This window comes from Juglans regia, chromosome 1 (genome assembly GCF_001411555.2).
Source record: "Juglans regia cultivar Chandler chromosome 1, Walnut 2.0, whole genome shotgun sequence".
NCBI lineage: Eukaryota > Viridiplantae > Streptophyta > Magnoliopsida > Fagales > Juglandaceae > Juglans > Juglans regia.
The window spans coordinates 19359708-19431796 of record NC_049901.1 but is presented as its reverse complement, the minus strand read 5'-3'; the positions used below and the strand labels follow the sequence as shown (position 1 = coordinate 19431796).

Here is a 72089-nt window from a genome sequence, read left to right as displayed (position 1 = left end):
TTGGACATTCTTTAGCAATCCGCCAGCGTGATAAGATTAATCCAGGTATTATCATTTATCAATATCATTTGTTAAATAGTGTGACTTTGTACTTTAAATTTTATCTTATTTTATTTTTACTTGTATTTAATTAATAATTTATAATTGTATTATTGTTATAGTTGCATGGTGGACCCAATTTGGTTGCGAGGTTCCAACGCTTCAAAGGTTTGCTGTTCGAGTACTAAGTCAATGTTGTAGTGCAACTGGATGTGAGAGAAACTGGAGCACATTTGATTTTATTCATTGAAGATGTGAGAGAAACTGGAGCACATTTGATTTTATTCATTCGAAGAAGAGAAATAGAAGTGCATAAACGTTTGAATGACTTAGTATTTGTTCGTTATAACTTGAAGCTGAGAGAGAGGTAAATTTTTTTAATACTAATGTTTTCACTGTTGAAAAATATATAACATTTTCACTTATGTTTGATTTTATTTTGACAGGAGCATAAAAAAGGGAAGAGATGCTTTAGATCCAATCAATCTTGAAAACATTGATTTGATGGAAGAATGGGTAGGTGAAGAATCTGAGCTTCTTGATGGAGAAGATTTGGATTGGGCAAGTATTGAGGAGCCATTGGCCTCACTAAATGAGGAAGACAATTATAATATTGGTGTTGATGTTGATGATGGAGATGACGTTGATGAAAATATTTTGATTCATATGTCGAATCCTGATCCTTATTGTCTTTTTGATGAGGATGATCATCTTTGATGACGTAGTGAAGTTACTGATTTTATCATGATAATATTGGTATTTATATTTTATAACTTTATGTTAGTTGTAACTTAAAACTTAAGACTTGTATTGAGAATATTGAGTTTGACTTATTTTGTTGTTATTTTGGAATACAGTTAATGCTTGTATATATATAATTTATCCAGGTTTAAATTATTCCAAAACGGTATACAAAACGGTACCGGTACGGTACGGTACCGGTACCGAAACGGTATCGTGACCGAAATATTATGCCGGAACGGTACACGAAACGGTACCGGTACCGAAATATTTCATTCCAGTGCCTTGACCGGTACGGCTTCCGGTACGGTATTCAAAACTTTGCGTGGGAGGCCAACTGGCTTTTTTTTTTCTTTCCATTTCTCCCCACTGGGTGAAATACACGAAAAAAATATTATCTGTTTATGTGAATAATATAATTGTTTAAGTCCAATTTTTTCTTTTCATGTATTTCATGTTACTTTAGCGTTATTAGTTTAATAAAGTAACATTATCATGTTAACCGTTTGAAAAATGAAAAGAAGAAAATCTATTAGTTTATCAGTTTGTACATCAGATTGTAAAATTATTTTTATTAAAAAGTAAATCTATCAGTTTGTGAGTTTATTTTGTGTAATCTCTTTGTATAACAAGTCTAAATGATAGAATGATAGTTTTTCATCTTTTCATTTTACAAATAATTAACATGAAAATGTTACTTTATTAAACTAATAATGCTAAAATCACAGGAAATAAATGAAAAGAAAAAAGTATACTTAAACAGTTATATTATTCACATGATCAGGTAATATTTTTTTCATGTATTTCATCCAGTGGGGAGAAATGGGAAAACCAAAAAAAAAAAAAAAACAGAAAGGCCAGTTGGCCTTCCCGCGTCAGATGGGAGAGAAAAACGGGAGCCCAAATCGGGCTCTCTAGCATTTCTCATCATTTTATCATCTAGAATTATTATACAAAGAGATTACACAAAATAAACTCACAAACTGATAGATTTAGTTTATAATAAAAGTAACTAATAATGCTAAAGCCACAGGAAATACATGAAAAGAAAAAAGTGGATTTAAACAATTATATTATTTACATATACAAGTAATATTTTTTTTGTGCATTTTACCTAGTGGGGAGAAATGGGAAGACACAAAAAAAAAAAAAAAAGGAAAGGTCAATTGGCCTTCCCACGTCAGACGGGAGAGAAAAACGAGAGCCCACAACGGGCTCCCTAGCATTTCCCTAAAATGATAGTTTTTCTTCTTTTCATTTTACAAACAGTTAACATAATAATGTTACTTTATTAAACTAATAATGCTAAAGTCATAGGAAATACATAAAAAGAAAAAAATTGGACTTAAACAGTTATATTATTCACATGAATAGGTATATTTTTTTCGTGTATTTCACCCAGTGGGGAGAAATGGGAAGACCAAAAAAAAAAAGAAAAAAGGCCAATTAGCCTTCCCAAGTCAGACGGGAGAGAAAAACGAGAGTCCAAATTGAGCTCCCTAGCATTTCTCTAAAATGATAGTTTTTCTTCTTTTCATTTTACAAACACTTAACATGATAATATTACTTTATTAAACTAATAATGCTAAAGTCACTGGAAATACATGAAAAGAAAAAAGTGGACTTAAACAGTTATATTATTCACATGAACAAGTAATATTTTTTTCATGTATTTCACCCAGTGGGGAGAAATGGGAGGACAAAAAAAAAAAAAAAAAAAAGCCAGTTGGCTTTTCCACATCGGACGGGAGAGAAAAACGAGAGTCCAAATCGGGTTCCCTAACATTTCTCTTTCATTAAACATTGAAATATTTTGCTTACTAATTTGACAATGTTAAAATAGTTTTATAGGTCTATAATTTAAATAGATGGTTGATTAAAATGTCACCTGACTAATATATATAACTCAAAATTATCGCATTTAAGATAATTTATATTATCCTACTCTCATGTGTTCCATCATATACCAGAAAAATACGTACAAACGAGAAGTATTACATACATAAAAGGATTAATTAAAAATAAATTTACAAACTGGCTAGGGTTCATGTAATTCATTATATTTACTTTATAATAAAAATAATTTTACAATCTAACATACTGCATCAAGCCACGTCTGTTTATGAGTTTATTTTTATATAATTCATTTAAATATAAAGTATTTATCAGTACAAAATAGTACGCAATTCTTTTTTTTTTTTTTTCTTCACCCTTCAAGCAATGTAATTTTTAATGAAAAATGTATTTGTAAGTTTATTTCTGCCCACTACAGGTGGCTTAGATCGAACCACCTATGGTAAACAGTCGCGGCCTAATCTAGGTTGCTTAGGCTGGCCACCTCGTCGTGGCAGTTACTAAGTAGGGATAGATGTTGTATTTATTTAAATTTGAAGTTTCTTAAAAGAGAATTATTTTAGTTGCAAAAAAATTTTATAAAAATAAATTTATAAATTGAAATGATTTGATGCGGTACATTAGGTTGAAAATTATTTTTATATAAAATAGATCTAATGTATCACGTGAAATTATATTAATTTATAAATTGATTTTTGTAAAATCTTGTTATAATTGTTGCATTTCTCTTCTTAAAAAGTATTATTGTGAAGATGGTTGTTTGATTTTTTGATTTTTTTATTTTTTGGTGTTTTTGAGAATCTTGAAGGGGTCTTAGAATTATATCTTTGGGAGGAAAAGTCAAAAATTATCTTTGACTCAACTCACATCTACGGATACGTTGGAGTAGACATCTTTCTACCATTGAAGAACAAACAAGTGGCTAAAAAGGTGGTTGGTTCTATCTTATCTTGTAAGTTATAGAAAAAAGGAAGATGTGAAAGATAAGAATCGGACTTGCAGCAGCTTTGCTTTTATTGCGAGAGGAAGAAAGGAAGATCATGATGCAAAATCCAACTTATTGAACTTCAAACTTTTTGGATGCAGCACTTATTGGTTCATTTATTATAGGCAACTTTAGTTGGGTGTTCCTCAACCTCCAGAACCCCGGAAAGCAAGAAATGAATTATTTGTACATTCCCTGCCCCTGTGATCAGGTTGGAAGTTTGATCTTCTCCCTCTTTCAATCAATTCTACTGAAAAATATTGTTTAAATTGCTATGGGCCCTGGGCAAGTTTAATGTCAATTACAATTTTACATTCAGCATGTATTTAAGTCTTAAGATAGCTAGTGGATCTTGGGCCTTAATTTTATTCTATTGTATGTCTTTAGTTGTGATAGCTTGGGCCCATGTAGGTGTCATCTTCTTTATGTAAGAGTCAAGGGCTCAAGGGTTCGATTTATGAGAAAGTTAATACAAGTTTATTTCCTCTTTTCTTATTATCTTCTTCATTTTATTCAATGGAAGTGCTCCACTCGAAGTGAGCAATTTCTATATATTTCTCTGTAAGCAACTTGATATGTGTTATAAGTGGTATCCAGAGCCCGCCTTTCCTTGGCATCAACTTTATCAATCATGGGAATGGAAAACATCATCTCATCTTTACTAAACATCAATGAGTTAATGGAACACAGTCTTCAACGCTTCGATGTTATTCAACAACATCTTAAAGATATTCACGAGAGTCACAACAAAATGCACCAAGTATTTCAACAATCCCTTGACGAGTTTGCTAGCAACTTTCAAGAAAGCATCAACCAATTAAAAGAGCAAACATGTGACATACAAGAGGATGATGATGTTGTTGTGGATGAAAAAGAAGAAATCAAGCCCCAAAACTACGACATACAAGACGAAGAACAACTAGATAAACGACGGTGGAAGAAAAAAGCGAAGAAGAATGAGCTGCACGATCGATTCCTAATGGTGAAATTATCAAATGTGAACTCAACATTCCCAGGGGTGATGTTCATCGAGATAGAGGTTACCATCGATCTGTTTATGTGGGAATTTTTGCGGACATCACCCAGATTTCAAGATCTGGGTTGTGGATTTTTTAACCCGGAGGAAATGCTTTCCAGTTTTTCATCTTCGCACCCCCACTTCTCTCCCATGGTTATTTCTGGATGGATGGATTCACACAGAGTCAGAATGCTCAAGTTATGGTCCTTGATGCTACCAATCATCCATCTGAACTCGACAAGGAAACCATTATCGGTCCTCACAATACGGTGCATGAGGGTCGAATTTATTAGTTGAAGCTATTTTGTTATAAGGATTACCCAGAGAAGCCCCTAAGCGTTCATTTCATTCATAGATTAATATGTCTTGTGTGAACCATGAAACGGAGGTGGTGCAACCAAAGAAGTTTGGACTTCTTGCAAAGTGGCAACGAGAGTACACCATGGAGGATATATTGACCTAGCTGAAAAAGGAGATGGCCGCACCACACAACAGGAAGCTGAAAAATGATATATATCTGAGAGGTAAGAAGTCTTTCTCTCCTCTTATGCTTGATGTATTGCTACTGAGAGGTGTGTTTGAGCCGTTTGATAGAGGAAAGAGAAAAGTGATTGTGGGGAATCATTGTCTGAACAAAACTTTGAATAATGTTTTTCACTTTTTTTATTTGGATTTTGATCTTAAAGAGGATGGGAAATACATGTTAATTTTGATGATAGTGATAAGAATACGTCGGGATCTAGGGATGAGAATTCCATAATTTCTGGAACTTTGGATGGTTTGCAAGGAGTGTCTTCCATGGCTGGATTATCGAAGCTTCAGCAAGGTTTTGGATCTTCTTTCTTATCAAGGATGTAACCTTCAGACAGAGAATTTAAGGATCATTCAAACAAAGGAAAACCCACGCCCATTGTGAAGAAGCATTCTGAGTTCAACAGTTACCCCATTTACCTCTAGACCGAGAAGACGACTGAGAAAGAGACCAATGATGATGAAGAACCTTGGTATGGTATGGATTTTTCTAGTATGGATTTAGATCTACCCATGGATCCAAATGAACCTACAGACTGTTTATGTAACCAAGTTAGCTACGACGAGATGGTTGCTTGTGATAATCCCAATTACAAAATAGAATGGTTCCATTGTGGTTGTGTTGGTCTGAAAGAACAACTGAAAGGAAAATGGAGAACGTGGCTGGTGTTGCAAGTTTCAGTAGATACAAATCTTGCCCCTCAACTGTTTGATGTTTTGCCACTTAAAGTTGTTTTCAAACCTTTTGATAGAGGAAAAGAAATAAATCTTTTGGAAATGACTTATGAGGGCAGAGACACCAATGAGCTACTTTCTCCCAAAGAACTCGAGTATCTGGATGTTCCTGTGTGTGAAGAATCCACCAGTCCTGTGAATAAAGCATTGTACATATCAGAGAATGATACACCATCTTTAGTAGGGAACACGGCCCTATCTCAACATTACACAAAAGCCACAAGATTTAATTTGTTTACTGGAAACCAAACTCTTGATCAAGGAGACAAAAGTTTCAAGACGAGTGAAACTCCTATGGTATATTGTGGTTTTTACAGTGACAATGGAGGCTTTAAAATTTCTAATGAAGACATAGAATACATGCAAAGTTGCAGAGCAGTGGGGTCTACTTGTGCATTTGGTGGTGGAGATGATCTTTATCAACCTATTGGAATGTCAGAGGTATCATTTAGAAAGGATTGCTATGTTGCTTCCTGGGATGAAATTACTCTCAGTGCGCAGGAATCAATGGAAAATAGAATTGGTGAGAATGGCTTTATTGGGAAATTGCACGATGTGGTTGTTAGGGAACTCCTTTTCCAAAACCCAAGTATATTATTTCCTTATCTGAGAGAACATTATCAGCTTAACTCCTCAATAGGGAACATTTAAACTTGTGAAGTTACAATGGTTGCTACACTTCTGCATGGTCGGCATTTGTATTATGTGAATGCTTTTGAGAATGCAGCTAGCACGATGGAGACATGCTATTGCGGCTAACAATATAGCATGACTAATCCTATCGGTCTTTATCTTTTTCTCTGAAATTTCATTTGCAACACCTTGTGGACAAGGTGCTTCTATGGGGGATGGTTTGTCACAAATCCAGAATGAAGGACCTGGGTTATGGGCCCTGGGCCCGTTTAATGTCAATTACAATTTCACATTCAGCATGTATTTAAGCCTTAAGATAGCTAGTAGGCCTTAGGCCTTAGTTTTATTCTATTGTATGCCTTTAGTTGTGATAGCCTGGGCCCATGTAGGGGTCATCTTCTTTATGTAAGAACCAAGGGCTTTAGGGTTCGATTTATGCAGAAAGTTTATTTCCTCTTCTCTTATCATCTTCTTCCTTTCTTCAATGGAGGTGCTCCCCTCAAAGTGAGCAATTTCTATATATTTCTCTGTAAGCAACTTGAGGTGTGTTACAGAATTGAGCCAAGCCCATGGTGAACAAGCCTTATTAGGTGACCACTTGAGAGAATTACACTAAGGTTGTCTCCAAAACAAGATTCACAATCCTAGTATATTCGGTATAAACTAATTATTAAAATCGTTCTTCTAGTTTTATAATTTTTTCAAAAGTAATTGTATGAAAAGTACTAGGTTTGAAGGGGATAAAAATAGCTCAGGCTCAATATGGCATCCATGGCCCAGTCCATTGGGTGGCCTTCATCAGGAAGCAAGTGGGAAAAATGAGATGAGAGGACAAAAACTGAGGAAATGAAAGCAAGGTGTGGGAGAGAAGTGACGGAAAGGAGGGAAAAAGAGAGAGAATGGGGCCAGGCACGCAAAAGTGGACAACAAAGTGACATAAAGGCAAACTCTTCACCAACTATTGACTGGGGCTCGATATAAGGAGATTTCATCAGAGGAACAAGGGGACTTCTAGGCGACCAACGAAGAGAGAGAAAGAGGCCAGGGCTTCTTCAACCTCTAGACAGAAAACTCCATCTTTAACTTCTCTGGTTAAAAGGGGTTCAGACCTTATTTGTACTATCAAATACGAGAAACCATGAGTGACTGTAAAATACTCTCACTATAGTAGATTTGTCCCAAACAACCCGTGAACTTAGGTCATGTGCCGAACCACATAAATATGTGTCTCTCTCTCTCTCTCTATTTACAGTTCCTACATTTATTTTATATTTATTACTATGGATGTATATACGAACACCGTACGTCCTTAACAGTTGGCGTCGTCTGTGGGATCAACTTTATGGATGTATATACGAACACCATACGTACTATGGATGTATATACGAACACCACCGTAAGCCAGAGATGACTATTTCTCCTATTCTGGCCTGTGGGACAATTTACGTCCTTAACAGTTGGCATCGTCTATGGGATCAACTTTATTCTTTACACCGAAAGTGGGAGAAAGTGGATTTCCTGGCTTCTGAAGTCATCTCCAAGTGAGCAAATAAGATTCCCCTCACATTTTCATTCATCATTATTTTTATCTTATTACTTTGGGTAACAAAAAAAAAAAAAAAAATTGGGCAAGAGAATTCCTTGTCCATACGGTTAAGAACAATGTGCATAAAACACATGCACTCAGCATATAATGCCCTAGAAGAAAAGTCCCTCACCCGAAGTGTACTATGGACTTAATTGCACAATGCACGTAGCATAGGCGCCCACTGTGCATGGCATGCATAGTGGCACACTAGGATATGGGTACGAACACAGTCACATAAGTGCGTAGTGCATCTACGACATAGCCCGTAGGAACACTATGCATGTAAGCGCATAGTGTATCCAAGACATAGCCCGTTATGCATGGCATGCACAATGCGTAATGGGTGCACGGTTTTGTGCACCCAAGAGGATCCTCACCCACTAGTTGTGGGCCTAGCAGAGGCGCCAACAACCACCATGCGGACCATTGATGACTTTTGTCATCGTCGAAGTAGTCCCTAACTATGGAGGCAATGCCCACCACACAAATTGTGTGCATGGGACATGAACGTGGTCAAGCCCACCTTGCTAACCAACCATGGGCCTGGCAAAGAGTGTTGCATGTCCTCGGGCACACCATGCAATGTGTGCCACTTACCACAGTTCCTCTCCGCTATGTTTCCCCACCAAGATCATTCCTCACTAGAAGCTTATTGCCACACTTGTCAGAACAAAGACCGGAGAAGCACTGCACAGCCTGCCAAGCCCAAAGTCGCGTGTTTGTGCGTGGGCCCTAAACATGGAGATAGGAATGAACCACTTTAATGCCCAGTCGTAATTGACTAGGAGTTTCAATTCATGCAAATAAAGCATAGAGGATATACAAAAAAAATAATAAAATCAACAACAGACAATCTCAATCAATCAAATATCGGAAATAACAGCAAACTTGCTCTAGTTTGTCTCTCTCACAACTTGCTACTTGGGTTTCCTTTTTTACTCACAAATTTCATTTTTTGGAGTTTCTCTTCACAGAACTCATCGAGTTTCCATGAGAGTCCCAGTGGCTACACACCCCCGAGAGCAAACCTCGCTGGAAATCGCTCATGTGGTCGAGACACTGGCTACACAACCCCTCTCTGGCACTGCTCGAACATCTTAATCTATCTTCATCAAACTAGACTACTCAGTATTGCGGGCACCTTGGTTCTTCATCCTTGCCAAAGCATGGTTGCTCCCTGGCCTCACCTGAGCACCTGAAGCCTTCACCACACTTTAGCGAAATGGCTCAGGTTTGCAAGTCTCAAACTTTTGGATTATCTACACTAACTTGTTTAGTTTTTGGCAAAAACCTCTCAACGCGGTCGAGTTCTGTCTCCCGTCAAGGTAGTGATGTCGAGCTTTGTCTCTCGCCATAGCCGAGCTTCGTTTCTCATTGCAGCAGTTGCGTCGAGCTTTGCCTCCCATCACAGCAGTGCCGTCGAGCTTTGTCTCCGACTGCAGTGACGTGTTCAAGCACATCTCCCACCAAAGTAGCTAAGTCGATGCTCCATACTCTCACCAATGAACAACGGAGGGAACACCTTTCCTAAGTGCCTCATCCCTCTTTTCCTCAACACGGTTGAGTCATCTCTCACCAAAGCAACTAAGTCAATGCTCCGCACTCGCACTGGTTAACAATGGAGTGAACACCTCTCCTTAGTGTCCCATCCCTCCTCACCTCAACGCGGTCGAGTCATCTCCCTCCAAAGCAGCTAAGTCGATTATAGGAGGGAGCACCTCTCCCAAGTGTCCCAATCTCTCCTCCCCACCCAACGCGATCGAGTCCATCTCCAGCATGGCTGCCTAAATCGATACTCCATGCTCACACCTAAGGGTGGCAAATCATGTTAACGGGTCGTCTTCATGTCGTGTCGTGTATATTATACGATATGAATCAACCCGAACATGACATGTTAAGTTTAACGGGTCAAATTTCTAAAGTCTAATACGACCCACTAAAATAATGGGTTGACACAACAAGACCCGTTTTGGCCCTTATAGATTAATTAAAAATATATCGACACGACCCGTTTCAATCTGTTTATGTAAATGGGTTGAATTGAACCAAATAATCTATTTGATCGGCTTAACATAATTTCACATAAAAGTTAAAATCATAATATCTCCCAAACATATAAAACTAACTACATAAGTTCAAAATTACAATTCAAATAATAAAAAACTAAAATTACAATCCAAATGAAGTGTGGGAGGCAATCATGACTCGTAAGAACTAAAATAAGAATTGAGAGAGAGTTAGGAAATACGAAATAGGGTTAAGGTATTTTTATTTTTAGGTTAAAAATGATATAATTATAATTTTGAGTAAAAACTTTAACGGGTCAAGCGGGTTGACCCGATTGACCCAACCTGCTTGACCTGTTAGTGACTCGTTAATGAATCTTGTCTCAACTAGTCAACCCGTTTTGACCCAAACCCGTTAACATCAAACTCAAACCTGTTAATTTCATGTTGCGTTCGTGTTGGGTTAACAGATCATGTCACATATTGCCACCCTTGCTCGCACCCCAGTGATTATAGGAAGGAAAGCCTCTCCCAAGTGTTCATGTCTCTCCTTGCCACCCAAATCGGTCAAGTCCATCTCCCACCTGGCTATCTAACCAATGCTCCGCACTCGCAACCAGAAATTATAGGAGGGAACACATCTCCCAAGTGTCTCAGTCTCTCCTCACCACCTAGCATGATCGAGTCCATCTCCCGCCTGGCTATCTAAGCTTATGATCAGCACTCGCACCTTGGCGATTATTGGAGGGAACACCTCTCCCAAGTTTCCCAGTCTCTCCTTGCCAAGCTCGTGAGTTCAAGTCCTTCTCCTAGCTGGCTATCTAAGTCAATGCTCCACGCTCGCACCCTCGCGATTGTAGGAGGGAACAAATCTTCCAAGTGTCTCAGTCTCTCCTCACCACACAAGGCGATCGAGTTCATCTCCTTCCTAGCTATCCAAGCCGATACTTTATGCTCGCAACCCGGCGATTATAGGAGGGAACACCTCTCCCAAGTTTCTCAGTCTCTTCTCACCACCCTGCGCTTTTGAGTCTATCTCTTGCCTGGTTATCTAAGTCGATGCTCTGTGTTCGCACCCCGACAATTATAGGAGGGAACACCTCTCCCAAGTGTCTCAATCTCTCCTTGCCACCCAGAGCGATTGAGTTCATCTCCCACCCATGATATAAACTCGTGAGAATGGAATCCCTTGAACCCACAATCAATTTGAAAACTCACCCAAGAGAGTTAAAATCAAGTCAATTGATGGAGAACCTAGACCCGTTGAGAATTCGTTTCAAGAACCTAGATTATATTAAAATCTAGACCCGTTGAAGAACCTGCCTCAAGAACCCAGATTACAAGGAGGAACGTCATAAAAGTTGTGATTTACTTTTAATAAGTTCAAAAGTTCAATTAAGAACAAAAGGAGTAAACTCAACTCACAATCAATAAATTTATCAAATTTCATAAAAAAATTTATTAAAATGAGACTACAAAGAGTATTTAAAACAAAACCTAATTAAAACCCTAGCCAAAATAAATCTCAATCTTCCAAAAATGCCCCTTGTGTGAATAGTGCTACATCTACAGTGCGGCTACAGTACTCTCTCCAGTAAAACCCTAATCCTAGTTCAATAAAATAATAACTTTCCCAACATACCCTTGCATAAGCCCCCTTAATTCCTTCCCATAATAAACTCAATTATTCTAAATTAATAAAAATAAGTCTTTTAAATGAATTAAACAAGTTGAAAGCTTTCAAGTGCCCAAAGCCTTTAAGTCATGTTCTTGCCCTATTCCATAGCTTATCAAATGAATCAAAACTAGATTTTCATCCTTCATGCTCATCTTGAATGTTGGGCTCTTGCTAAACTCGTCTCAAGTGGATTGCATAAATTCTTGCATTGCCTCTTTGATCTTCTTGGCTCTTGATCTTGTAATTAGCCCATCTGAAACTTGCAAATACCTTTAAGACTATATCCATGTTGGTTCCCATCATTCCCCCTCTCCTCAAAAGGATTCGACCTTGAATCTCCACCTGAATCGAAGGGAAAAATGTTAGTAACATTAAAAATAGCATAAACATGATACTTACCTAGAAGCTCTCAACTTTATAAGCATTTTCATTAATTTTCTCAAGAGTTTGAGAAGGTTTATCCAAGTTACTCCTGTCATCAACAAGCAAAAAATCTAAAGGAGTAAGTGGATTAAAACTATAGACAATTTTAAAAGGAGAATATGAAGTAGTAGTATGCATTGTCCTATTATATGCAAACTCTATAAATGGCAAACAATCCTCCCAAGTTTTTAAATTCTTATGGACAACAGTGCGAAAAAGTTGAGTTAAAGTCCTATTAACTATTTCAGTCTGACCATCAGTCTGTAGATGACAAGTAGTGGAAAATAAGAACTTGGTACCTAGTTTCTCCCACAACAACTTTCAAAAGTAGCTAAGAAATTTAACATCCCTATCAGAAACAATACTCCTAAGTGCACCATGGAGTCGTACTATCTCCTTGAAAAACAAGTGGCATCATCTGTTTTATGGCATGGAAGGAAATGTGTTATCTGACTAAATCTATTCACAACCACAAAAATAGAATATCTACCCGTTTTTGTCCTAGACAGTCCTAAAACAAAGTCCATAGATATGTCTACCCATGGCTCACTAGGAACAGGTAAGGGTGTATACAACACATGTGGCAAAACCTTAAATTTGGCATTTCTACATGTAATGCATCTGACACAAATGTGATTGACATCTCTCTTCATCTTAGGCCAAAAGAAATGTTCATACAAAATGTCTAAAGTTTTCTTGACCCCAAAATGATCACTCCAATTATATGTAAATACAATGAATAGCATGCAATACTGTCACAAACGTTCATGCAATCTGTCTAAAATTTTCTTTACACCAAAATGATCCATCAAACCAAATTCATGCACAAACGTTCATGCAATACATTAATGAATGGAAAATGATACTCTCACAAACGTTCATGCGACATGTCAATGAATGGCTAATGTTACTCTCACAAACGTTCATGCAATCCGTCTAAAATTTTCATTACACTAAAATGATCCATCAAACCAAATCCATGCACAAGCAACTCACGCATAAGACTAGTAGGTTCATAAAGTCTATTATCTTCAAACAAATAGCAATCTAGTCTATAAAACTGACCAAACGATGCTTTCTCACGTACTCCATACACACTAGCCAAGCCATCATCATTAACATACAATTTCTTATCATATTCAAGTCTTAATAAGTTTGCATCTAAAATGATGACAATGACATACCTTCTTGTTAAAGCATCAACCACAAAATTTTCCTAACTTGTGTGTACTTGATTACATGAGGAAAACTCTCAATACAGTCCTCCCACTTACTATGCATTCTAGTCAACAACTTACATTGTCACTTCAAATGTGTCAATGACTCATGTTCTTCAAAGAAAGGTCGGGTAGGAGTTGTCGCACCTGTCACAAAATCAATGTAGTGATTTATCTCCCTAATAGATGGCAATCCACTAAACACATTGCTAGGAAACAAGACCTCATATCCCTTCAACAAAGAGACAACAACACTAGGTAAAGATACGCCAAGTTCGTTAGTATTAAGACTCGCCTTAGTATAAAACTCACTTTTCTCTTTCTTTTTCTCCCATTTTCTTCACTCTCTCCTTTCTTTACACTCTCTTTTTCTTTCTAACTCTCTTTTTTCCTTTCACTCTCTTTTTTCTTTTCACTCTCTTTTTCCTTGTCGCTTTCTTTTTTCTTCATCTTTTTTTGAACTCTCGACCTCTCAATTATTTTTCAACTCATTCTCTCTTTTCCTTGATGTCTCAGTCTCATCCTCATCTTTTTTTTTCTCTCTCTCTCTCTCATTTTCGACCTTACTATTTTTTTTTCTCAATCTCACATTCACTCTTTCTTTTTAGCTCAATCTCACTTTCACTCTTGCTTTTTACCTCAATCTCTTTTTCACTTTTTCTTTTTTGATCACTCTCACTCTCACTCTTTTTTTGATCACCCTCATTTTCACTCTTACTTTTTTTTATCACTCTCACTTTCACTCTTTCTTTTTTTATCACTCTCATTTTTACTTTTTCTTTTTTGAGCAACCTCACTTTTCAGTTTTAATTTGTCCCCATGGACCAGTGTTGGAGCAACTGTGATTGTTTTTCCATCTTTTTCAAAACTGTACATGTTCCTTAACCCATCATGGATCACTTTCCAATTATATTGCCATGTCTTCTCCAACAAAATATGGCCAGCATGCATAGACACTATATCACAAAGCACTACATCCTAGTATTTTCCAATTGATAAAGAAACTAACATTTGCTTATTTACCCTAATCTCCTCACAATCACTCAACCACTGCAACTTGTATGGTCTTAGGTGTTTCAATGTAGGTAAATTTAATTTCTCGACTAAAGTAGTGCTAGCCACATTAATACAACTCCTCAGATCATGATCATACTACATACCTTGTTGTTGATGTGACATCTAGTATGAAAAATGCTCTCGCTTTACTACTCTGTATCATCCATCTTAATTTGTGGGTTGAGTGCACGCATGGAAACAAGAAAATCACAATACTCTTTATTCTCATTCTCATTTTCAACACTAGACTCACGTCGTCTCCTATCTCTCATGCCCTGTAGATTTCTAATTATCACTTCTTGATTATCGATCCTATCATTCACTTCACCCAACAACAAGTTCAACCACTCAAACTGTTGTTGCATAACTTGTATAACAAATTATGAGTTATATGTCATCCCCTTTGATGATGAGTCACTCCTATGAGACATCATAATGTGCTACACAAAAAGAATGTTAGTGGAAAATCTCACACACTCCTTTATGTGTTTACACTCGAATAATGAATAATGACACTTCACTCGTGTTTCACTCTTCATTGCCTTTTTTCCAATAATAGTCTTACACTCTCTTGCCTTTTGCATCTTGCCTCTTATCTCAATAGTTTTCCCGCTCAAGTTCTTTAAGAACTAGTTGAACTAAATCAAGATAATATAACCTTGTATTATTTCAACCAGTAATATAGATCCAAGAAACAAGAGCAAGAAATAAGGAAAGAATAAAATGACATGAGACTTAAGGAATTTATACGATCGAAAGAGTAATTATAAAACAAGATACCAACTAGAAAGATTTATTCAGCCTCTTTTATTATAAAGCTCAATCAACAAATGTCTTTCTTTCTCTTTGTTGTAACTATGTAGCAACTTTTGAATATGCTACATTTTCTTTTCTTCTTCTTCTTCTTCTTCTTCTTTTTTTTTTTTCAAATTTTTTTCTTTTCTTTTCTTTTCTCTAATTCAATGACAAACAACAATATTCAATTATGAAAATTAAGCAATTGAATTCAAGCATACAAGAATTAACAATGACGTAGAAGAGAAACAATGAAACGAAACTCCAAGTAATTGATAAATTTAGAGATGCAAGAAACCCTAGAATTCTGAAACCCTAGGTCATACAAATTTCAGCCAAACCAAGAACCCTAAGAATTTTGGCAGCCTCCTTTTTGTTTTTTTTTTCAACCCTAGAATAATGAAGTCTTAGAATTAAATATAAGGATGCAAAAATTAAAAGATAGATCTGATTGGAAACCTTGCTCTAAATACCAAATTATATGAACCCATGGAAATGGAATCTCTTGAACTCACAATCAATTTGAAAACTCACCCAAGAAAGTCAAAATCGAGTCAATGGATGGAGAATCTAGATCCGTTGAGAACTCGTTTCAAGAACCTAGATTATATTAAAATCTAAACCCATTGAAAAACATGTATCAAGAACCTAGATTACAAGGAGGAACGCCACAAAGATTGTGATTTACCTTTTATAAGTTTAAAATTTCAATTAAGAACAAGTGGAGTAAACTCAATTCACAATGAATAAATTCATCAAATTTCATAAAAAAAACTTCTTAAAATGAGGCTACAAAGAGTATTTTAAGCAAAACCTAATTAAAACTCTAGCCAAAATAAATCTCCATCTTTCAAAAATGCCCCTTGTGTGAATAGTGCCGCATCTATAGTGCGGCTACAGTACTCGCTACAGTAAAACCCTAACCCTAGTTCAATAAAATAATAACTTTCTCAACATGTCCTTGCATAGGCTCCCCTTAAGTCATTCTCATAATAAACTCAATTATTCTAAACTAATAAAATAAGTCCTTTAAATGAATTAAACAAGTTGAAAGACTTCAAGTGCCCAAAGCCTTTAAGTCATGTTGTTGCCCCCTTCCATAACTTATCAAATGAATCAAAACTAGACCTTCATCCTTCAAGCCCATCTTGAATGTTGGGATCTTGCTAAACTCGTCTCAAATGGATTGCATCAATTCTTGTATTGCCTCCTTGATCTTCTTGGCTCTTGACCTTGTAATTCGCCCATCTGGAACTTGCAAAGACTTTTAAGACTAGTTTCATGTTGGTGCCCAGCATTGGCTATCTAAGCCGATGCTCAGCATTCACACCTTGGCAATTATAGAAGGGACCACCTCTCCCAAGTGTCACATTCTCTCCTCACCACCTAGTGCAGTCAAGTTCATCTCCCCCTTGGCTATCTAAGCCGATGCTCAGCGCTCAGACCTTGGCGATTTTAGGAGGGAACATGTCTCCCAAATGTCACAGTCTCTCCTCATCACCCCTTGAGTTTGAGTCCATCTTCTGCCTATCTATTTAAGCTGATGTTCCGTGCTCGCACCCTGGCGATTATAAGAGGGAACACCTTTCCCAAGTGTCTACGTCTCTCCTGCCACCAAGCATGGTCAAGTTCATCTCCCACTTGGCTATCTAAACTAATGCTCCGCCCTCTCCAAAGTGTCTCATCTCTCCACGCCTTAACATGATCGAGTCATCTCCTGCCTTGTGACTTCTCTAGCAAACACCGAGTGGTGACACTCATGCCACAATTACCGCTAGCGGGTTTTCTGGGAATCCATAACTGTCTCACGCTGGTTACCTTTTGGAACGAGTCGACGAGATCGGCAACCGCCTAAGATGGACCTAGGGGGTTGACGACCACTTAAGCACGGGTTACTGCAAACAACTCTAACATCAACTCCAAAATGGAAATATCAATCAAACACTCACAACAAGGAGCAAGAATCCACCAAACGCCCACAAGAATACACACTTTTTACTATCAAAGATGGCTGAAGGAAGGATAAAGAAAGGAAGATCCATTGGGTTTCTTGGAGCAAAATGGTGAAGGCAAAGTCTGCAAGTGGGCTTAGCTTTAGGGATATGGAAATTTTTAACCTTTCCATGCTTGCAAAGCAAGGTTGGAGCTCATTCAAAGTCCTAATTCTTTGGCATAACAAGTGTTGAAGTCTAAATACTTTGCTAAGGTTTCTTTCTTTCAGGATAAAATTGGCAGCAAACCATCATAACTCTGGAGAAGTATACTTGAAGCTCGACATCTGTTGGATGAAGGCACCATCTAGAGAACTGGAAATGGAGAATAGGTTCAAATATGGTCAGATAAATGGCTACCTCACCAAACTTCATTTAGAGTTCAAAGTTCTGTGAAGATTGAGGCAGATGCTAGTGTGAATGCTTTAATTGACTCAAAGAGTAATCAATGGAGACATAATTTGATTGTTGAAATCTTCTCTGAAGTAGAAGCTGAAACAATCTATAAAATCCCTCTGAGTTATTGCAATAGCCCTGACAAATTGATTTTGAAAGCTGCCACCAATTGTCAGTTCTTAGTTCAAAGTGCGTACCATCTAAGAAAAGAGATCCAGGAAATATCTAAAGGGCAAGCATCCAGCAGTAATAGAAAGAAATAAGTATGGCCCACTTTTTGAAAACTTAACATTCCAAATTCTGACAAAGTCTTTTTGCGGAGAGCATGTCTAGGTATGCTCTTCCTACAAACTCCAATTTATGCAAGAAGAAGGTTGTAGAACACCCAAAATGCCCTTTGTGTATGGAGGAAAAAGAATCTGTGGAGTATGCACTATGGAGTTGTATTGCTGCTCATGATGTGTAGAGTCAATGCTCAAAGCATATATAGAAGAGTAGTTTTAGAAAATTGAGCTTTATTGAGCTGATGAAAATTTTATGTGAATCTTTTGATTAGGAAAATTAGAGGAGTTTGTTGTGGTAGCTAGAAGAATCTGGTTTAGAAGAAAATTGAAATGCCTTTCTTTTTAATGTAGTATTATCACATCCTCAAAGTGTGGTGGTGCTCTCAAAAAAATATTTGCAGGACCTGAAGGCAGTACAGATAGAGAGGAAAGACTCATTAGATACTACTACTTCCAAATCTCATAAATGGATGCCTCTTCCTCAAAATGCTATCAAGTTAAATTGGGATGCTGCAATTGACAAAGCTAGTAATCAGATTGGTATTTGAGTTATAGCTAGAGATTGGGAAGGAAAAGTCATAGCAACAATGAGAATGAAATGAAGCTTATTCCCTTATCCACAGCTTGCAGAAACCTTTGGGGCTCTCCAAGCAACTATATTTGGTAGGACTGTTCATCCGGGCAAGGTTTTTTCCCGGCCCAGTCCAGAATCCGAGAAACCGAATTTCGATTCAAGCCCGGAACAAATCCTAGCCGAAATTCGAGTTGCAAAACTCAAGTACACCTGGTCCGGGTACCGAATTTTAAACCCGAAACCTAGATTTACAACCTGGTACCTTTTTTTTCTTCAGTTTGAATGTTTTGATCTGGAAATTGTTGTCCATCTCTCATTTATCTTTCGTTGTCTGAATTTTAAGCATCAGGAATTCCTATCATTTTCACTACTGACACATGGGTCCATATTAAATATAGTGTACACATATAACAGGTACTTTGCTAGTTACTGCTATTTTACATGATTTTTCATTTATGCGAAATAGGATTCATTTTGTGTCGGCAGTTGGCAGATAATAGTTTGCAAGCTACACTTCCGGTGCATACTAGTTACTGCTTCATTTTTACCAATATTTTTGAATTTTTTTACCATCTTTATTGGAAGCTTTCTATCTTCTACATTTCTGATACATAGAAGTTTACTTTCTAGTACATTTGCAGTTAAAGAATTTCCAGACAAAAAAAAAAAAAAACTTACAGGCCAACAATTTCCAGATCAATGAGAGATGGACAAGCCGACAATGTCCCCCACAAAGAAAGGAAAAAATATATATATATCAAAACAATCAAAACTGGAAAAAAATAAATAAATAAATAAATAAAGATTCTGGCGGGTCTGTCCAAGTTTTGACCTGGGTTTGAAACCCAGGTTCTGGTCCGGTTATACCAGGATTCCCAAGCCTAAACCCGGATGATTCAAGTGTATAGCTCATTTAATTAGATAAATATAATTTATAAATCTTTAATAAGCATCTTTTTATCATTTTTTTTATATGACAATCATTCGATGCTTCATCACATAAAGAGACGAAAAAATATCAACAAAATATTTTAATATTATTTTTTGTTTAATTATCCATCACAAGGCATGTCTGCACAAGTTTATAAGCACATATATATATATATATATATATATATATTTTATAACAACGGATTTCATTCCATTCATTGAAAGAGAACATACAAATTTGACTTCAAACAACAAGTCAATTACAAACGTTAGTAGAATCCCAGTACACTATTGTGACTGACATGGTCTAGTCCAAACGGCTTATCTCTAAAGACCGAAGTCTAAGAGATAGCACAACTCTGTTCCTGACAGAGTTTGCAGTAACTAAACATAAAACTCCATACCCAACTGGACGGGGTATGGAGAAACCAAACCCCAACATCACCGAATAAGTGTCCAAAGGGACAAATATTTTTGGATTTTTTGTTTTCTTGAAAATAAAGACAATGCATAAATAAATTACATTAAAAAACACTGTAAAAAGAGAAAAACAGTGCACAAAAATGCCTCAGAAGGGAAAACCGACGGTCGGTCTTGGAAGATCCAAAGTCGCCGGTTCGGGAGTAGCCGCGCGTTGCAACGGCAAAGAGCTCCTTGGTGGCGCGTGAGGGACACGCGTCGACGAGCTCCAGAATTTTCACCCCGCACGTGCAGGCTACGCTCCACTGCGGTTGGGGCCGTGTTCAGTGGACGTGTAGATCAGCGGCTGGGGAACCTCCTGGTGGGGCGCGTGTTGGCTATAGGGACCCGAAAGATCACGAACGGCGATTCTCCCTTTATTTAGCCTGGAAAAACAAAAAACAAAAGCAAATATACAAAAGAAACCAGAAAGGGGGAGGGAAAGAGTGAGGGGGGAAGGAGCCGAAGCTCCCACCCCCTCTAGCTGGTCCGAAAGTAGCGGGAGGTCAGGAAGTTGCGGGAGGTTTCAGAAGTTGCGCATATATGGTATATAACAGTCACACTGAAGAGCACAAACACCGTTTATAAGCACATATATACACACGGATATACAACACCATGAGACATTAATTATAGACAATGTCTCTTTATCAGATTGTGATAGGGATATGTAAAATACATTTGTGCTACAGTACTAAACCAAATGCAGACCGACACATTCATCGGTGCATATTTTTTCCTTTTAATTTTTGTATCTGTTTTTTTTTTACCTTTATTTATCTATTTTTTCTTCTTTCTTTGTCTCCTTCAAGGACGCTCTAGGTTTAATGGTCACTTACGCAATTAGAAAACTCAAGTTCTGAGCAGCAATCGAAGCGATCTTTGAACCCAAGAGTGTAAATAGGAAGTTCAGAGGATATGCCGCTTGAAACAGATAATGCAGTCAGTTAGAGTAAGTTAGATTGCGTTCAATTCAGATAACTCATGCAGTAGATAGTTAGTGTAATTAGTTGCTGTCGTTTAGTCCCCCGATAGAGCCTTAGGAGATAACGGTACGAGCAATGTTTGGTATAATTATTGGTTGAATAAATGTTACGTATTTTTTTTTAAAATAAAATGGAGTCTATTATTATTTTTTTAAAAAAAATGCGTGGAATTGTCCATTATATAATTATAAATATTATTTCTATTTATTTAATAAAAGTTAGGAAAGTCCAAGTAGGTTTTTGGATAGGAATTTTTTTATTATTGGGGATATGATTATTAAATGAAAAGTGATTGATTAAAATTTTTAAAAAAAATTTGATTAATTATTTTAAAGAAATATAAATAAAGTGTAAGTATACTAAATAAAATAATTTTATTTAAAAATATTTATCTCACGCAATTTAATTTAGAAAATAAATTTATTTATTTTGTTTAGAGTGAAATGGAAGGGGCTTGGGATCTACAAATACGATACTATTTCTCGCTTTTCATATCCTCTTCAGCGCGCGCGCTCTCCACTCTTCACTCTTCACTCTATCTCTCTCTTTCTCTCTGCCTCAGGTATTTTCTACACAATCTTTCCTTTCCATTCACTTTCGCTGATTATTTCTTTCATCTATTAGTACCCTATGAGGTTGATAGTAACTTGATTTCTACTATTCTTGTTTCCTGGCTCCACACTATCTTTTCTTTTCTTCAGACTTATGTCATTGAAAATCAATGCTATGTGGGTGGTAGGGTTTCTTTCAGTTAAATTCAGTTTCTGCAATGATCTTTTTTCTGGCACCGTTAATTTCTTTGATTTTAGATTCATGGCATTCACATTGGCACATATTTGTGTACTTCTTTTTCTATTCTTTTTTTTGCGTAATTGTCGAATGTAAAACGAATATGTAAAAAGGGAGCTAAAGGCTTGTGTGTGGCTGTGTTATTGTGGTGTGGTACTCTATGGTTTGAGTCAAATTAGGTCAGCAAAATATCTTTTGTTGTGAAAAATTGTCTTGGTTTAATCAGAGAGAGATATGGGCTAGTATACATGCGAGAGTGCATGTGTTATGCGTGATCGCTCTATGGGATGCTTCTTGTTGAAGTTTTACTTCTCGTTTTTTAATGTGGATCAGTGGATAGGATGTTGCATGATTAAACAATGGAAAATTTGATAAAAGGAATGATTTGTTAACCATCGAAAGATTATATTGTAGAAACATTGTGCAGCTCATTCTACAAACTGGGAGTTTCTGTTTACTTCCTTACACGCTTTCTGGTTTAGACATTAAACTTTGACATATATAATTGTCTGCAGGATATATGGGACAATACAAGTCTCTGCTGCCTTTTTTATTTATTTATTTTTTTTTTTTGTCCTTTCGTTTTCTTTAACCTTGAACCAATTTGGTCTTTCTTGCTGGACTTGATGTTCCTTTGATATGAACCAAATGCTATTCTCCATTTATCTTTCCAGTACAATTGTTTCTTCAGGTTACCTATGCTGAAGTTAGTCACCAACGCTTCTTGAAAATTCTTGCCTAGATAAATGTCCTGGATATAACTCTTTCAGGGGCATTAATTCAACATATCGAGCAGAAAAAAGTATAGGGGAGGCAGTGGTTCTGGCTCTTCATGCTCTCTACAAGGTTCTGTTCTGGGTGAAATAAAGATGTCAGAGATTTTGGAGCAGCTGGGACATATAGATTTACCGAATGTCAAGTGTACAAAAAAGTATAGATCTGATGAAGCCATGCATTTTCCCGGTCATGACGGCCCCTCTTGTTCTTTAAATGAGAACCCCGCCACCATTAATAGTGTGGTGGATATAGTTGCTACAATTTCTAACAAGAAGAAGAAGAAGAAGAAGAAGAGAAAGAAAGGCAAGTCAACTAAAAGTTCCACTGATATAACACTTGATGGCACAGGATTAAGAAAATGCGATTTAGACACTGAAGTTGGTTCTTTTCAGTTATCCAGGGAGGGGATGAACAATCCCTCATCTAAGTATGACGCAGACTTGAAGAAGGATCCTCCATCTGCTGGTGTTAGTCTTCAATTGCCACCATGTACATCTGAATTTTGTGAAAATCAGAATGCTCACAATGGCAAGAAACTCCCTCAATGTTCCAAGATCAGAAATTCTAATCTCACCGACAATTACTTACCAGATGCTATGCAGAATCATAATGATTGTGAATCCAACAACCGCTGTGAGGGCTCAAAAATCAGCAGGCAAGAGCCTGAAGAACTAAGCAACAACTGTTTTTCAGAGCATCTTGAGAACCAGTCTCCCAGACATTTATCTCGATGCAATACTTATGAGATAATGAATTCCATGTCGTGTAAGGCCAAAAATTGTATTGGTGACAACCATGGAGATACCAATATCTGTGAACTGTGTCACAGTGCCTGGAATGTTCATGGTATCACTCCATGTAATGATTTTAAATCTAACAATTTGACATCTCAGTGCGATGTTGTACCCAAAACTAACAGTCATTTCCCTATCCAGGTTGGGAGGGGAAATAGCTGCTTAGTCCAGCAGAAGAATCAGAACAATGCAAAGGGTGCACAACCCAACTGGAAAAGAAGATCAAGTTTTTGTTATGTAGAGAGGGATGTTTGTCTGCTAGAGAAGAATCTTTGGGTCAAGCATAATTCATTTTCAAGTAGAGGACTGTTACCCAGACCCTTAATTTCACCTCCAGGCTACAAGAAATCTGCACATGGAATTAAAATGATGGTCAACAAAGAGTCATTAATGCATGCGAATATGCCGCCATTGGTTGAATCTCCACAATGGGCTTCTCAGCAGAAGTTGAACAGGGTATTTTATAAACATGTTTCACAGTTAAGTCAACCAAGTACTATGGAAATTGACTGTGGGAAATCAAAATCATACAATTCATTCAATCATGAGAACAACTACAGTATAAAGGAAGGACTGGGAAGCTATGGTGGCAACTTCTTTAGGCTTCATGATAAGTCAGTTCTCTTTCAAAAAGAATCATCACAGGTTTGTTATGAATTGTATCAGTACAAAAATGGGAATTCTGCACAAAGAGCCAGTTACAATAGTCAGTACACTGCAGGTTATGGTTCCTACTATTTAAATTCATCTCCTGCATTTTCCCCTCTCATAAGGCGAAATGCACCTCCCTCAACAGATTTGATAATGCCAGGTCAATGTGAGCTAAATGGGTTCCAGCCACACAATTGCATGAAGGCTCCAAGGATGGAAGGTGTGTCAAGTAGGTCTTTTCGTGCACCTATAGACAGAAAAATGTGCCCAAACTTGAAATTTCATAATGGACCTAAACATAGCCCAAGTGTAAAGAAGTGGATTCCCGTTGGTACAAAGACGTCCAAGCTTCTGAAACAAACTAGTTCTGCTGGTGAATCCTGCATTGCAGAAAATTCCAGTGCCAAAGTAGATAGTCAGGAAGTTGTAACTGTAAGTGCTAAAGATCACCAAAAAAATTATAAAAAACCCAACTTCAATCCCAAGTTCTTAATAGGCTCACATATATCTGCAGAAGCTTTTAAGGCAGCTTACCAAATGCAACTTGAATCGGAGGTCATTCACCTTGTTATGGGCTATCCACTTGCAGAATTTGAAAGGCTGGTCCATTCTGCTGCTCCAGTAATCACTTCTTCATTTGTATATGAAAAATGTGCCATTTGCACAGATAATCAGCTGTCCCATTGTTTCCTCTGCAAGCACCAGATACCTAATGTATCACTACGTGCTGTTTGGAACTGGTATGAGAAGCCGGGGAATTATGGGTTGGAAGTCAAGGCAGAAGATTCTCGGAATCTAAAGGGGTTGGATATTGATTCTATGTCCTTCCATGCTCATTTTGTTCCTTTCCTTTCAGCCGTCCAGTTGTTTGGCTTCCCTCGTCCCCCCAAGCATTCTGTTAAAAATAGAGAGCATGCCAACCTTGAAATGCAGGGCAAAGGAGAACTTGAATCTCACTCATCTTTTCCCGCAACATCGTTTGTCAGACAATATCCAGAAGATTTTGAGGTTCAGGGGAATGAGGAAGATGGTATAGAACCAGTGGCTAATTGTGACTCAGTTGAGGAACCTGTCAGTTCATTGAAGTTTTCCCTATGCAATGAAAGTGATAGTTTGAGTTTAGATTGTTTGCCTACCTTCTTGGATACCGAGCTCTTATTTGAATTTTTCGAATCTGAGCAGCCACAGAATCGAAAGCCTCTTTATGATAAGTATGTGATTGCCAGTATTTTTTCCTCTTTTATCTTTTTCTACATCAAATATTGTATTGCTCTTGCAGCTGCCACTCAGCTGGAAAATGATGTTACTTGTTTAATCCTTTGGTGGGTGTAAATTAGTAGTCAATGTGTGTGTTCTCTTATAGGAGGCTTTTTCTGCAATCTAGTTATTGACTTCAGAAATTATGCAAGAATATTTTCTGAAGATTCGTGATGCTGTCATGGGTTAATTCTGCATTAAGTGAAAATTTCATAATTATTGCAGAATTGTAGAGCTCATTGGCACTGGATCTTCTAATAATCAAATATATGGTGACCCATCAAAGCTAGAACTTATGAAGCTGCACGAACTACATCCTGCATCTTGGTGAGAACCAAAGTAATTCTATAATCTTAAATACAGTTTTTTTTTTCTTCGGAGAGTATCTTTGCTTATTTCAAAACTTAATGATTTTTAGGTTTTCAGTGGCCTGGTATCCAATATATCGAATTCCAGAAGGGAACTTCCGTGCATCATTTTTGACTTTCCATTCACTAGGGCATCTGGTCCACAAACTCCTTTGGAGTGATTCTCTGAATAAAGACGTATTCTGCATTGTCTCCCCCGTGTTAGGATTGCAAAGCTACAATGCACAGGTAAAGAATTGACATTTATTTTACATGCCAGAATGTTCCACTGGGTTAACTTTCTTGGTTTATGACTTAAATGATAGAAAGGGATGAGAATTTGGTGTTAATAATTAGAGTATATCAACTAGTAGATATGGTAATTTCTCCAAAACCTTTTTGTTGGGATTCAGCTTTTATTCTTTGGAAGATTTTATGTTAGTAGGTGTTGGTGAAGATGATTCTTACAGTGTTTATTGACTAGAATTTATGGAGAAATAACTAGTTGACAAGATTGATGCTCAAACTTCTACTGGGTTTTTTTTTTTATTCTTGACTATGAGTCACAGGAGAAAGCATTTGACTTTTCTTCAGCTCATTTTATGTTTATGGGCATGATAGGGTACATGATAATTGAAAAAAGGGTACTCGATAAGTGAACATGGCCAATGGGCTTGGTTCCATGCAAAGAGAGGTGGGTACAATAATGTGACATAGTAAAAAGCTAAGAGCAATGCTACACAACCTCCCCAACCTCCACACACCACATTTTTTTAAATTTTAATATTTTTTAATATTTAAAAAAAAAATTAGTTTATTTTTTTTAAAATAATTTAATTTTTCTATTCATTATTCATATATTAAATATTTAATAAAAGAAAAAAATAATAAAAATTAAAAAATATGTGGTGTGTGGAGGTTGTGTGAATAGTAGGAGATTGTGTAGATTTTTTCAAAAGGTAATGAGAACTTTAAAGGCTATGTGGAAGCTTTTCCAGGCTAATTATATTTTATTCATTCTGTTCACATCAAAATTAGTGGTCTGTTTCATTTTTGCATGAAGCCACACAGTTGCGTGACTTGTAGGATAGGTTTAAACATGGATGTTTGTGATCTCTGTGAAATTATTTTTTAGATGAATCAACTGAAAAAGGAAATTTTATATACATAGTTTCTAGCTTTAAATTACTTTCTCGTGCTTTGAGAGTGAAAAGATTGACTTTTCCAGGGTGGGATTTTCATGTTAGTCATGCAGAATGCAGGTGGAATATTTCACTCTTTTAAATCTAGGAAGCAAAGGTTTTTGTTAATAATGCCATTGACGAAATAACCAGAACTATAAGAATGAATCTGACTGCTAGCCCTTCTGTTAGTTTTGGCATTAATATTGCTTTGCTTCTTTTTTTTTTCTAATTTTGTGGCTGTTTTTTATCTTTCTTTCCATTGCCTTATTTGGTTTATGTTTCTTCCCTATTTATAATGTTATCAACTTATATAGGAATGGAATTACGCAGGATATCATGGTCCATGAGCAGTAAGTAATGGATTATAGTCATTAGGCTTCCTCCCTTTTGTAAGCAGACAAGTAGAAAATTCATTGCCTAATAACTTTGGCTACATAGCATATTGGTGAAGGTCTATAGAAACAATCTTACACCATGGCAATGGTCTTATCATGCCCAAAATTTACAGCAATTCCATTTGCACGCAACTCCCATATCACCTCCCATGATCAATAAGCAATGGATTATACACTCCTCAGTATTCTTCCTCCCTTTTTCAAGCAGACAAGTGGAACATTCATTACCTAATAACCTAGGCCACATAGCATAATAGTGAAGGTCCATAGAAACAATCTTACACCATGGCAATGGTCTTGTCATGCCCAAAATTTCAAGCGAAAGAAAGTGACTGTTTCACTTTCCAGTGATGATTTCTTGATAAATAATTCCTAAATCTCAATCAGAAACACTCTTTCTTCGAACTTTCATTGCCTAGGAACTGCGTTGCCAAAGAATGAAGTGAATGTGTCATGCTGCTCAGTGGACCAGCAGCTTTGTTCTGGACACGGAAAAGTATTGAGAACAAAATTGAATTATCTAAGTATGTATTGCACCTTTTATTGGCCTATAATGGCCCTGCTGGCTTTCCCAAAACCCTACTATGGCCTGCCGTCATAAACTAATTTGGTGCTGGGGCTCTTGTCCTGCATCAAGATTATTGATGGTTGGGTTCTGGGTTCATGTGACAACGGAAAGAAGTTGTTTTAACTATGACTATTCAAAACTTGGGATCCGAATCTAACCAACTTCATTAATTGGTATGCCATCATAATTGGCATATGTATGTATTTTACTTATTGTGCTGAGACCCATTTTTATTCTGTATCTGCTTTAAAGTCTGTCATATTTTCCTCTTTCATCTAGGTTCTTTTGTTGTCAGCATTTAACGTTTGTATATAGAAGTTGGTAGCTTCACTCAGTTGATCATATCTGACAAAAATATTTTGCGCTCCCGTGAAGAATGTAAATTTTTTAGTGCTTGTCTTCACAACTAGTAGAGGCGCTTATTTTGTTTCTTTCAGCAAAATGCTATGCTTGTAAATGGTGTCTTATATGCCTGACAAGCTTTTATTTTCAGGGTGAATGCTGGTTCAATCGAAAAATACCAGTTGAAACTTCTTTGAAAGAATCAACACCTTTCAATGGTTCTGAAATCCTTAAAGAAAGACTCAAAAAACTAGAGGAAAATGCACTACTTTTTTCCAGAGGGTGTGTTTACAAAAATAATGTAATGTCATTCAATCGGCAGCCAGATTATGAGTTCTTTCTTTCCCGGAAAAGTTAAGTTGGTTTTTTCTTATGCCATATCTTCCAATGAGGACATTTTTCTTACCATTACTGTTTAAGAATTGGGTTTACTTACACTGGCGATATATTTGTAAAGTGGATAGGAAAAAGATGAGATACTACTGTTTGGGCGGCCTAACCATTGTATGTTAGTTTTTGTTGGCAATGTAAAACTTTTAAGAGTTGAAAAGCTGAAGCCTTGTTCGATTCAATTTTGTATAGCCAGATGACATCATCCTCAGCTGTTGATTTTCACATTATAGTTCCGTTTCTGAATTTTGATGTAAATAAACGATACTATTGACAAATCCTTGGTAGAGATCTATGTTTGTTCACCCCTTTACCATTCTCCCGGGGCCATGTTTTTTTTTTTTCTTTATAAATGAAAACAAGAGAACATAGTAAATCGTCAAAAAACTGTTCTAGTAATTATGGGTGGAGACAGAAATTTTTAGTCGAGGATTCTATGGATGTTGCAGATATAAGAACAGAGCTGAAAATTAATTTTTCTTTTGCCGCATCAAAAAATAATTAAAATTAATTTTTCTTTGTCCTGGACAAGTTAAAGACTGTGAAAATGGACTAGGTGACTAGGGGAGAGAGTACTTGAATCAAAATGCCACTTTATAGCGTGTTTGGCTGCATCGTTAATTAGAAATAACTACAATTTGAGTGGCAAGTTAGCATTTATAGTCAGTTTTATTCTCATAGAGTTTCCTGCTGTTGTTAAATAAGCTTAAACTTGTTCAAGAAATAAATCAACTTTGTAAACATTAAATAATTAGGTAATCAGCTCAGACTCGACTCACATTCGAATAAAAATTAAATGAACAGAGTTTGATCACCTATTGTTCATTCAAGATTAGTTTGATTATATAAAATTAAACTATTTCATCTCATATCATCTCATATAATCATTATAACTTTTTTAAATTCTCACAAAATATAATAAACAATTAAAATTTTTTAAATTACAAAATAAAAATAATTTTAAAAATTATATTATAATAATATTTTATTCAACTTTTAATAAAATATTTTATTTCATCTCATCTAAACTGTGTAACCAAACGAGAGCTCAAACTCGACTTATTTACATCTCTAAATAAACATAATAAAATAAAAATCGCCAATAACTACCGTAGAAGTCATAGGCAATCACCTTCTTTGAGATTTTAAAGCAAACCTGAAACCGTTCATTTTTTTATTTTTTTCTTTTCTAAAGCGGAGGGATGGTTCCATTGAATATACAAACGTCCTAGTACAAAAATAAAATAAGAACTTGCATTCTTACCCAAACACATCAGAGCTCAAACGTTCTCACTCAACTGCTCTTCGGGTCTCCAAACTTGTTGCTGGCCGTCACTCTTCGACTGGGAGGAAGCAGCTGAGGTGTTGCTTCGTGCCTGTGAACTTTGGTTCGAGGATGACTCGGTGAAGAAAATTATGTTCTCCCGGTTGTCATCAAACACTTGAAGAGATCTTGGAATTGGGGCCGGATTCACTTCTAAAACTCCCTCCAGAATTTGAACTACCTGACTCATTGGTGGCCTATTAGCTTCGTCATCTTGGATGCACCAACAAGCAATTCTGCAAATTCTTGTGAGCTCTTCTACATCAGCCTTTTCCTCCAACCTGGGGTCTAAAAGGCCAAGGACATCGCCCCCTTCCTTCATAATGCTTGTAGCCCTAGTTGGGAAGAATCTAGTTTTGCCATCTGCAGATGGCTCAGAGTTTCTCCTTCCTGAGACAAATTCGAAAAGCATCATTCCGTAGCTGTAAACATCAGCCTTGGCCGTAATGGCCACCCCTGAAATCCACTCCGGAGCAAGATAACCTCTTGTGCCTCTCATGGTTGTCAGGACTCGGCTGAACTCCCTCCCCACAAGTTTTGCCAGGCCAAAGTCTGCAACTTTTGGACAAAACTCCGCATCTAGAAGAATATTTTCGGGTTTTATGTCACAGTGTATGATGCACTCTCTGCATTTCTCGTGCAGATAAACTAACCCTCTCGCTGTTCCCAGAGCAATCTGGTATCTTGTTTTCCAGTCCAAAACCTGAGTGGGATTCTTTTCGTGGAAAAGTTGAGATTCTAAAGAGCCATTCGGCATGTAATCATACACCAACAACTTTCTAGAACCATCCGAGCAGAATCCACGAAGCCGAACCAGATTTACATGTTGGATTGTCCCAATTGTGCTGACTTCTGTGCGGAATTGCTTCTCTCCTTGGCTGATGCTTTCAAGTTTCTTGACTGCTATGGCTGTTGAATCAGGTAACGTCCCTTTGAAAACAGAACCAAAACCTCCTCCCCCTAACTTGTCCGAGAAATTTTTGGTCGCGTTTTGCAAGTCCCTGTACTCAAATGCCATCAACGAACCCTCTACTGATTTTGCTGTTCCAACAGCTCTCTTCCTTCGCCTAAGGATTACAAACACAATAAGGCCGAGTAAAAGTGCTACCCCTGCAACTGAACCCACAACAGCACCAACAACTCCCTTATTATTTTTGTGGTTTGAAAACTCTGAAGCTGCCAGTCTGAGATATAGAGTTCTTGCACCAATCTGATCTTCTGTGAGTTGGTTCAGATTGAAGAGCTCCCCAATCCAGATTGAACAATTATTGGCGTCATAAGAATAAGCAGTGCAAGAGCAGTTATTGAAACAGGATGATTCACATTCTGCAGCAGTTCCAACCCCAAAAAATTGTGCTTGTACAGGCAAATTCATGTTGGGCATTGTCAAGAACTTGTCCTTCTGCCCATTAGCAGGACTGGTATTCTCACACTGTAAGGGGGTTTTCCTCACGCAACCACCAGAATAATCCGACAAATACCAGTCCTTGGGCGATTTGTAATCAAACCCTTTCAAACACTTGCAAAAAGGCTGGGATATCTGATCGCAGCTGCCGAAGGCCCCGCAAAATGCATAAACCTCGCATTGCGTTTTCGGTTGTGTCCAAAACAAAAACCACTCATTGGTATAATTTGACCATGTGGATTGCTTTATCTGCCCAGAAACATCCATTACGAATCGAGATAGGATGGAAGGATTGTAAACAGAATAGGTGAAATAACTCTGATTCTTGTCGTTAATATAACTGAAGTTGTAGATATAATTGGTCCTCATTTCAGGAACTAAGCTAAAAATTTTCCCATCCCAAGGTCCACTAGTCCAGTACTGGATGGATCTATTCCAGCGAATAATATATGAACTGATGTTTGCGTCGAGCTCAAGAGAGAAGAGTCCTGGTGCAGGATCCTCAGAATTCTTCCATGATATGAGACGTTGGTTTTCATTTGTAATTTTGTTCAATCCAATCTTACCACCAGGAAGCCATGTATGAGTTGGGTGATCAAAACTTTGCCATAAAGGTTCTAATAAATTAGAAGGCCCATCTCTAAGAACAAGATTTCCTTCATCTCGAAGAACAGCTGCTACAGCACTTGAAGTGGTGGAGCTCAAATTTGTGGACCAGACTGGGATTTGGGATTCATTGAAGAGAACCAAATTACCATCTGAGATTCTTAATACAGAAGAACTTTTATCAGAGACCGGTTTGTCTCTGTTTGCCACCCAAACAATCGTTTGGGTAGAGACTTTAACTTCGCTATACCAAATGCCTATATAGTATTTCGAGCCCGAAGAGTTACCTGGTGTGAAGAAACCCAGCACGAAGGACCCACCAGCAGAGACAATGGTTTGGTCCCCAGAGAGTGGTTGGTTTGCAGATATGGTGTCAGCGCCAAGTGAGAGATAGTTGTTGACAGATAAGGAGAAGAACAGTAGAGAAAACATGAGCCCTGGATTTCTCTTCGCATCCATGGTTGCAAAGAACTTTTCCAGAGAAGCTAGATAATTTAAGGAACCAAGAACTTTTACCGAGAGAGAAGAAGAAAAGAAGTTGGGTTAGTTTGCTTTGCTCAGATGGACACCAGGGCTTGACACGGGAAGTTAAATTGCAGCCGTTCCCCCTTTGTTCGTTGTAAAGTCAACCGACCTTTTTGAACTGACCATTATAACCTTAGGCCCGTATACTTTGTTTTCATGGTTGTGTAAATACATGAACCCATCCATTACATATCTCTCTTCCTATAATAACGGCAACCAAAGTTTATAACCAAGATAACATAACGCTGATTAACGTATAACAAGGACATTTAGATAATTTAGGGCAGGTTTGGAATAGATTAGGACCCCACAAGATCAAGGGCAGCCGAGTCGAGTCATCCTCGTGCCCAGCATTGTGCGAAAGAAAAGTCAAAGAGAAAATGCTTTCAAATTTCACACGAAGGAAACTTTGGAAAAATGTATCAATTTATGGACTTAGTATATAGATTAATTATATGAGATAGTCCTTCCCACTGCCCATTTTTCTATATATAAAAATGGCCTCTAACAAGGATTCAGATGTGAACATTTGTTAGTGGGTGGTATCACTTTTTCCACCCCACGAGTTAAAAATAAAATAAAAAAATAAAAAAAAAGGTCGTTTTCTCCTTCAAAATGGCTCTATTGGTAGGCCCAAATCGAGTCGACGTAAATTTTTTTAATGAAAAAATTTAATTGTAAGCGATTCTGTATACTAATACATATATTCATTCAATATGATTGGTCAGAAAGTAGATTTTATTAAAAATAATATTAATTTAAATTTAAAATATGAAGACAATAATATTAATACATAGATTTATATGCAAACTTACTTGTACATAAAAAAATAAAAAAAAAATAAAAAATAAAAAATAAAAAAACTCTTTTCTAATTTGATTTACGAGTAAATTACGGTTCATGTTTCCTAAATGAGAAGGACAAAGAAATATGTGTACGCCGTGCTAGAAAAAAAAAGATGGGCAACACACGTTAAAAAAGAAAAGTAATCGGGGGCGGGGCAATCAAACTTGAGCCGTAAATTGGGATTTGGGTTCAAACCAAACTTGAGACTTGAAGAAAAGAAAGTCAAAGCTACAGAGAGGATATTTTCATTAATCGTGTGTTGGAAGGTTCTTTCTTGACCACGTGACTTGCGATCTCATCTACCCATCAAAATAGCCCACCAGCTTTGCTTTATTTTCTGTCCACAACTTGTACCTCTAGAAATTTCAACTTCACGGTGTTGGAAGATGACCCATTTCATCTCTAAATTCAAACAAGATCTAAAGAATTGAACTACAAACAACTTGATGATAATCAAAGAAAAGTTTGGATTCAAAACTCACCTCAACTCATTTTAATTCATCTTATCTTATTATTGTAACTTTTTCAAATTTTTACACAATATAATAAACAATTCAACTTTTTCAAATCTTAAAACAGCTTTTCCAAATTTTCACACTAAATATAATAAATAATTCAACTTTTATTATACTATTTACAAATCATCTCAACTCATCTCTGAATTTAAACCTCTCCTTAAGACTCCCAAGACCTTTTAAGTCATGTTATACAAAACTAGATCTCCACGACAACATGTCATTTGTCCGTTTGAATAGTAAGAGATATGATTTTTAAATAGTAGTGAGATATTAGTTAAAATTAGATTAGATGAGATAAGGTGAGATAGTTTCATCTCTTCTCTATATCTAAACAAGCTTTACAAACTATATTTATCTCTCTCCCGAATTGTGGAATGTATTTAGATTAAAAATTGTAGAGAATCTTAATTTATTTACAACATGCACATGAGACAATATATACATGCGGTCAACAAACATAAAAGGAACAGTAAAGGCAAAGTTTGTTTGACACTAGTCAAAGTCCCACTCCACGAGTGCATTCCGGAGAAAATTCTGATACCATTTTCTTTGTTGTTTTTCATTGAGACTTGGAAACCTGACTTACCTAAAGTTCAATCTAGTATCATGTGGCCTTGAAAGTTCATTCCACGTTGCTTTGATATGCGCATGCATCGCTAAATGATAAACTAAGCCCAAACATTAATTGATTACACGAAAATATACCTTTCATCTTCTGATTAACATACATTTTGTAACATATATGCCACCATAAAATATTAAATTGACACACTGTGACATCTAATTATCATGGACTTGTTAATGAATTTCGTTGTAAGATTGATAAAAAAAAAAAAGATGTAAAAGTACACGATGTGGCGTAATTTGACCGGTCAAATCATGATGGATGGATGTATATTGTAACTTTTATACACTTGAAAAAACAGTGTGTTAATTTTGACCGTGTAAAACTTGATGAAAGGATTCTATTTCTACGTACGCTACTTTTAGATAAGACTGTCCAGTTTATTGTAATGATCTGATTATTAAGTGTAATCTAAGGAATATTAAAATATCTCATTTTAAAACAAATAATGATGATATTTATTTTTAATTGCTATATTGGAATGATTGTTAAATATCATTTCGTTCAAAAAATTTATGATATATATAGTAGGCCATCATTGGTCTTCTCAAGCAAGCTTACTTCACATTATATGCTGTCGTACGTGTTTTACAATTCACGTGATTATCACTATATATGGAGTAAAGCTGCCTGAGAAGCGGACGCACGCCACTTCATTGTCTTTGATAAATCAAGCTCGAATGATCTTCACCATGCCATTCGTATTGGCTTGGGTTTTCCTCCTAACGTGGCTCTACAGCCATCACTGGGAGCTCCTGTTGAAAGCTCTCGTTAGTGTATTTTATAATTTTTTTTACTTTTTTTTATATACATTTTTTTAACACTTTAAAATTTAAAAAAAAAACACAATATTATTAAAAACACTTCTTAATCACTAAGTAAAAAAATAAAAAATCTCAACAGGAGCTCCCAGTAGAAAGAGTAGCATTTTCCTTTCTTCTTATATGGAAGATGGCCTATGTGAGACCATTAAGCCCACATGGAGAGATGGTTTAGACCTAGATTAATTATGTTTTAAACCTAAGTGTTGTTGTTATTAGAAGATGAGAGAGGTGAGAAAAATATGTGAGTGATATTGGGAGAGAAATAGATAGTAGCCAAAATAGAGGAGCTCGTCCAACTTCAGTCATACGCTTTGATTGGAGTCGTTTGTGGTTTGATTGACATGAAATTTTGTAGGTACGTTCACAACAAGGCTCTACAATCTGAACGGTAGAAATCAGGTTTGGAGAAGTATTTCCAGTGTCGAGGGCTGTGAACGGTAACACGTTTTGGTGAGATCTCTTCTAATCACACTGTTTGGTTGCCAAATACTTATTTCTTGAGATTATTATTGATTGTATCCCTCTAGTTCTATCTAGAAAGAAAAATTGTATGCCCATTATTTATTGATAGTGGAAATTTGGGTGGGCTATGGTCCCGTGATTTTTCCTCCAACACCAGAGAGGTTTTCCACGTAAAAATTGATTGTCTCTATTTGTGTAATTTTAGTTTATATTGTGCTATATTTAATTGCTTCCTAATAGGTTCACACAAAATGAGAGGAAATTATTTCCGTTGTTTAGTGATTGATTTAGTTATTCCAAATTGATAATTGATTTCTCTCAACAATTTGAACTCTTCATACCATCTTACTACTTCTCGTAGAATTTAATGTCTTCTCAATCTTAAAAAATTGAAATGGTTGAATGGTTTTCAGTGGTCCAAGTTTTATGCATGTAGACATCTAAATCAAAGAAATCACTTGATAGAATTTGTTCTCTTTAGAAACACCCAAGAACAATTAGGTATCAAGTATATAAGAACTCTAAACCACAGAATTTATAAGAATCATGGTTTCTATTTATAATAAACCATAAACATCAGGTTAGTATTTAAAGTTCTGACTGCATAGCCTAGCTCTCAAAAAGCCAATTTAACCTAAATCACTTTAGTGTTGTATACGAAGGTGTTATGTGCCTGAAAGTGATGAAGTGTAGGGATGGCCGGGAAGTGATGAAGTGTGGTAGAAGGGTGATGTGATGAAGTGCATAAGAATAAAGAAGGATCGGTAGTTTTATTAGTTAATAAGGATGAATATGGTGTCGTTGCTTTTATTGTACTGGTAATTATGTTAGTTAGTATACGGTGTCATTTTTCCTTTAATGGATTGTAAGTGAAGTAGTCGTTGGTTTCAAGAGATTAAACACAGTCATTTAATCCTTCCTGTGCATGGTCATCTCTCAAATTCAGTATAAAGGCAGCTATGAGTTGGGGGTTGAGGCCAACTCTAGTATTCAAGTGCAATTTCTCTTCTTCTTCTTCTTCTTCTTCTTCTTCTTCTCTCTCTCTCTCTCTCATTACTCTTTCTCTGTCTAGTTCTTGATCATCATTCTGGAGGCTGACTCCCTCGAAGTAGTCATCATTTACAATAGAAGTTCAATTGTAGCAAAAGGGTTCATCACAGTTGGTATCAGCAGTCAGTAGTAATGGTAGAAGGTACAAGATCTTACACACAGATTGTGGATGCAGTTAACCAAGTCAGACAACAACAAGAAAGGTAACAAAGACAGATAGAGGATACGATTTTCATTTTATTTCAACAGTAGGAAGCCGCAAGACTTGAAAGGGAGAATCAAGATAAGAGGTTCTTGGAGCTTTTATAGCAGATATCAAGAATTTCTTGCAACAATTCTTAGGGTAATGGACAGAATGAAAGAAACAATCAGGATAGTCAACGTGGAAGCAGAGATGGTGATAATAATGAAGGAATGGGTAAGTGCACACTGGAGACATGGGTGACAGATCCTTTGCTAAAAGGGTTAAGCTTGACTTTCCAATATTGTTTGATAAGAACCCTGCAACATGGATATATAGGGCAAACTAATATTTTTTGTATCATTAGATTCCTCCTAGCCAAAGAATTTTTTTGGCTTCATTTCATATGGATAAGGAAGCCCTTATTTGGTTTCAAGATGCTAGTGAAGCAAGCACTTTCCATTCTTGGGAAGAATTCACACAAGCTGTTCAAGTGAGATTTGGATCATCAGCTTATGATGATCCAATGGAGGCATTGACACATTTGAAGCAAGTCAATCATGTCACTACTTATAAGGTAGAATTTGAGTTGCTTTCAAATAGAATTATAGAGGTTTTTGGGGAAAAAAAAAAAAAGACAAGTTGTTTTTTAAGTGGCTTGAAGGATGAAGTGAGACTACCAGTGAGGATGCTTAATCTCACTACCTTGAATGATTTCTTTGGGTTGACCAAGATACAAGAACAATATGTGTGGTCGACTAGAAGATCTTGGATCTTGGAGAGGCACTTCTAGTGATCTCGGTGGTCAATCTGCAGGAGGGTCAATACTGGGACACCTAAGGTGTTGCCTAATACTAAACTGCCTTATCAGAAAGTCTCTTAAGCACAAATGCAAGAAATAAGAATAAACGACATTTACTATTTTTGTGAAGATAAGTGGCATCAAGGTCACAAATGCACTAAGCCATAGATTTATTTATTAGAGGGAATGAATATTCTTGATGATGAAATTGCCAAAAATCAAGATAAGGTAGATGATAATGAAGAAGCAATGTAGTTTGGTGATATTGCTTTGATTTCTTTGCAAACTATTGGAGGGACTCCAAATCCAAAGACAATGAGGATTGTGGGGCAGATTAATAAAAAGAGAGTGGTCATTTTAATAGACACTACTAGCACCCATAATTTTGTGGACACTACAGTGGCTGAGAAGTGTGCTTTGGTAGTCAATAAAGATCAGTCCATTCAGGTTCGAGTGGCAAATGGAGTTATTGTTTAGAGTTTGGGCAGAACTACTACTGTAGCAGTACAGATGCAAGGTACAAATTTTATTGCTGATTTCTTCACCCTTAATTTGGGAGGGTGTGATGTGGTTGTGGGAGTGCAATGGTTGTTTGTCACTAGGGCCTATACTTTGGAATTTTGCTGAGTTACACATTCAGTTTTCTTATGGCACATAACTGTGGTTCTGAGCACTCTCATTGAATTAGCTAAAGTTAAATGATATTTTTGATGAATGTAAGAGAAATTTGACTTTTAGCTATTCCATTCAAATAAATCTCTATATTAGAATAACTATTTTTTTATTATATAACAATAAAATAATATAAGATGAATTTGATTTTAATTATTCACATCAAATCTCCACATTAGATTATACATTTATTTATTATATATTAATGAATAACTAATAATTTCAAAAATATTTAATTTTTTTAATTATCAATTTATTTAATTTTATCATATTTTACTATTCTACTTATTATATATTAACTAATAATCATATTCTTATTAAATTAATATATCAATAACTCGAATTAATATATCAATTTCAAAAATATTTTAATTTTTTTAATTATGAAATTATTTTATTTTATCATATTTTACTATTCATAATATTATATATTAATTAGTAATCATATTCTAATTAAATTATGAATTAAAAATAGAAACTAGAAAGACATTGATGGAGACCTTGGGAGAGAGAAACAAATAATATAAAATAGATTTGATGAATAAACAGTATCTTTCAAATTTGGAAATAACTTTAGAAGTTACTTGAAATATAGTTATTCCAATGTAATACATTTTATGGTTCAATAGCTAAATTCTCATTGGATTTAGCTTTTAGCTAATCCAATGAGAGTGCTCTTAAGGGGTTAACATCACCAACTGCTGAGTTGGTTGATAACAAAGAGTTAGCCACTATTTCTAAAGTGGGATCAAAGGGCTTTTGGCTCCAGTTGATGGCTGTGGATCCTACTCACAAACAATTCGTCATGTCTCCTCAGATTGATGAGTTGTTGCAAAAATATAAAGGGTTTTTTTAGAAGCCTAAGGGCCTTCCTCCCCATAGGTCTCGAGACCACCAGATTATTTTAAAAGATGAGTCTATTCCTGTATCTTTGAGGCCATACAGATACCCACATTTTCAAAAAGCATAAATTTAAAACATAGTAGTTGAACTGCTTAAGATTGGAGTTATTAGACCAAGTCAATCTTCATTCTCGTCACCTATGTTGCTAGTCAGAAAGTCAGATGGTTCTTGGAAGATGTGCATGGATTATAAAATGCTCAATGAGGTCACCATTACAGATAAGTACCATATTCCAGTAGTTGATAAACTCTTGGATGAGTTATTTGGCTCAACTATTTTTCAAAACTTGATCTAAGGTCAGGCTATCATCAAATAAGGATGAGGCCTCAAGACATATACAAAACTGCATTTAGAACACATGAAGGACATTATGAGTTCCTTGTTATGTCATTTGGACTCACTAATGCTCCCTTAACTTTTCCAGCTCTCATGAATAATGGATTTAAACCATTCTTGAGAAAATTTGTAATTGTGTTCTTTGATGATATTCTAGTGTATAGCAAGGACCTGGAATCTCATTTGACACATTTAGCTACTATTTTGGGAGTTTTGAAGCAAAATCAGTTATATGCTAAAAAGTCTAAGTGTCATTTTGCATATCAAGAGATTGAGTACTTGGGTCATTTGATTTCCAGGGAGGGCGTGAGAGCTGACCCAAGGAAGTTGGAAGTAATAGTTAATTTTCCAGTTCCAAAAACTCTTAAAGCTTTAAGGGATTTTTTGAGTTTAACTGGTTACTACAGAAAGTTTATTAAACATTATGGCCAGATTACAGGCCCACTAACTTCTTTGTTGAAAAATGATGCTTTTTGTGGAACGAGAAAGCTACCATGGCCTTTAATGAGTTGAAGAAAGCTGTTGTGACTCCTCTTGTGTTAGCATTGCCAGACTTCACTCAAAGTTTGTGATTGAGTGTGATGCATGTGGAGTTGGGGTGGGTGCTATGTTGATGCAGAATCAGAAACCCATAGCCTTTTTAAGCCAAGCTTTAAAAGGGAAGAATTTGACACTCTCTACGTATGAGAAGGAGCTGCTAGCATTGGTTTTGGCCATTAAAAAATGGAGGCCTTACTTGTTAGGATCAGTTTTTATAATAAGAACTGATCATTTGAGTTTGAAATACTTGTTGGAGCAAAAAGTACGTACAACAACTCAACAAAAATGGATTTCAAAACTATTGGGCTATGAGTTTTTCATTGAATATAAGAAAGGGATAGAGAACGAGATGGTTGGTGCCTTGTCTTGAAAATATTGCTAAGAAGATGAAGCTGCAGTGTATGCCATTCCATACCCTACACCAGTCTAGTTAGAAGAGCTTAAACAAGCTTATGTCACATATCAAGTGACTCGGCAACCGTTAGCATTGATGACAGATGGTTCTACCTCACATTCCTCTTTTACTATGAAACATGGGGAGCTATTCAGATAATGCAAGATTTATGTGCCTAATTGCCAACAGTTGAAGTTAAAGTTGTTACATTTTATTCATTCCAATCCCTCTACTGGTCATTCAGGATTTCATAAATCCTTACAAAGGGCAAGATATGATTTTTATTGGCCTAGTTTAAAAAAGGATGTGAAGAGCTTCATTCGAGAGTGTGAAACTTGTCAAAGAAACAAAGTAGAAAACATCCACCCTGCTGGATTGTTATAGCCCTTAACAGTACCTCTGAATATTTGGACTAAATTGTCCATGGGTTTTGCGGAAGGTTTGCCAGTTTCTAAGGGTTATTCAGTGGTGATGGTTGTTGTGGATAGGCTGTCAAAGTACCCCCATTTTATGCCTTAAAACACCCTTTACAGCAGAGAAAGTGGCCTTATTGTTTTTTTACCATGTCTTCAAATTTTATGGTATGCCTCAGAGTATTGTTTCTAATAGAGGATGTACTTTCACTAGTTCCTTTTGGAGGGAGTTATTCAAATTACAAGGAGTTACCCCCTCCTATTCATCTGCCTATCATCTCCAAAGTGATGGCCAAACTGAGACAGTGAATAAATGCCTTGAGCATTTTCTAAGATGCTTTACAGCTGACAAACCCAGATCATGGTTTGATTGGCTAACCTTAGCTGAATGGTGGTATAACACCACGTTTCACACTTCGATCAAGTTAACCCCTTATGAAGTGGTTTATGGCAGAGCTCCAACTAAATTACAATCTTATATCCCTAGTTTTATGTTAATCGGGTAGTGGAAGAGGTGCTTAGAACAAGAGAGGAGATGTTGGCTACTTTAAAGCTTAATTTGTAGGCTGCTCAAGAGAGGATGAAATACCAAGCTAAAAAGTCAAGAATTGAAAGAGAATTCTAGGTGGGAGATTGGGTGTTTCTCAGATTTCAGCTCTAGAAGCAACAATCCTTAGTGGTAACGAGAAATTTGAAACTATCTCCTAAGTACTATGAACCATTTCAAATACTTGAAAGGATTGGTCAGGTGGCATACAAGTTGGATTTGCCTTAGACTTCTAGCTCGCATCTATTGTTTCATGTTTCATGTTTGAAAATGAAGCTAGGCCAACTGATATCTCCTTTGTCTACATTACCACTAGTCAATTTTCATGGTGAATCAGCCCCAGAACTTGAGTACATTTTACAGAGAAGGACCAGGAAAGTCAATAACAGGCCATTGGTGGAGGTTCTTATACAATGGAAGAGGGCTGCTATCAAGGAAGCTACTTGGGAGGCTTATTGGAAATTACGTAACAAATTTCCTCACCTTATGAGCAAGGTTCTCTAAAGGGGGAGAGGAGAGTATGTTATGTGCCTGAAGTGTCAATATTCGAAATGGTGAAAAGGAAAAGCAAAGAGCAGTGCACGAAGGATGAAGAAAAAGTTATGTATATTCCTCAATGATTTCATTGTACATAATGTCGTGGGTATATAACACTCTCGTGTAACAAACTCTATACTAAAATTGGAATCTAGCAAATAATAGAAAAAGTATTTACAAATAAATGAAAAATAAGGAAACTAGTGTAATTACAAATCAGCCCTTTTCTATACTTGTGCTTAAAAGTCTTGTAGTTTCTTGAGGGAATGAACGACTTGTAGCTTGATTCTCTATACTGTGTAATAGCCCCCCACAAGATGGAGAATACAGGTTGACTATTCTCATCTTGGATAAATGTAACTTAATGATGAAGGAGGGCAAAGCCTTTGTAAAAATATCAGCTAGTTGGCATTGTGAGGCAACATGAGCTGTGATGATGCTGCCCTCTTGGATCTTGTCTCAGATTAAGTGACAATCTAACTCGATATGCTTGGTATGTTCGTGAAAGACCGAATTAGCAGTGATGTGGAGTGCGGCTTGGTTGTCACAATAAAGGAATGCAGCCTGAGGACGTGGAACCCGAAGATCAAGAAGCAAGTACCTAAGCCAAGTGAGCTCAGAGCATGTGGAAGCCATGGATCAATATTCAAGAGGAAGACCAGCTTGGAATTTTAAAGCTTGAGCCACATTAAACAAATGTTGGTGTTTCCTCTCCATAACTCCATTTTGTTGTGGAGTGGCAACACAACTTGTTTGATGTAGGATCCTTTTTTTATGAAAAAAATCTTTCATTTTAAATTCTCCTCCATTATCACTTCTTAGAATTTTGATGGTAAGGTTGAATTGATTTTCAATCATATTGGTAAAAGACTCAATGCTGGTTCGGGTTGCAGCTTTGTTAGGAAGGAGAAACAACCATGTACTCCTAGTGAAGTCATCAACTAAAGTTAAAAAATATTTTGAGCCATCATAAGCAGGAACAGAACAGGGTCCCTAGAGATCACAATGCATAATTTCAAATGGTATTAATGTCTTATGTTTGCTATGAGAGAAATGAAGTCTATGAAAATTTGCCAATGGACAAATGTAACAAGGCTTTGTATTAGTAGAATAAATGTTTTTCTTTACAATAGGATCTGTAATCATATTCAAAACAGGAAAAGAAAGGTGGCCTAGGCGACAGTGCCATAGGTCTGTAACATTTTCAAAGTGTGAAACAGAAGCTGTAGCAGACTTTGTAACTTTGGAAAAGTGAGATCACTAGGGTAGAGGGAGAGACAACCGTGTTGAGCATGTGATATAAACCATTCTTCACTTAACCCTTCTCAATCATTGTCCAAGATGAAAGGTCCTAAATAAGAAAAAAATCAGAGGAAAAAACTAGACAACAGGTGAGATTGGCAGCCAACTTCTTGGCTAAAATTAAATTAAAATGAAAGGAACACACAAGACTTCGATGAGGTGAAGTGAGGGTGTTAAGTGAATTGTGCCCATGTGTGTAACAAGTACATTTTTGTCATTTGGTAACTTAATAGAGTGAGAAACAGGAGAATTAATAATGGTTAAAAAGGAGGTACAACAAACCATATGGTCAATTGCACCGGTATCAATTATCCAAGGAATTTCTTGTGCAGGTGGATAAACAATTTGAAATACTAGAAATCTGAGGAGTTGACTTAGGAGGAATGATGGATTGAATCTGGTTGGCAGAGGACTAAGCAATGGTGGAGGGCTGCCGTGGTTGGAGTAATGCCGTTAATTGCTGATATTGTGCCTAAGTAAGACCTACTCGACCATCACTGGAATCCTCAAGATCAGAGTTAATGGGAGCATTTTGAGTAGTGAAAGCATTTGATCCCTAAGATTTATTGAAAAATTTGTGTTCGCGCGCAGGGGGGGGGGGCGGGCTTGTAACGCATCTCCTTTGTATATCCAGACATGTTGCAATGAGAACAAATGGGGGCCTCAGCATTACCAACCTTGAAACAAGTTTCAAAAGAGTGTCCTATGATCTTGCAGTGAGAACAGTAGGCTCGGTCTTTCTTTGATTTTTGTTGAGATGGATTACAGGTAGGAAATGGATATGGTTTGCAAATGGCAAAGGCCATGAAGTCAAATGGGTTTGAAGTGGGAGTCGTTTGATAGTGGCGTTCTTGTTGTTGAATGAGTTATAAGATTTTTGTGATGAGTGGAAGGGGATCTAAGAGCATTATCTGGTCTCGAACAAGGGAATATGTGTCATTTAAACCCATCAAAAACTGAAAGACATAGTCCCGTTGGTATCGGTCTAAGAGAGCATTATCTGGTCTCGAACAAGGGAATATGTGTCATTTAAACCCATAAAAAACTGAAAGACATAGTCCTGTTGGTATCGATCTAAGAGAGTTTTCATCGATCCACAAGAGCAAACTAAAATGGGGTCATAAATAAGTAACTCATCCCAAAGAGATTTAAGCCTTCCGTAATATACACTTATAGTGTCAAAGACTTGTTGAAGGCTAGCAAGGGTCTTCTTGAGCTGGTAAATACGAGGTCCATTTTGATGGGAGAAATGATCCTAAAGATCGAGCCAAAGGTCACGGGCATTGTCTACGAAAGCTACATTGGATCTGATGGATGGGCTTATAGAGTTCTGAAACCATGAAACCACCATATCATTGCAGCGCTCCCATAAGTCAAGAAGAGGATCATCGGGGTCTGTTGGTTGAGAAATAGAACTAGTGATGAAGCAGATTTTATTTTTAGCACAGAGAGCTCGTCTCATCGCACGGGACCAAGTGGGGTAGCTATCACTGGTAAGCAAGTCGGTGACTAGAAAGATGGTAGGGTTGTCGCCGTTGTCCAGCCGAAATGGGTTGCTAGGGTCGGTGAGGTTAAGGTCTTTGGCCATGTTTGTGGCACGGAAGGTGTTTGATATTTGGTTTGAATGAGCAAAGGAATTTTTGGGACTGTTGGAGGAAGAACTGTCAAAACCTTCGAAATCCTCCATGGGTGGCTCTCAGGCTCATGATACCATGTCAGTATTCGAAATGGTGAGAAGGAAAAGCAAAGAGCAGTGCACGAAGGATGAAGAAAAAGTTATGTATATTCCTTAGTGATTTCACTGTACATAATGCCGTGGGTATATAACCCTCTCATGTAACAAACTTTGTACTAAAAGTGGAATCCAACAAATAATAGAAAAAGTATTTACAAACAAATGGAAAATAAGGAAACTAGTGTAATTACAAATCAACCCTTTTCTATACTTGTGCTCAGACGTCTTGTAGTTTCTTAAGGGGATGAACGACTTGTAGCTTGATTCTCTGTACTGTGTAATAGAAAGTGATGAAGTGCAGGGATGGCTGGGAAGTGATGAAGTGCAGTGGAAGGGTGCTGTAATGAAGTGCAGAAGAATAAAGAAGGATCGACAGTTTTGTTAGTTGATAAGGATAAATACGATGTTTTTTACTTTTAATGAATTGATGAATACAATGTCGTTGCTTTTATTGTATTGGTAGTTATGTTAGTTAGTATACGGTGTCATTTTTCCTTTAATGCATTGTAAATGAAGTAGTCATTGGTTTCAAGAGATTAAACACAATCGTTTAACCCTTCCTGTGCATGTTCATCTCGTAGATTTAGTATAAAGACAACCATGAGTTGGGGTTGAGGCCAACTCTAGTATTCAAGTACAATTTCTCTTCTTCTCTCTCTCTGTCATTACTCTTTCCCTCTCTAGTTCTTGATCATCATTTTGGAGGCTGACTCCTTCGAAGCAGTCATCATTTACAGTAGAAGTTCAATTGCAACAGAAGCATCCATCATAGAAGGATGTGTAAAACATTATATACCTTTGAAACTGGCCGCTTATAGCGAATGACATTAAGATTGTCACTAAGTTTTGAAAATGGTCATTTAATTAACTATTTGCTAGATTATCTTGAAAAATGTATCATATTAGCAAAGGAAAATTATAGGGATCCCGATAATAGGTCCCAACATGGGTCCCAATAGTATTTTTTTAATGCTGTTGTAAATTTTTTTAAAATGTTTAAGTTAATTAAAAAATATATGACAAAATGGAAAACAAAAATATACATGTCTGGAGAATTCCTCGCTGGTTGTAGTGCCTGCCATTACAAATGACCAACTTCCGGCCGTAGCATGTTTTGTGTACAAAACTACTTGCACAATGCGCATGCCTCTTGTCTTAGAAAGGGAAACAAAGAAAACTAATATAAATATTATAAATATAAAATAAAACTAATTATAAAAAGGAAAAGGAAAATTACAAAAAGAGAAGTGATATTTACAGTCATCGTAAGCACTATGAATTTTTTTAAAAAAAAAAGTAAGTAAATACAGGATCCACATGAAAAAAATAATAATTTTTTAATAGTGGATTTCATTCTTTCTCAAAACGATTGCACGTCGCTTGCGTACTCCACGACTGTATGTAACATTACTCCTCTACAAACCAGAGTTTGCCCCACACAAGGTGGAGGAAGTCTTCCTCCTTGCGAGATGGCACTCGTGAGCTTGAAACACGCCTAGCGTGAGTCATGAGCAATCCCTAATTTCTTTTTTTTTCAAAGAAATCATTATCTTTATTCATAAAAATAATTCAAATTAGAGTAGCAATACAGTTTGGGACATCTTCAAGCTCAACAATTACATCATCAATGTCAAGAGTCTTCTTAGCTAAACAATGAGATACCTGATTAATAGACCTGTTGGTGCGATTCACTGTCCAACTTTCAAATATGTTGAGACTATTTTTCACATATGAAATTATCATATCAGAACAGTCTTCAAAATGATGCGCTTCAAAATGCCACCTGGGACTCTTCTCCACTCTTCTCCTCCACCCAACTTCACATGAGGAGAGGTGATTTGTGTTTTGCCTTTCTTTGTTTTTTTTAGTAGTTTGGTTTTTATATTCTTATTATATGTTTTGGTTTCATATGGTTATTAATTTCATTTTATTACATTTTGTGGCTTTTTCAAGGAGTTTTGCTTCTTCTTTTTTTAGATTTTTTTAGAATTTTAGATTATATTAACACACATGGCACGCCTCACTTGAGAATCTGAGATATTACGTTTTCTATATATCTCAAAAACTATTCTTAATATTAGGAATTGAGATCCTCTAAAGTTCTTAAGCGGATTTTAGGGTCCAAAATGAAAAATAGATAAACACATAAATTGGCGTCAAAACATTTATTGAGCATTTGATGTTATCTAAAAATTGATTGCAAATATAAGTACCAAGAAATCTATTATGTCTGTATTTCTCTCACTCTAGACCCTAGAGTCCAATGATCAAGAAGACCGCAATTCAAGGAGATCCAAATCTTAATATGGAACAAGTGCAAAAATCATGAGAGGCATATTATTGTTCATAAATGACATCATATTATGAAACATTATATGAAAATAGTTTGATTTGTTAGCATACCAGAAAATTGACAATGGCATTTCATCTAGAAACATGCATAACCATTATGATAATATTTTCATTTAATGTTCTAACCAATAATCCAACCTTACACGTTTACAATGACTTCATCATCAACAATCTTTGATCTCTAAAAGAATCGAACTTTTGACTCTCGAGGCAATCCATTACATACTATCAAGCTTTCTCTCTAAATCTTTATGAGTGCATCTTTGATGTTGTATAAACGTAGGATTATAATTCAGCCCAGCCCAGCCGTGCCAGTCTTAGATTGTCAAGTTTAGCTTGATTCAAAAAATTCAAACTCAAATTCCAGATTTTTATCTTAATTTTGTCCGGCCTTGGTTCAGTAAGCTAAGCTCCCAATTCGAGTTTGAGCCGAACTCGGCTCGAGTTATTTATTTTTTGTTTTTTTAATAAAACTTAATATTTAAAAAATTTTAGAAATTGTAAAAAGAAACTTTAAATTTAATGAACTTTTTACAACAAATAAACGAATTAGAAGATTCCAAATATTTATAAGTAATTATATGTAACTAATTGATATTTATTCTTAATGACCATATATTATATGTTACATAATTACTAATAGGATATACATAATATAATAGTATATATCAATATTTCATATATGGTTCTTACGTACTTATATGTAAAATTATTATATCTTACTGTTTAACTATTGTAAAAATTATAAAATAGTTACTATAATCTAATGACTTAAGTATTTAAGTAAATAAAATATAATTATGGAGTATATTTAATAAATAGGCATAAGTGACTAAATATAAGTAATTAGGTTACATATTATATATTTAATTATAAAAGTTGCTATGCTTATATTATTAATTAATATATATATACATATATCAATTTAAGAATGAGTTTTAATCGAGTTAAATTTAATCGGATATATACCATTTATTAATCGAACAGATATTTATTTTTACTAGTGAGTATTTATTTTTATACTCACAAGTTAAGTTCAATTCGAATTTATCAGTCGAACGGTCTGATTTATTTAGAGCTCTATGTAAAAATGGCTTGTACACTCTAATTCCACATCACCCCCATCATGATTCAACCAATTCTGTACTGGCCACCACCCGAGAGGTCATCAGAGTTGTTCGGAATCTACTAGCCGACCGCTAGAGTTCACTTTGTAGTTTAGTAACAATGAAAAAGCTAATGTGACGCTGCGGGGCAGCTCAACGGGGATAGCCAAGCTCGGCAGCAGGCCGGCTAATGTCATTTAGGCCATTGTCTAGGCCCATCTTATATAAGACTTTCAAAAATAAAAAATTTGGTTATTTTTTTATTTTTGTTTTTGAAAAAAAAAATATTTATTTTAAATAATTTTTATAATTTTTAATGTGTGCAAGGTTTCATAATACTAAATTTAATATTTAATTGAATAATTTTTTTATAAGTAATACAATGAGTTATTTATATTTTAAATAATTTTGTTAAGATCTTATTAAATTGAGACAAAAAATCTACATTGAAACCTCATTTTAAATTGTTGTTGTAAATATAAATTCATAAAAATTGTATTTTAAGATTTTAAATAGATTTTATTGAAAATTTTGAAAATATTCAATCTAATAATTTATATTTTATCATATTATAATTACAAATGATTTGTTTAAATTTCGCCTTAAGGCTTAATTTGTATTAAGTCGCTCCTGTTAGGCAGCATGACAGTCTCATTGAAATAGCTAAAAGGTAAATAAAATCCTTCAAATAGTTATTACAGATAAAAAACTGGTTGTACTGAATTAGGTAAAGTGATCTGAACCAAGTATTAGTTACAGTAGATCTAAAATTAAATTCAAATTTGCTTGTAATGATAAATGGAGCAAAGCTTTAATTTATTATTTTTTTGGAACACTCTCTTCTCTTATATTTTTTCATAAAACTATCTCAGTAACTTTCCCTCTAATTTTAGATGGATTTAATTAGACGTTTGTGATTATTAGTATTAAATGATCATTGAAAAAATGATTTTTTTAATTAATAATTTAATTAGAATATGATTACTAATTAACATATAATCGGTAGAATGGTAAAATATGATAAAATTAAAAAAAAAATTATTTTTTATTATATAATAAATAAATAGATAATCTAATATGAAGATTTGATGTGAATGAAATAAATAAAGATAAATTTATATCATATTAGTTAAAACTTAGTTTAACTTTAGCTATTCCAATTAGAGTATTCTAATTGGCCGAATAAAAAAGCAAATAAAAAATGTTATGGGTTTAGCTCTCTACGTTGGCATTGTAAAAAAGAAATTATAATTTGGAACAATTAAAAGATATAAGGAAATAAAATATTCTAAAAGTTATTTTTTTGAGTTATTTTTTTTAATCGAAAATTAGAAAAATGACTAGACTAACTTTTTTCTAAAAAAAAAAATTATACAATACAAAAAGTTGATAACTAATTATCTCATCTAAAAATGTTTAAATATCTAATTTTAAATAAGTTTCAAACATTTGTATTAAATAAAATGTCTCATTATTACATCGAAAACATAAGAGTTATATTTTTCGCTTAGCCTCATTTGGCATTGTGCCAAAACCCATGTGGCAGCTTATAATTGGATAGAGTAAAAACCTCTTTTACATTGCATTGTGATTTTAAAGTTTTCCAATTTTTATAGCACCTTACGATATATATCATCAAAATAACGCATTCATCAACTGGTTCAATTCTTCTCATTTCTCGACTTGAATTAATTCATCCAAGTCTTCTCACGCTTGACACTCTGACAGCCTGACAGGATTTCTTTCTTCTTTACAACCTTTTATGTTGATTTTTATAGAAGAAAATATCCGTAACTCTCAGTTGTGACAGGAGAAGATTGTGATAACAATCCATTACCTTTAAGGTGTGTATATATATATATATATATATATATATGAATATATGTGGGTGCAGGCTCCATAGCATTAGTTTTAGTGGTATACTATCTCTATGGAATTGTTGTATTGAGGAAAAAATTAGTTGATTAGCATGTTCTTGTAAAAATTTGTGTAAAATTATATTGTAACAAGTGTGAAGTGTATCGAGTGAAAAAGGGAGAGTCAACATAAGTCAGAGAGTTCGCTCGACATGGCTCGACATTTCGCTCGAGCGAACTTCAAGTCAGAGACTTCGCTCGATATGGCTCGACACTTTGCTTGAGCTACATTGAAGTCCGAGAATTCGCTTGACTCAGTTCAACACTTCGCTTAAGCGAACTTCAAGTCAAAGAGTTCGTTTGATCCGGCTCGACACTTCGCTCGAGCCAATGTTCTGGAAACCTAATTCTCTTAGATTTGAGCGCCTATTTCCTTGTTTGTGTAAAAGGAAACCTTTTGGTCTTTCCTTGATGTGGAGAAATCAGAGCAAAAACATAACCTCTTTTCCAAGAGCACTTGAGAGACTTTTCTCCCCACATTCAAAGTTAAATATCTCTTGGAAATACACTCAAGATAAAACATCGTTAAGTCCATTGGAGTGGGCATGTTCAATGGCCGGAAGGTTTCCGTAGCTGTCGTTGTTGCAAAGATCGAGAGGTTCTCGTGGGATGCTATAGAAAGGTCAGAGTTCTGACACTACATGTGTGTAGAGATCGAGTGGGTCACTCGTGGTGTTGCAAGTCAAGTTTAGGAACTACAAAAGTTTTGTGAGTGTCTCTATATTGGTTGTAACAAACTTTTTCTATAATGGATTTTAGGTGGTGCCTTACACCCGGAGTGGTTTTAGAATTTGAAGACGTTCTTCAAATGAGTTTCACTTCATGACCAAATCTCTATGTTGATTATTTGTATGATTTGTTTCATCTTTTGATTGCTTACTTGTCAATATATTTTATTAGACTAAAAAAATCGAACTGCAACTATTCACCCCCCTCTAGGTGTTGTATTGGATAGAACCGCTGCATTTTCACATTTAAATAATGAATTGAGAATAAATGAGTTAAAATTGTTTGTAATAATAGTAAGATTGTTGAGTTGAGATGATTTTTAAAAGTTTGTGTGTTTAAATTTAAAAGTGAGATGAGATGGTTTTAACTTTTTGAAGAATTTGATAGTTATTAGTCTCACTAATTATTGCAAAGTGTTTATAATGATTGAGTATTATTTATAAATATATTTATATTAGCTAATAGCAATTAATAAATTACATACCCAAAAAAATATTAAAATCACATAATTAATAACAAAATTGGAAGAATTCGAAGGACACTCTCGGCCATTGTAGCATCTTCAAGTTGTTTGTAGCGGGAAGGAAATGAAGGTGTGCTCCAATTCTCACTTGGTTTCAGGCATCGCGGTTGGCCTTCAAGGGGATGGAGAGAGGTGGAACAGAGTTCGGTTGTTTGTACGTGGAGCTTGGCCTTCAACGGATTGGCCTCGCTGTAAGATGCATGTTCGGCGTGGATATGGACTTTCAGAAGAGAAAAATTATGGGAAAGTGGGCTTTGCCATATGAAGGATAAGGCTTACTTTTCAGCAAGTTGAAAACTGACAATGTCGATTCAGTTTTGGTCACAAATGAGCAACTGACAAGTTTCATACATAATTAAAACCGGCATGCTCGATTTTGGTGTGATGCCGATCGGTTCTTCAGTGTCCCGTCGGCGACGCAATGAGAGATAGTACCAAGAGAGTTCACATCGTGATGAGAGAGAACGAAAGAGAATGGTTGCACGTCGTGATAAGAGAGAGATGAGAGTAGGGGTGGCGAATCTTGTTAACAGGTCATATTCGTGTTGTATCAAGTCGTGTATATTATACAATATGGGTCAACCCAAACACGATCTGTTAAGCTTAACGGGTTAGATTTTCAAACCCTAACACGATCCATTAAATAACAGGTTGACACGACAGGACTTGTTTTTGACCCGTTATAAATTAATTAAAAATATATTGGCACGACACGATCCGCTTCGACCTGTTTCAATCCGTTTATGTAAATGAGTTGAATTGACCCAAATAATCTATTTGACCTAATTAACATAATTTCACATAAAAGTTAAAATCACAATATCTCCCAAAATATAAAACTAACCACATAAGTCCAAAATTACAATCCAAACAATAAAAACACTAAAACCACAATCCAAAAGAAGTGTGGATGGCGGTCGATCGTGACTCGTGAGAACTAACTTAACTGAGAACTGAGAGAGTGTTAGGAAATACGTAATAGGGTTAAGGTATTTTTGTTTTTAGGTAAAAATAATATAATTGTAATTTTGAATAAAAATTTAACTGGTATAAACGGGTCACTGACGAGTTAAGCGGGTTGATCCGTTAATGAATCTTGTCTTAACGGGTCAACCCGTTTTGACCCGAATCCGTTAACATAAAATTCAAACCCACTAATTTCGTATTGTATTGTATTCGTGTTTGGTTAACGAGTTATGTCACATATTGACACCCCTAGATGAGAGGTGCAATGAGAGAGAGAGAGAGATTGGTGGCGCTGTCACTGTGTGAGAAAGGAGAGAGAGAGAGAGAGAGAGATGTGCAGTGCAGTTGAGTAGAGTCGCAAATGGCACTGTGTGAGAGAGGAGAGAGAGAGACTCTGAGAGAAATGTAAATTGGGAAAAGAAGAAGAAGGAGGGGTATTAAACACTAAATCCAAACGACGCCGTTTGGTTATGGCGTTGTTCCATTTTAATGTTTTTTTTTAAATGGTAAGCGTAAAACGACTTCATTTTACCTAAGTTATATATATATATATATATATTATATCGGCTGGTTCAGCAGTTTAAACCTAGTTCAAACCGAGACCGAATCGACCGACATCAATTTCATCAATTTCCTACTGCCAGCCAATCGGTTCTCTATTGGTTTAGGCAAGTTCTGAACTTTGGTAGCTGGTTCGCATTGGTGACAGTTGGTTTCATCGGTTTTTGTACAACCCTACTTTTCAGGCCATGTTGCTTTTGTTAGTGTACTCGGGTTTACTTTATGCACAATACTTGAGATAGGTTGAGTTCAATCAAATGAGTTTTTACAATTTGTGTTTTATATGTTTGGATAGTGGAATGCCTTCACTATACGAGATGAGTTGAGAGGCTTTTGTCTCAACTCATTAACCAAACCTCGCCTAAGTTTAACATTCATTAGCTTTCGAATCATTGAATATAAACCATATTAGATAGATGAGTAATGTTATATATCACACTTTCATCTTATTTTGATCATATTAAGTAGTATGTGGCACATTCATCACTATTAGATGATAAAGAAGCATGCAATAAATGATCATTTAATAGTGATAAATGTGTCACATTATATTTAATGAGATGGTAGTATGGTGTATAGAATTTATAAATTAATCAAAATCTTATTTTAGAACGGTCAATGCCAATTTAAAAGAAAAAATCTCAATCCATTGCCTTTGAGAGGTTACAATAAATTGGCAATAAATTCCAAAGCTAAGGTGGGTAGATACAATGATAATTATTATGAAAAACAAATACGATAGGACACGTACACTCGCAAACCACCAAAAGCGTCCAAAATCAGGGTGGTTTTTTCCTGATCACTACTACTCACTAGAAAGCTATTTGAGCTGCTATTGAAAAGTGCCTTTAAAGTTGGACGTAGCATCATTCACAGGTATTTCCAGCTAATGAATGATAGTTATAAGATGGCCACCTTGAGTCCAAAGCAATTCAACAAAAGCCGTTCATGTCGTTTTCCTCGACCAGGACTTGCAGAAAAAAATAAAATAAAACCCTATGGTTTGTTTTGTAGTTAATTTAGAGTTTAGTTCCCTGTCCTTGTTCTCTCTCCCTTACATCACTTTCCCAACCCATAAAGTCCCGACTGATGCTTTACTTTTTTTTGGTTAGGAGGTTATAGCATGTGAATTCATTAATTGATACAACAAGTTATCTTCCAGTCGTTTAGTCTTCTTCTTCTTCTTCTTTTTTATTTATTTTATTTATTTTATTTTATTTTATTTTATTTTTTTAAATACAGGAGTGAGGGTTTAAATTTAATTCGAAACCAGACCTTATACCATTTGATTTAAACGACATTGACTACTCACCGTTTAATATCACGTCAAGAAACTTTTGAGAGGATGATGTTAAAGAAAGATGATGAATATTTTTCATTCTGTAACGATAATGGTATTCATCATCCTTTTATCCATATTTTATTGTTCAAACTTTACAACCAATCCAAATGGATGTCAAAGATTGCAATCTTTTAAAGGTGTATATGTTAATTTTGATAGTCTAATATGTTAATTTTTAAATGTGGATTGTCTAATTATTAGGTGAGATGTGTAATTTTCCTTATTGATTATTGTAAGAATCCGGCCTAATAATTTTGAGATCGGAATATTGATAATTTTAATTTTTTATTTAGCCTAAATTATATTTAATGGACTATATTGAATAAGCCCATGAGCGATAAATTATTGAGGTTGATTATGAGTTTTAATTATGGTCAATAACTTGGTTAAATCCTATTTATTATTTATTGAACGAGTTACTCTCTTTTTAGAATTTAAAGATTGACTATTATAAATTTATTTCAATTTAAAATCATCACTGATTGCAGTCCCCTACATAGCCTCAGTCACTACCAATCCTACATTAAATGAACTACTAGATTATATTTTTAAATTCAAACTCTCTTCTTGAATGATTGCGATCGAGTCCAACTCCAACTTGTTGGCACCCTCTCCCAAATCTCTCTATAAATATTTTCCATTCTGTGTTATTTGGAAAAACCATAAACCTCCGTAAGTGCAACGGCCAGACCTAAGATACCTAGTCCAACACTGTGCATGTCCCATGTTCACCACGCCACTAGCCGACTGCCTTATTCCTCCCAAAGCACCCCTTACGTTTTCTCTCATTCTCTCTCATATTTGTTTTCTCTTAGATTCTTAATTAATCTATTTCTCTCTCTAGCCAACGTCGAGCCCATGAAAGGAAATCAGTCGCGTCCCGAAAATATTGGATTAATACTACAAGGTAAGTAACTTAATCATAAATTAGGATTAACATATGTTAGTTAGTTATATCATTATTAATTAAAGCCAGTTCTTGGGAAACCAATGTTGATGTACCACACATGTTATAATATTTGTAAGCAAGCCATTCATCATAATTTATGATCATATTTCATTCTCCATACTATAGTATATATGTATTATGCACCTTATGCATATCACATGCACAAGATGCGTAAGTTTTTATAAAATCAAGTGTAAGAAAAGTTCAGAATAGTTGATCAGATGGTCATTCAGATGCATGTACCAATGCAATCAGAGTGGATGTACAAGCCACAGACTCAAGCGTAGTCTACTATAGTATTTTATCATAACAGATTAAGGGTTCACCTTGCGAACACAAGATGTCGGACCGGTGCAAAATCTTGCACATAGGGTTAAGTGGGTTGACCAAACAGAAAAGTCAGTTAATTCTGACAAGTCATGTATGTCATAGCATACGTATGAACAATCATGATTTTAAGTTATCAGTATAAAATATTTTATGAAAAAACTTATATTTAGTATTTTTACGTTATGATGAGTTTTTTACTGAGTCTTCGACTCAGTTTAGTTTGTTTTATATTTTTAAACCACCTAGGTCAGAATATTTATGGAGGTAGAGCTGTAGAACAAGACTTAGTCTAAGGAGGCGTGATAATGGCCTAAATCATGTACAAGGATTTTAAGTTATTACTTTGAGAACTTTTTGATAAATGATTCCGCGCACTCCCTCTTATGATCTCAGTGTTTTTTATAAAGATCAATTTTATAGAATATTTGTATTTGGCATAATTATAAGAAAATATTTTAAAGTCAAGTTCGGTAATAGCACACTCATTCTCCGAAATTTTTTAAAAATGACTTTATTTGTAACTATGGAGACTATGGTGTTACAGTTGGTATTAGAGTCTATATCGAATGATTTTGTAGACTTTTCAAAATTAAAGAAAGGAAAAGAGTTTACAAAGACAATAATTTCTTTCAAAAAGCTTTTTGTTGGAAAAAGAAAATCTAGGCCAAAGTCTTCCTAAGGCATATCCTGATTTGTCGTAAGTACTTTTAATTGTTACTATTTTATTGTTTTAATAAAAATAGCGAATGAATTTTTTTTTAGAAACATGCACATCAAAATGCATCGACTATGTGAAAGGGTTTTAGCGAATATGGTAAGGAAATTTCTAAATATGAAGTTAGAAATCTTTGGTTTTAAGATTGATGATGCATCTTGTTCACGAGGAAATAGTCTTATATTTTGTAGCGTTTTATTTGAGAAAATTATGAATGAATTTAGTGGGTTTTGAAGTTATGACATAGATTTATGTATGGTGTATGGTATTTCCTAATGATTAGTGATACTCTTATGTTTTATATGTAACACAATTCTATCTTCAAGTACGAGTTGAAAGATTTAAGATCCAAACTTTGGAAAGTGTTATATATTATTTTATACAAGATTTTAATTACTATTTTGTGGAGTTAAGATAATAGTTGGGTGAAATTATTATTTGGGTTTTAAATCGATCCTGTTGTTAAGGTTGATACTTGATTAGGTTTGGATTGAATTTGGAATATACAGTGATTGAGACGTAGCATGCTAACATGTACGCCTGAAGGATTAATAAAACATCGAACCAAAATATGAGATTATCACAATTTTTTAATGTTAAGTTTAATTAAAGGATCGATGATTTAAAATAGAGACATGAAAAACATGTGGCGGATAAGTATGTAAGTTATTTGAGGTCTAGCAAATTTCAAGGATGAAAATTTTATAAGGAGGGGAGTTTGTAACTACCCAGCCCAATAATTCTAAGGTCGAAATATTGATAATTTTTATTGAGTCTAAATTATATTTAATGAGCCATATTAAATAGGCCCACAAACGATAAATTATTAAGGTTGATTAAGAGTTTTGATTAGACTCAATAATTAGGTTGATTAAGAGTTTTGATTAGACTCAATAATTAGGTTAAATCTCATTTATTATTTATTGAACGAGGTAAACTCTTTTAGAATTTAAAGATCGGTCATTAGAAATTTATTTCATTTTAAAATATTACTAATTGAAGTCCCCTATGCAATATCAATCACTGTCAATTGTATATTGAATGAACTACTAGATCATATTTTAAAATTCAAACTCTCTTCTTGAATAATCACGACCAAGTCCAACTCAAATTCGTCGGCACCCTCTCCCAAATCTTTCTATAAATATATTTCTTTCTATGTGCTATTTGGCAAAGTCATAAACCGACATAAGTGCAACGGCTAAACTCAAGATATCCAATCCAGCACCGTGCGTGTCCCACATTCACCGTAGCAATAGCCGACTGCCTCATTCCTCCCATAGCATCCCCCATGTTTTCTCTCTCCTTCTCTCTTACGTTTGTTTTCTCTCAAGTTCTCAGTTAATCTATTTCTCCCTCTAGCCAACGCTGATCCCATGAAAGGAAATCAGTCATGCTGCGAAAATATAGTATTAGCGCTACAAGATGAGTAGCTTGAGTATAAATTAGGATTATCATATGTTAGCTAATTATTATTATTATTAATTAAAACTAATTCTTGGGACATATTATAGTTATGTATGTATTATGTATCTTATGCATCTCACATACACAAGACACGTAAGTTTTTATAAGATCAGGCGTAAGAAAAGTTTAGAATAGTTAATCAGATGGTTATTTAGATGCATAGTCCCAATGCAGTCAGAATGAATGTGTAAGTCATAGACTCAAGTGTAGTCCACCATAATACTTTATCAGAACAAATCAGCAGTTCTCCTTGTGGCCACAAAATGTTGGACCGGTGCACAATCTTGTACATAGGGTTACGTATATCGGCTAAACAAACAAGTTAGTTAATTTAGATAAGTAATGCATGTCATATTATACGTATGAATAGTCATAATTTTAAGTTTTCAACATGAAATATTTTATGAAAAACCTTATGTTAAGTATGTTTACGATACGATGAGTTTCTTACTGAATTTTCGACTCATTTTAGCTTGTTTTATGTTTTTAAACTATCCAGATTAGAATATTTATGAAGGTAGAGCTGTAGGACCGGACTTAGTCCATGGAGGCATAACAATGGCCTAGATCACATATAAAGATTTTATGTTATGATTTTTATGGCACGAACTTTGAAATTTGTTTAACAAAAACTTTTGCGCACTCCCTCTTCTGATTTCAATATTTTTGATAAAGAATGATTTTATAGAATATTTGTATCTGGTGCAATTATAAGAAAATATTTTAAAATCAAGTTCAATAGTAGCAGACCGATTTTGTGGAATTTTCTAAAAATTATTATGGGGAGCAGGGTGTTACAATTATTATCCAGATCCAAATGGCATTCCATAATCTATAAAAACAATAATTCATATCTGACTATATTTATTTTTTAATAAATTGATATTTCCATATAAAGTTAGGTGTTGTTAAAATAACGAATTGAGATGAAAGTTAAAAATTGAATAAAATGTTGTTAGAATATTATTTTTTAATATTATTATTATTTTAGAATTTGAAAATAATGAATGATTTATTATATTTTATATAAAAATTCGGAGAAATTATAATGATAAGATAAGATTAAATATTTTCACTGTCCAAATAGGCTAGACATGATTTTTCATTTTAACCGTAAGATTTGATTTTTTGTTAATTATCACACTTACCAAATAAAATATTTCTTGTCATAATCTGTTTTGAAGAATAAAAGTGAACTCCTAACAAAAAGATAAAAGATATAGTACATGATAAATCTAAAATAACATAAAATAATATCGATAGTTTTTACCCCGATAGCATTATTACCTAACGAAAAGCTCCCCGCATTAATTATATAAAAACTATCTTTAATGATGATCTTGAACTCATTATTTGCTACAAAAATATCCTCAAATTTTAAACCGAATTTAAAGGAAAAAGATAACCAGTAGAAGCGGTCATACAATTTTTTTTTTTTTTAATAAACATACTTTCATTCATTAATGAATATTCATATCAGATAATACAACCATCCTAACACAGTTATGCATCTCTTCTATATAAACTCTTATATAATTACTCATTAAAGCATCTTTTGCTAATAAATGTGCCACTTGATTGAAATCATTTTGACATATTGTATTTTCCAAGCAGCTTGACCTTTTGTGAATAACTTAATGTCCTCCACAAGATGTCCATACGTAGTGAAATTTTCCTCCATTTTATTCAGAGCTTCAACTATGATTTTTGCATCCCCCTCCAAAATAACATTATGCAGTTCCAATTCCCTACAAATCAGACAAGTATTTAGAGCTACCCTTGCTTCTACTGCAATAGGATCTGTAGAAAATCCAATAGGTGCTCTCATTGTTGCCAAGACTTTCACTTTTGAATTTCTGATCACCACCCGAATCCCTATCCTTTTGTGCTCCTTTTCCACAGCTACATCCCAATTTGCCTTTATCCATAGAGATATTAGTGGCAGTCAACATTGTTGTTCGTCTATAGTAATACTGCTAGGCTGCATCTTCTCGGCTATGGCATTCTGAAACTTCTGCAATTGCATCTTTGCTTGGTAACTAATGCAGTAGGATGAAGAAAACAATTTTCATAAATAACAAAATTTCGCCTTCAACAAATTTTTCTCATAATAACAGCTATATCAGCAAATTATTGTTGGTCAACTTTGCTACTGATCTATTACAACAAAGTTATAAAATCCCGCTCCAAACTTCCCATTTTCTGAATGGTTCGTGATTTAACACTCCACACATCACCTGTAGCTACAAAATTCCACAAAGCATGTACCACATCTTCAGAATCTAGTCCACAGATAGGACAAAGATCAGAGGCAATCACTTTTTTTAAGACTAAATTTCTTCTAGTTGGCAATCCATCATGACATGCCTTCCATATAAAACACCTTAATCACCATGGAAATAGATAAATTCCATAGCCTTTTCTAGAAAGTCTCTTCGGTCCAACTACTTGAGGATTCTCCATAACTTCTTTCAGTCATCATTTTTTGTAGATGATACCCACTTTTAACTGAATAAATACCAAAGTTTGTATATTGCCAAATATGCTTATCTTCATTGTTTAGCATACTTAAAAGAACTTGCAATATAGCTTCAGCATCCACATATATAAAACTTGCCCTTACAGTCTTTGCATTCCATCTCCAAGTTTCAATATCAATCAAATTATTCACCTTTGCTGATAGGGGAAGTAGTGGCTATGTACTAGGTTGGATAAGTCACAGGTTTAGGATGCCACTTGCCCTTCTATATGGAGATTGTATAGCCATTACCGATTCTCCATATCATTCCTTCCTTCAGTAAACCTTTTGCCCCTGAATCTATCTCCATGCATATGAAAGTTTAGATCACAGTTTAGAGTTCAAAAAGTTTCCTTACTTGTAATACTTCAGCTTCATAACTGTTGCCACAAGTGAATTAGGCATTTGCTGTAGTCTTCAGCCTTGCTTAACAAGAAGTGCCTTGTCAAAACATTCCAAGTCCCTAAAATCTAATCCACCTAAACCTTTTGTTGCACTCAGTGTTGACCACTTGATCTAATGAATTTTTTTATCCTGCTAGTGGTGATCCCACCAAAATTTCTATACCATTACTGTTATGACGTGTTGTTGGTCATACAAATTTTATTAGGGGTGGGCAGCGGGGCCTTATACCCGTCCGCCCCACCCCCACATGGCGGCACAGGCAACCCCGCTCAGCCCATGCAGGGGTTTGGCCCTCCGCCCTGCATCTAGGGTCCCTGACCAGAGCGGGTGGCAGGGAGGGCCCAACCCCGCCTCGCCCATGCTTACATTTATATATATATATATATATATATAAACATAAATATATATATATATATTACAATTTGTTAGACTTTTTCACAAAATATGCACTAGTAAATTTAAAAATTAATACACTATAATTTATACAAAATATGTATTAACAAATTTAAAAATTATATAGTTTTTAAATTATAGTCATATTCACAAAATTTAAATCTATAATTTTGGTCTAAAAATATATTTTTAATTATTTTTAGATTTAAAAATAATTTTTAAATAAAATAAAATGTAATATTTGTTTTTTTAGTAAAAGAAAGCTGGGCGGATTGAGAATTTCCTCCGCATTCCGTCCATCGAGACAGGGTACCCCGTGCCCATATCCTGAAGGTGGGAGACGGGAGTGAAAACCCCGCCCCTCACCCCATACGGGATGGGATGCGGGGGGACGGGTAACACTCCTAAATTTTATTACGGGACGTGTGATAAGCTAACTTTAATGATATCTTAATCCCCTTCGGACCGACTTATGAACAATAAGAACTTGCCTTATGAATAAATTAAGAGAATTTATTTGCTCAAAAAAAAAACAAAAACAAAAAACAAACAATTAAGAGAATTTATTGCATTGGGCAGACAGAGCTATCCATAAACGACATCCATCCCCATCTATGGCTTACCTCCTTGTCCCTGGGGCACTGTGCCAAAGCTTATAACTCCTAGCAGTAACGGTCAACTCGACAGAATAGAAGCTCCTCCTCCTACCTAGTTCCTCTATTCCAATTCCCCATTCACTCCCTCTTCTCTTCCCTCAGCTTCCTTACCCCTCCGAGGACCTAACCGTCATTTCCCCCCAACCCACCACTACGTCATGACATCCATCACGGGCCCCCACCGCAAGATCGCGATCGCGGTCGACCTGAGCGACGAGAGCGCCTACGCCGTCAGATGGGCCGTCGAGAACTACCTCCGCCCCGGAGATCACGTGATCCTCCTCCACGTGCGACCCACCTGCGTCCTCTACGGCGCCGACTGGGGCTCCAACCCTATCCCGATAACTCCCCACGGCAGCAATGTCAACGACACCGAGTCTGCCCCTACCCCCACTGAGTCCTCCCAGCGTAAACTTGAGGACGATTTCGATAATTTCACCACCACCAAGGCCACCTCCTTGGCCCAGCCCTTGGTCCAGGCTCAGTTCCCCTTCCGAATCCACATTGTCAAAGACCACGACATGAAGGAGCGGCTTTGCCTGGAGGTCGAGAGGCTTGGGCTCAGCGCCGTCGTCATGGGGAGCCGAGGCTTCGGCGCCGGAGCATCGAAGAGAACCAGCAAGCCAGGGAGGCTAGGCAGCGTCAGCGATTACTGCGTCCACCACTGCGTGTGCCCCGTTGTGGTGGTGCGCTATCCGGATGAAAGGGATGGTAGTGCTGACGAGGCGAAGATTGGAGAGGAGATGGAGCTGCACCCTGTGCCGGAGGAGGATCACGAGTACCACGATGCCTCGGACGATCAGAAAGGTATGGATTATGCATCTCTTTGCGTAAGATTTCTGTGTAGACCAAGTATATCAAAATTTGATTTAGTTTGGGTGAGTGCCGTATGATTTTAATGTTGGTGATATGTGTTGAAATATATTAAATTTACTGTTTTCTGACGATTTTAAGGGTTTTTAGGATGAGCAGTAATTTACCTCCTATAAGATTTGAAGATAATTGGTGATTAATAAATATAACGATTTAAGATTAGGCTTGAGACTCTGTTTGATTTGAATTGGTATAGGCGTGCCAAAGTACAAGGATGTATGTTGATGTGAATGTGGGAGTATTTAAAAGTCATGGTTGTCATTTACCTACGTTTGGAAGAGGCTTATATCTTTTTCTTTCTCCGATAGAATTGTTCAAATGGTCGATTACTTTTTTTGTTTGCCATTGTACATGTAGTGGGTTTTGATAAGTAAATTAAGGTACCAAATTGGTTTTATCACGTCTTCATCATAGGGAGTGTTCTTGGAAAAGCTGTGTTCTATTTGTGGTGGGATGGATTTGATTCTGACAGATGCATGGAGATTGGGTGAAGTGTTCTTGGAAAAGCTATATATGTTTTATTTGTGGTGGGAAGTTATGTACAATACCACTTAGATTTGTGTAGTTGAGTTGAGCATGTTGGGGTGAATGAGAGCAGTGAGAAAAGATGATATGGATAAGGAACTGAATCCATTGATGATGCTGCTGTTCTTTCCTATGAGTACTGCAAGGATTGCCTATTGATGGACTAGGTGGGAAAAGGTTTGTAGTTGGCTGTTGACGCAGATAGCAATAGTGAAGATCTGACTGAATAAGAGGCATGAACTCAATTGGGATCCTAGAGTCATAGGAAGGAGAGAAAGAGAGGGGGGGGGGGGGGGGGGGGCTGGGTGTGAAGCATGATCTGGACCTAGTTTAGAAAATATTATTGTCTGAATGTGGGATTACTTGGAATAGTGAGCTTAGATTCTCATGATCTTGACATCAGATGCACTGCAAATTATTTGATGCCCATTCTGACTGGAGCTTTTAGTAGGCACTAAACATGATTGTGTTTGGACTAGGTTTTAGGCTTGAAGTGAATTTGAATGAATAATCGCATCGAGAAAAGGATGATCAGAATTTTGAGAATAGATATGTTTTTTTTTTTTTTGTAAGTAATAAGATATTTTATTAATCAGAAAGTAGGCATAGCCCAAGTACACTGGAAGTATACATGTGAATACACCTATTTAGGAACTAGAAACGGTTACAAGGAAGTCGTGGAAGCTGAGACCATTCAAATCTAGAGCAATGACCCACATAAATAAAGTCTTCCAAAAAAACGCCTAAACTTTTCCAAGGATGATTCATGATCCTCAAAATATCTATCGTTTCTTTCACACCAAATGCCCCAAAAAATACATAAAGGAGCCATCTTCCACACAACTGCTATCTGTGATGTCCCGGTAATCCCTCTCCAACTTGCTAGCAGTTCCACCACCCTTTCCGGCATTACCCATGCAATTCCCATTATGCTGAAGAAGTAATTCTAGATTTCTCATGCAAACTCACAATGTAAGAGTAGATGGTCCGCCGATTCACCACTATTTCTACACATACAGCACCATTCTGTGATAATAAAACCACGTCTTCTAAGATTATTCAAGAGTCAGAATCTTCCCTAAGGCTGCTGTCCAGACAAAGAAAGCAACCTTTGTAGGTGCTTTACTCCTCCAAATGTTCTTCCAAGGAAAATTCTACCGATGTTGCATGGTAGTTGATTCATAGAAGGAGCGTATAGAAAAAATCCCTTTCCTAGAAGGTCTCCATTCCATCTTATCTTCATTTGTGACAGCAATAGCAGCGTTATACATCATTTTAAGAAACTCCACCAGCTCCGCCACTTCCCAATCATGTGCATCTCAAGTAAGGCTAATATTCCATTCTTGTGTGCCATGAGTTCTAACCCGCAAATCAGCCACCATAGCTTCTTTGTCCCGTGCAATTCTGATTATAGTGGGATAAGCCTCCTTTAACTCCGTGTCTCCCATCCACACATCATACCAAAAGTTGATCCTATTGCCATTCTCCAAACACAGCCGAGTATGACTAACAAAGGAGCACCAACATTTCCGAATGTACTTCCATAACCTCACACCATATGCCCCCCTCCCCTCTCTAGAACACCCCCCATCCTCCCCGGGCACTTCCATACTTCATGTCGATCACCCCTTTCTACAAAGCTCCCCTCATTATTATAGTGCCACAACTATTTTCCCAATAGAGCCTTATTAAAAGCCCTCATATTACGAAATCCCAATCCTCCGTCTCTCAACGGAGTACACACCTTATCCCACCCTACTAGGTGAAATTTAAACTCATCTCCTAGTCCATACCACAGGAAGTCACGTTGAAGTTTCTCTATTCTATTTGCAATGTTGGCGTGGAGAGGAAATAGAGACAAGTAATATGTGGGAAGATTGGATAGTGTGCTCTTAATAAGAGTGATCCGCCCCCCTTTAGTTAAATACAACCTTTTCCACCCAGCCAACCTATGCTCTATTTCCTCCAACACCTCCTCCCAAATTGTCTTAGCTTTAAAAGAAGCTCCCAACGGAAGATTGAGATACTTCAATGGCAACGAAGAAACCACACATCCCAATATGTTTACCAACTCCCTAATGTTACTTAGCTCACCCACCGCAACCATCTCCGCCTAGCAAGATTAATCTTCAAACCGGATACCGCTTCAAAATAAAGTAAGATAGCCTTCAAAGATTGTACATGTCCTACATTTGCCTCACAAAACAACAATGTGTCTTCTGCAAACAAAAGGTGGGAAATAATGATGGAACCATGATTATTAGCTCCCGTTGAAAATCCTGAAAAAAATCCCCCCTCTACTGCAGCCGACACCATTCTACTTAGGGCCGCCATTACTAGGATGAATAAAAGGGGTGATAATGGATCCCCTTGTCTTAGTCCCCTCGAACTATTAAAAAAGCCCACAGGGTCACCATTTACCAATACCGAGAAGTGGGCCATTGACACACAATGCCTCATCCACGTCTTCCATCTTTCCCCAAACCCACATCTATTCAACATATAGAGCAAAAAATTCCAATTAACATGATCGTAGGCATTCTCCATATCTAATTTGCATAAGATACCTGGCTCTCCTGACTTGATTCTGCTGTCCAAACACTCATTCGCCATAAGAACCGAATCCAAGATTTGTCTCCCTCTCACGAAGGCATTTTGAGACGTAGAGATAATTTTTTCCCTAACCATGTTCATCCTATTAACAAGGACTTTGGAAAGTATCTTGTACATGCTGCCCAATAGGCTAATAGGCCTAAGATCTTGTGCCTCTATTGCACCCGCCTTTTTAGGGACTAGTGTAATAAAAGTTGCATTCAAGCTCTTCTCAAATTTGCCAAAATTGTAAAATTCCTGAAAAACCAGCATGACATCCTCTCTTACCACCTCCCAACAAGTCTGAAAAAATGCCATAGTAAAACCATCCAGTCCCGGAGTTTTATCTTTGTTCATTTTTCTGATTACTAGTTGAACCTCTTCCTCTTCAAATGGTGTCTCCAACCAATCCATACTACTTTGGTCAATGGACTCAAAAGCTAGTCCATCTAAAGTAGGCCTCCAAGCATGAGGTTCTGACAACAAATGTTCAAAATGTCCAGTGACATGATCCTTTATCTCTGCTTGGTCTATAGATGAGTCTCCATCAATGTTCATGGACTCAATAGTATTAAACCTCCTGTGTGAGTTCGGATGAAAAAACTTTGTGCACTTGTCCCCCTCCCTAAGTCACAATGCCCTCGACTTTTGTTGCCATGAAATTTCCTCCATTAGGATCAACCTTTTCTAGTTCAGAAACCATTTGCCCTTTTTGGTTATGCTCATCTCCTACACCCTCCAAGTTTTGTAACTCTTGGAATAAACTCTTCTTTTGTATAGTTACATCACCAAAGCCTTTAATTTTCCAGCCAAGACATTGCTAACAGTGCCTTGGAGTTGAAATGAATTCCACCATTGTCTAATCAAATCCACAAACCCCTCTGTTTTTAGCCACATATTCTCAAACTTAAAAGGCCTTCTACCCCCTTGAATACCTCCATAGTCTAACATAACCAGGAAGTGATCCGAGCATATCATTGGAAGTCTTTTTTGACATAAATCTGGAAATTGCAGCTCCCAAGAAGGAGATATAAGAAATCTGTCCAATCTTGACCAGCTTTGATTATTAGCCCAATTATATTCACCTCCAATCAACGGTATGTCCATAAGGCCCAATTCAAATATTAGATCCGAAAATTCCACCATAGCATGATTGTGTCCCTCCCCTGATCTTTCACTAGGAATCCTTGTCACGTTAAAATCTCCCCCAATACACCAAGGTACATCCCACCAAGTACATAGGCCAGCAAGTTCATCCCAAAGTAGCCGCCTCTCACAATCCAAGTTGGGGCCATACACCCCTCCAAATGCCCATAGAAAACCATCATCTGTATTTTTGAAAGAACATCCCACCGAAAATTCTCCCACAAACTTCTCAATGTTTTCCACCACCCTCTTGTCCCACATGACCAAAATTCCACCTGAGGCCCCTTTCGAAGGTAAGTATGTCCATCCGACATATTGGCAACTCCATATGCTTCGGATAGTTCTTCTAGTGATGATCTTCAGTTTTGTTTCTTGTAGACAAATAATATCCATCTTTCATTGTCTTAAGAGAGATCTTATACGGAGACGTTTGTTGATCTCGTTCAACCCCTAAACATTCCAAAATCAATATTTTGTACTATTTAACAACTAATCCGGCCCTCCCCTTATTTCTTCCACAACTTGCACTTCCCTCCTTTCCGTCATAATTAATGGACTAGGTCAGCCTCTTCAACTCCCTTTCTCTTTTTGACCCTACTCCATGTTGGCCTGCCTCAATGGCTATTATCAGTGCCATAAACTGATCCTCATAGCCTTCACACGAAATCCCTATTCAACTCTGAAGTTCCTCCACCTTTTTTAGAACCCAATCAGAGGAGAGAGTAGGAGGAATCATACTTATTGGTGTAAGATCCTCTCCTGGAGACTCTATCCCCTTTACTGAGTGTTTACATGGCTCAAACAAGATCAAAGATCCTTCCCCTTCTATCTCCCCCTCTTCCGACGCACCCTTATACTCCAACACAGCAAGTTCTGCGGCAACCCAGGTCTCGCCGGCATGATCTATGCTATGGCAGCCCACAGGGTGGCGCCCCTCCCTGTGCAGCTCCCTCTCTTGTTGGACTCAACTCCAAGCCTTCAGAGATGCCCTCTGCCACTGCACTGGGCATCACAAAATCCCCCTCTGCCATTGCTGGCTTTGGAGATGGCCCCACCGGACCACCACCAACATCGCAGCTGACCGTCGCCAAGTTCTGTTCCAGGTCTGGCCCAAGAACCTTCACCGGGATAGAGATTTCAGGCTGTTCCTTCAAACCCGAGACGTGTTGAGGCCCGAAACACAAACCCTTCTCCTTCCAGATTTTGCGTGGGCTTCTGCTCAGGCCCGGCCCAACTGCCTTCATCTTCCCCTTCAACTTAGCATTTCCTGAAGGCCCTTGTTGGCTCTTGTTCATCTTCACTGGCTGAGACCCCTTGTAAATCAGATCCTCCGTAAGGCCACAGCCCACTCCCGAGCCCAGGCCCACCCCCTTTTGCTCCTCTGCGCACCGTATCAACCAATTTATTTTTCCTTGCATTTCCTCTATCTGGCTTTTCAACTCAATTAAAACACAGTACTTCCTTTCCTCAAATAGACTGACATCAATACTGCCACCTTCCTCCCTCGCCTGTGCAATCACAGAGATGGCAACACTCCTTTGCAGGCCTACCACTCCTCTCAAGCTTGCCACTATGTCAGAACTAGCTCCACTCCTGGGTTGCAAAGCCTCCCTATATGTCCGAGATAGTGGTTGTTGTTGCATTGTTGTCATCGTACGTGGTGGCCTATTCGCAGCACCACCCACAACCCCAACCTCCCTCAGAGCCTCCACCATCTTCCTCCATCCCCTCGCTTCCCTATCTTCTGGTATGAAGATGGTGCTCTTATTACTGCCCTCCCCCCTTCCAAATACTCCACCAGCGCCATAAAGCAGCCTTTAAAGTTAGATCTTTTTTGTGCAATGTATTCCCTAACTCCTTCCCTGTAAGTGGAATAAAATTCCTTTCTCCCTATCTTCAGACAATCCTCCATAGCTTTGGAGAACCAACATGCCATACCATCTTCCACACCCCCAACCTTCCTCAGAGCGTCCACCATCTTCCTCGATCCCCTCCCTTCCCTATTTTCTGGTATGAAAATGGTGCGCCTATTACTGCCCCCCCCAACCCCAATACTGCACCAGCACCATAAAGCAGCCTCTAAAGTTAGATCTTTTTTGTGTAATGTATCCCCTAACTCCTTCCCTGTAAATGGAATAAAACTCCTTCCTCCTTATCTTCAAACAATCCTCCATGGCTTTGGAGAACCAACATGCCGTACCTACCCCAAAACGTATCTCATTCACCCTTTCCAACCTCTCTCAGTTATAAGCACATATTTTCCTTCCCTTACCACCTCGAAAGCCTTAGCTTCACTCACCATAAGTTTCAGAGGACCCATTGTCCTCAGGGATGAGTGTGAAAACCCCAACCAAACAATACTCAGTCTTTCAAACAATCACTAACACCATCGAAATACAAGTTCATGCAAAACAATGTATAAGAACGAAAGTGTACGGAGAGGTTTTTCTCTCTCCTAACACTGGAAATATTTTTGAATCAAGATATCTGATAAAAAAAATGTATGACTCAAGATACATTTTTGCATTTTCCAATGTATGATGCTGGTAGAAATTGTTTAGCAACAGAATAATTGGCGAACTCAAAATAAAGCTTTGGGATGTATTTTCTCTCCACTCCCCCTTTTGCTTGCACATAACTACACAATGCTCTCTCTCTCTCTCTGTGGTATATTATGCAGGCTTGCTAATTGTGCTCACTCTCTTCATCCTTTCCCTTTACCTCATCTCTTGTTGCTACTAATATTGGTATTGCTACCAAAATGATCACTGTCCACTTGAACCCAAACTCACCATCACCACCACCCCCAGCATTATCCCATCCATCTCAAAAGAAATTTAAATGCTTTTTTATCCTTATTTTGAAAAAAAGGCATACTAAGTGGGTCGAGTATCAACCCAAGAAAGGCTTCCCTTGAAAAAATTCAAAATTCTACATTGGCAACTGAACTTGACACAGACGAGCATGACTTTTCAGCTGCTGCCGTGAGTATGTTCTACCTCTTCTGCTCACCATGAACTTGCTTAGCTCATGGAATGGAAGAGTTCAAGCACCGGAAACTATACTATTCGCTATTTCAGTTTGATCTTGTGCTCCAGATTTTGGTTTGGAGATGTTCACATTTTTAGCATTGGAATTGGTTTAAAATCTTTTCTTCATAGGGGTAGTCCATGAGGATTTACATAGAAAACTGCTCAAAACGAAAAATGTTTTCAAGATCATTCTTGGGGTATCAGCCAAATAGCAGAAAACCAGTAGTTTTCCAAAACATAACATGTTTCTAGCTCAAATAGAAATCATTATTTGTTTAAACAAAAACAGCTTAAAGCATTTCTAAAACTAAGCCCTGGGGTTCAAGGGAAGGTCCACCAATAGTTGATCGGCCAATCCCTCCCCCCATCTGTCTCTTGATCCCTAAGATTTATTTCTTAGATATTAAATAACATGGTCACATTAAGCTTACGTCTTTGTTGCCTGTTAAATTAATTCTTTATCCCCCCCCCCCCCCCCCAAAAAAAAAAAGACTAACTTGTCATTGTTAGTTTTCCTCTTGCCATTGCTTTCATTTTTCCTGATCCAATTTAGTTTTGGAACATTGTAACAACATCTTTTCAATTCACATGCTTTTACCATCCCCCAGGTCATTAAACAAATAAGAAAGTTACCTTTTTCCTCTCTCATAGTCCATTCCTTCTGTGATAATCCTGCCTCGAGAATATGAGTTGCTAATTATTCTTGGTTGAATTTTGTTTATTGGAGAAAATTACACTTCACCCTCTCAAGTAACACTCCTTTTGCAATTATTAGCTGTCATTATGGTTGCTTTAGATTCTGTTTCCAGGTCACCCATGTCGAGGGAGACCGTGGCTTTACTTATGCAACACTGTCAATTCCATTGCATTAAAAGAAAAAGAAAAAAAGAAAAGAAAAGAAAGATAATTGATCAGAAAAAGGAGACAATATGATGTTTCTGCTTTGTAAGAGATTGAAGCCTTGAAATTCTAGTTTTTATCAGTAAACAAAATTTTATTAATCCTAAGAATAGGCAAAAGCCCAAGCACACGGGACTTAAAATGCTAGTTTTTAAAGGTTTTGGGCTTATTTTTGTAACTCAATATGATAAATATCTTCTACTTTCCGCAGATGTTTAATGAGCGTCCAACGCAATGACAAAAGTCCTCCTGAGCTCAGGTGATGCATAATGAATCTGCTGTTGATAATTGTACACTACTGTCTATTAGCTTCTTTTTCATTCTCCATTTGAAGATGTGTTTTTGTTTTTTAACCTGGGACGAAGTTTTCCTCCAGATTGGGTTGGAGGAAACCCATCTAAAAAATTGACATGTGTCCATTGATCATGCACGAGACTTTTTAATGGAGGGACACGTCAATTTTTTAAGTTAGACTCTTAAAAATTTTATGGACACTAATCATATTTATAAATGGATTGGAGGAAACTTGGAAAACACTGTCCTTTAATCTGTATTGTACTATTGTTGCTATGAGAGGTAGATACACTCACTTAGCTACTATGAGGGGCCATAGTGAAGTGGTTTCTTCTCGCTAGCTTTCCATGTGTGTAATTCTTCCAAACCATAAATTGCACAGAACCTCAGTATGCATTGGTTTTAATCCAACACATTGTTATAGTAGTCCTTCCTCTTTCTAGGATTGAACCCATTTTTTGACTTGAGAATGTCCTTGTGTCTTTGGTAGATGCATCTGATCTCCAATTTTGCATGCTTTACATCTGAAAAGCTTGGTTATTTCCTGAATTGCTGTATTACTTAAATATCGATTGAAATTATGATTTACTGGTGAAAAACTGACGCGCTATAGGGCGTTGTGTCTTTCTTGTAGAAAGTGTATAAGACAACAGGAAACATTGAGAGCTGCAGCGTGGCAAAGAGTTTTATAGAATGTGATGGAGTTTCCTTCTTGGTACATGTACGTAACGCGTGTAAAAATGGATCTTGGTCGTGGTGTTGGTCACTATCAGTATGTCCTTGTCAATTGCCTTTCATCATTATGAAGTTCTTGGTGAATTGATGGTGTATATATATAT

General features: G+C 36.4%; 3 protein-coding genes across 6 annotated transcripts in view; 2 read left to right on the top strand and 1 right to left on the bottom strand.

Moving 5' to 3' along the window:
* The first annotated feature begins 21412 nt into the window (after positions 1–21412).
* Positions 21413–28707, top strand: LOC108991958. Of its 3 annotated transcripts, none has more exons than XM_035684114.1 (5): positions 21413–21481; positions 22479–25141; positions 25413–25514; positions 25606–25783; positions 28175–28707. In XM_035684114.1, the coding sequence occupies exons 2-5, from the start codon at positions 22578–22580 to the stop codon at positions 28379–28381; spliced, it is 3051 nt and encodes a 1016-aa protein (XP_035540007.1). In that variant the 5' UTR covers positions 21413–21481; positions 22479–22577; the 3' UTR covers positions 28382–28707. The 3 variants fall into 3 exon arrangements, with proteins under 3 accessions (XP_035540007.1, XP_018821931.2, XP_018821932.2); XM_018966386.2 differs by having other exon boundaries at positions 21444–21481; positions 22400–25141; XM_018966387.2 differs by lacking the exon at positions 28175–28707 and having other exon boundaries at positions 21444–21481; positions 22400–25141; positions 25413–25526; positions 25606–25670.
* An 858-nt stretch (positions 28708–29565) lies between these two features.
* Positions 29566–32349, bottom strand: LOC108991986 (G-type lectin S-receptor-like serine/threonine-protein kinase At2g19130). Its single transcript, XM_018966417.2, has one exon. The coding sequence runs from the start codon at positions 32205–32207 to the stop codon at positions 29694–29696; it is 2514 nt and encodes an 837-aa protein (XP_018821962.2). The 5' UTR covers positions 32208–32349; the 3' UTR covers positions 29566–29693.
* A 29439-nt stretch (positions 32350–61788) lies between these two features.
* The window catches only part of LOC109004856 (universal stress protein PHOS34-like), a 10488-nt gene continuing 187 nt past the window's right edge, over positions 61789–72089 (top strand). The window contains exons 1-3 of one of the 2 annotated variants that reach the window (XM_018983563.2): positions 61789–62695; positions 71168–71215; positions 71885–72089. The exon at positions 71885–72089 is cut by the window's right edge and continues 187 nt beyond it. In XM_018983563.2, coding sequence (XP_018839108.2) covers positions 62047–62695; positions 71168–71175 — 657 coding nt within the window. In that variant the 5' untranslated portion in view covers positions 61789–62046 and the 3' untranslated portion in view covers positions 71176–71215; positions 71885–72089. The remainder of the gene's footprint in view (positions 62696–71167; positions 71216–71884) is intronic. The other variant, XM_018983562.2, reaches the window with a different exon arrangement.

What these genes read in the sequence shown, in the direction of transcription:
- LOC108991958 (XM_035684114.1), top strand. Translation starts at nt 22,578, where the DNA reads ATGTCAGAGATTTTGGAGCAGCTGGGACATATAGATTTACCGAATGTC. An exon ending in CGAAAGCCTCTTTATGATAA is followed by an intron (nt 25,142 to 25,412) that starts GTATGTGATTGC and finishes TAATTATTGCAG; the next exon opens with AATTGTAGAGCTCATTGGCA. An exon ending in TGCAAAGCTACAATGCACAG is followed by an intron (nt 25,784 to 28,174) that starts GTAAAGAATTGA and finishes TTTTATTTTCAG; the next exon opens with GGTGAATGCTGGTTCAATCG.
- LOC108991986 (XM_018966417.2), bottom strand. Translation starts at nt 32,207, where the DNA reads ATGGATGCGAAGAGAAATCCAGGGCTCATGTTTTCTCTACTGTTCTTC.